General features: G+C 53.4%; 1 protein-coding gene across 3 annotated transcripts; it reads left to right on the top strand.

Moving 5' to 3' along the window:
* Positions 1-13,743: 13,743 nt before the first annotated feature.
* On the top strand, positions 13,744-46,626 carry ANGPT4 (angiopoietin 4). Of its 3 annotated transcripts, none has more exons than XM_053927072.1 (9): positions 13,746-14,531; positions 28,075-28,230; positions 29,543-29,664; positions 32,402-32,643; positions 36,314-36,429; positions 38,482-38,583; positions 40,073-40,239; positions 43,848-43,978; positions 44,672-46,626. In XM_053927072.1, exons 1-9 carry the CDS (start codon positions 14,220-14,222, stop codon positions 44,830-44,832), a joined length of 1,509 nt encoding a protein of 502 aa, XP_053783047.1. In that variant the 5' UTR covers positions 13,746-14,219; the 3' UTR covers positions 44,833-46,626. The 3 variants fall into 3 exon arrangements, with proteins under 3 accessions (XP_053783050.1, XP_053783047.1, XP_053783048.1); XM_053927073.1 differs by having other exon boundaries at positions 13,747-14,531; positions 32,402-32,634; XM_053927075.1 differs by lacking the exons at positions 43,848-43,978; positions 44,672-46,626 and adding an exon at positions 42,610-43,293 and having other exon boundaries at positions 13,744-14,531.
* Positions 46,627-70,240: the final 23,614 nt, after the last annotated feature.

The following is a 70,240-nucleotide window of genomic DNA, read 5'->3' as shown; positions in this document are numbered from 1 at the left end:
ATGTCCCATCCCTGTGGCCTCTGCAGCCTCATCATGCCCCTCCCTCTCCTGCTCACTCCACTCCAGCCACAATGCCCTCCTTTCTGTTCCCTGAAGATCCAGCTCGTTCCCGCCTCAGGGCCTTTGCACTGGCACTTTGCACATGCTGTCGCCTCTGCCAGGGACACCCTTCCCAAGAAGGTCCAGTAGCTCACTCCTGCTCTCAGCCTCCTGTTGGGGAGGTCTCCTCTGACTTCGAAATGCATGGCCCCACCTCCTATCGCCACCCAGAGCTCCTTGACAGTGCCTACACGCTACTCACCCTCATGGGAACCCTCCTTGTTGGTTTGCCTAGGTATTTATCGCCCGTTTCCCCCATGAGGGCCAGGTCTCCCACCTGTTTTGTTCACTGCTGAGTCCTCGGCCCTATAAACAATGCCTGGCACGTGGTGGAATGAAGGCACACGCCCCAAGGAAAGGCTGTGCTGTGGGAAGGAAGTTTATCTCGTGGGAACAATGTTAATCTAAGGAACCTGCCTTTCGGAAAGTGTCCCCAGACACCCTACGGGCCTCTGTTTTCTCACCTGTAAAATGGGACTGACACCAGCATTGCCTCCCTCACTGGGCCACCATGAGGATTAAGTGAGACCGAGCCTAGGCCAGCAGTAAGTACTCTCGACTATTGGCAGGGACTCCCCTTATTATTACCATTATTGTTAGTGTTATTACCAGTCTCTTAGCCCGACTCTGGGCTGGGCAACGTGAGCAGCTGTCTGCTGGGCCAGGGAGGGGGGCTGGAGTAGAGGCTGGTCCCAGCACCAGCGTGCTCACTGGGGCTCTCTGTCCTCCTCTCCTCCCACCTTCTGTCTTTGCTCACACCCACGCGGGTGCCCTCTCTGACTGGCCACCCATCACTTACCCTGCAAGCCCTCCCAGGCCACCCCCCGGGTGGTGGATGTTAGGGCAGCCTTGGGAAGCCCCAGAGGTGGGTGCGTGGACCACCACAGTGACTTATTTCTCACTCCCCGGAAGTCCAACGTGGGTGTGCCCCGTGAGCGCTTTGCCAAGCAGTGGTTTCCAGACCCAAGCTTCTGCCTGTGGCTCTGCCGTCTTCCACTGAGGCTCCCAAGGGGAGTGGAACTCAGTCACGTGACCGTTCCCGCAGGTAAGGGAGGCTGGAGAATGCGGTCTTGCCACGTGCCTGGGTTGTTTCACCGCTGGGTGGCACCTGCCGCAGGTGGGAGCAGGTTTTCTAGCTGGGGTCCTGGGATTGTCTGGGAAGGGTTTGCAGAGAAAGTGCTTTCAGTGTTGCTGTTGGCAGCGGGGCCACCGTGAGCCAAGCACTCGGTCCACTCTTTCTCATGCCGTCCCCCTCATGGAGGGTCCTTCTGTCCCCGGGGTTAGTGACACAAGTGTAGAGAGGTGAGATAACAGCCTGTGGCTACCCACATGCAGGAGTGATGGGGGTGGGTTTACACTCAAACCTGTCTGGCTCAGAAGCCTTCCAGGGAAAGGGGGATGTCTGAGAAGCGGGAGGTGTGTCTTCCTCCTCGTTTAGGGGAGCAAGGAGGTAGATGTGATAGGATGGATTCGGACAAGGGCACGGCCCGGCCTGGGGCACAGAAAGGACACTGTGTACATGGCATTTGAAGCGGTCTCGCAGCTTGCCCTTTACCCCTCTCTGGACAACTCCACTGAACTGCCCCCTTCCCCTCCCCAGTAAAACGACTGAAGGGGGAATGAGCCAAAGTCTCCGTGATCCAGGACGTGATGGAAGAAAGCTTCGGCGGAGTACAAGGTGTCTCGTCTCCACCGATCCTGGGGCATAGGGAGTGTAGACACCATCGTCCTCCTCTGCTGACAGCCCCCCACTTTTCCACTGGGGAACCTGCCCACTCCAAACCGATGAGGTGCAGGCGGCAGCTGGAGCGGTAGGTTGGCCTGTCCCGTCTCTGCTGGCCACCAAGGTCTGATCGGCAGTGAGGTCGGGACCGGTCGGAGCCAAGGCGAGGCCTTCCCATGGACTTTGTGTGAACTTGACAGAGAGGTGTGTAGCCGCCAGGAACGTTTCCGCTGCGGGTAACAAGGAACTTCATGCAGTGGCTCACACGATAAAGTGTTTATTTTTCTCTCCGAGGAAAAGTCTGACGGTAGGTGTTCGGCAGCTTGGCGATGTCAGGACTAATGTGATGACACTCGGGCCTTCCCCCCAGGGCTGCAAGATGGCCCACGCCTCCGACCACGTTCGTGTCCCAGCACCGTTGTCAGGCAGCCAGGTTCTCCTCCTGCCCGCTGGTGTGGGCTTCCATCCCATTGGCCGCCGCTGCGTCACGTGCCCCCCCCCCCCCCAGCGGCAGGAGGGGCTGGAGAGGTGGGTATTTGGCTGCACGGCCTCTGTAGTGAGAGCCGCTTGATGGGAATGGGCGCTGCATCAGCCAACCCCAAAGCCTCTGGTGGGGCATTCTTCTTGCCTCAGGATTTAGTTCTTTGGGGAGGTGGGAAGGGAGTGGAAGGGCTGGCATTGCAGGCCATGGCCTTGCCACTGTGACTTGAGATGCCACCTGAGGATGGAGCCAGTTCTGGTGATGTTGTCTGAGACCCAAGATCCAGCAGTGCCTGAAGGCCGCTACTCTTGTATGTAACCATTACATGAGCAAATAATAATAATAACAACATATTATTAGTAGTATATTTAAATTATTTATTTTATATGAAATTAAAAATATAAAAATATATTTTAAAACTATTTTCTAAAGTATTTATATGCAATACACATAATTTATTTTATATAAAACAACACATACCTTTTTTGCTTGCCCCCTTAGGTTAGGCCGGACTTTTCTTTCTGTTGGGCAAGAGAGGCCTCATGTTAGAAGAAATACACTCAGAGTTCAGAGCCAGGCCACCCGGGTCCCAGTCCTGCTTCTGCCGTGAGTTTGGGTTTGAGTTTGGCCAAGTCATCTCGCCTCTCTGAGTCGCTGACGCTTACTCTGTACAATGGGCTGCTGTGCGGATTGAGCCGAATGTAATGTGTGATAGGCCCTGTCACAGAGCAGGCCCTCGGCACACAGTAACTGCCTTCCGCCTCCCTCCCACCCGCTTGCGTGACGTTTGCAGCAGCTGGAGGGGAACTTCCCAGCTGTGCTGTGGCATGTGTCCAAATTTCTCTTCCCCCATAGACCAAGTGCTCCCTGAGGCCAAGGATGATGTCTGAGTTATTTCCATATCTACAGCGCATAGACCACAGGTGCTCGAGAAATGCTTGAATTAGATAGTACAACACTTCATTCACCCATTGAACAGATGTTTATTGAGCGCCTAGTGTATGTCAGGTACATTGCACACAGTGGGGATGCAGAAGTGGATGCCTTAGATGCAGTCTGTGCTCTCAGAGGCGCACAGTTGAACTGGGGAGACAGACAGCAAGTGGGCAAATGAATTGAAACACTATGTCTGATAATAAAACGGCCATGAAGAAACTACAGTGGGGAGAGGGGGAAAGGTTTGTTTCATAGGGTGCCCAGGGAAGATCTCTTTGAGGGCAGATCCTTGAGCCTAGCTAGTGTGATAAGGAGAGAGCTAGCCACTGAGAGAGCGGTGACCCGGGCAGAGGCAACAGCAAGGACAAAGCCCCTCGGGTCGGCCTTCAGTGACCGATGCACGGGAAAGGCCCAAATAAATGAATGACCCTCTGGACAGCATCCCCTGGCCAAGCGCATTCCTCTTGCCCCGATGTGGAATGAAAAAATGCCCCAAGGCCCATCGGAGAATTCGTCACTCATAGAATTTCATCTTGCTGCCAGCTCTCAGCGAACGGTTTCTGCGAAGGAGGTGACATCTGTGCAGAACATGTGCTTGTCCTCCAGGATGTCCAAGGCTGGCGTTCTTGCTTCTACCTTCCCCATCAGCCCCACTGGGCGCCAGGCCTCGGCTCGGCCTTCCCGTCCCATCCACTTACTCATTTTTTTTTTAACCCTCCCACAACCCTTGTGAGGCAGGGACCATTATCTCACCTTCTGAAGGCAGGCCCTGGAGAAGGTGCTGTGACTGGCCCAGGGCCACTTGGGGGGGAAGGAAGGATGAGCCCCAGATGTCTGAGGCCAGAAGCCAGTGAGCCCGGCGCCCTCCTGCGGCTGGAGTGTGCAGCAGCGTGGACTCCCCACCCGTGGGGGCTCAGAGTGGGCTTTGTCAGGGCCGGGGCCTCGGTGTCCTGCACATCTTCAGTGCACGCCGGGCACATGGTGGGCACATGGCGGGCACACACTAAACAAACACACGAGTAAGAACGACAGCTGCATGTTGTATGTGGAGCACCGAGCATTGCATCCGGTGCACAAAGGTCTCACTAAACGGACACCGTGCCGACTGTACACGGTCACTGTTGTACAGTCACCTCCATTGACTGTTGTGCTGGCCGCGGTAAGGTAGTGTACTGGTTTCCTGGGCTGCCATAACGAAGTGCAGCAAACTGGGTGGCTCAAAACAACAGGAATGGATTCTCTCACAACCCTGGAGGCCAGAAAGCAAAATGTCAGCAGGGCCATGTTCCCTCTGAGACTCAAGTGAGAATCCTTCCTTCTGGTGGCAGCCATCAACCCCCAGCGTCCTTGGCTTGAAGGTGCTCACTCCAATCTCTGCCTTCATCTTTGCACGGAATTCTGCCCCCGTATCTTCCCACCCGCCTGTGAGGGCACCAGGCATACTGGGCTAAGGGTGCACCTCCTGCAATGTGACCTCATCTTAACTAATTCCGTCTGCAACAACCCTTCTTCCAAAGAAGGTCACATGCTGGGCATTGGGATTTCAACATGTATTTTTGGGGGGCGGGGGACGGAGTTCAACCCCAAATAGTTAGGTTATGCTGCCGTAACAAGCAGCTCAATACAACAAGGATTTTTCTTCCTTCCTCATGCTTCTTGTCCCCAGTGGGGAGCATCAGATAAGTTTATTGAAACCACACAGAAACCAAAAATTATGCCCATTTGATGTTGCAGGTATCTCAGCACAAGTCTCCCAGCTCTCTGCAGTCAGGGAAGGAAGTACAGACAGTCACACAAGGGTTCTTAAAGGTGTCCAAATTCAGTGTCAAAGCAAGTCGCATGGCCAGGCGCAACCTCAAGAGGGAGTGTTCCGGAAGGAGAGGAGATCTGGAAATCTAACGCTAGGGATGTTCACACAACTGCCCTTAAACACTTACATCTTCATGTTCGCATCTATGTTTAAATACCAATACCTTTGCAAAGAAAACCTGCAAAGATGAGTGAGTTTTGGATAAGGTGGGGGCTGTAGGGAAAACCAAGGGGAAATGAGCAAAATCACGGCTGAGACCGTCAGGGTGTCAGAGGGGTCCTCCTGTGTGATGCCAACATGCGCCATCTCTTCAGATCTTCATGACTTTGAGAGACAGGTATTATCCCCCATGTTACCGATGAGGAACCTGAGACTCCATAACTCTCCCACAGTCCACAGCCAGGAATGAACCGAGCACAGGAAAGACCTGACGGAAGCTGTACCAGCTCTTAGCATCTAACAGATTATTCCCAAATTCGGTGGCTTAATACCATGCACATGTATTATTCCCCTCCTTCCGTGGGCCAACTGGACGATTCTTCTGGCCTGGGCTGGGTGGTCTAGGATGGCCTCACTCATGGGTCTGGGGATTGGTTCAGTGTCGGCTGGGGTGACAGGATGACTTGGCCCCGTGCCTCTCACAATCCAGCAGTCCAGCCAGGGCGGCTTCCACAAGAGCGAGCGCAAGAGCCAGTGCGCAGCCCCTTTAAAGCCTTGGGAGACTCACATTTGAAAAGGTCCCATTGGCCAAGCAAGACACATGGCCAAACTCAGATGGGAGGAGTGGAGCCATAGACTCCCCCTCTTTATAAGAGGAGCTGCAAAGTCACATGGCAAGGGCTGGTGTTTACAGTGGTGGGAGAAGCCTGTGCTCCGTTTTGCAATTTGCCACAATAACAAAGCCCCGTGTCCAAACACAGTGAATCAGTTAAGAAAATCCCAGCAGTGCTTCGGTGGAGACTGAGGCTGCTTTTTATCATGTGCTTATAGAAGAATCTCTTGCTGAGGGAAGTAGTTCATAAGCAGGAAAAGCAGGCTATAAAAATATGCCTTTTCCATGCACTGTTTCACAGCCATCACATTGCCACAAAAGTAAAGCCTGCCAATACCGAGGGAGGGCAGGAATGCAGAGCAATGGGAACGCCCGTGAGCAGCGTGGCGGTGTCCTTGGGGCGGCACCAAACACACCGCGTGTCCCAGAAGGAGCGCTCCTCCATAAGCGCCCTGGAGAAACCGCTGATCACGGGCACAAGGCACATGTACAAGACGGCCACAGTCACCCTGTTAGAAATAACAGAACTGAGTCAACCCAGATGTCCATCCTTCGTAGGCTGGATAAAGTGTGATATTGATTGAGACCATGCTGCACAGCAGTGAAGAAAAGCATGACCCTGGTCACAAGATTTATATGTAGAATTTGGGTGAATCGGGAAAATATACTGTACAAGCAGGACGTTGTTTATAGCATTAGTGTAACCCATTGCAGGTCCGGCTGCCCGCCGCTTCAAAAGCCAGTACTCGAGAGGTAGGTGCTGATGTAAAGGAACGTGGTTTTATTCAGGGGCCGGCCACCTGGAAGGGGGACTCTGGCCTCAGGCCCATCTTACTGTCTCAGTGCAGGCAGGGGCTTTTGTAAGGAGGGACAGGAGGGACAGGAGAACAAGGAGATGAGGGGGAGAGGCTGTGGATGTGTAGGTAGAGTTAGGGTGGTCGGTGGTGCGGGCTGTGAAAAAATTCACAAAGACGAGAGCGTGCAGAGAGTAACGTTTTTGTTCACGCTCCAGGAGAGGAGAGGGGCGTGGTGTGGGAGATACACCGGCACTGGGGGTGGGGGCTTTGAGCTTTTCCTGAATTATGGATTATAGAAAGGGGGGTGCTGTTGTGAGGCCCCTGGGTGGTTGGGGGCGCTGTATCACGAGGTTTTGCATAAGCTGCAGTTTGCTCCAAGGTTATCTTTTGCCTGCGGCTGTGGGGGACAGTTAGTCGCGTTCTGTCCGTGCTTTCCAGTAACTTCCAGTCCTGGGAACCTAATCTCAGGAGAGTGAAATGGCAGTATAACAAGGTCATAGGCCTGCTCGGCAGATGTCGCCACGGCAGCAAAGGGCACTGGCTTTGGCCTTTCAGGTGGTGTCCTTGCCGGTCCCGACATGGATCTTTCCTGTCAGTATCCTGGAGCCGCTCCGTGCAAGCCACATTCCTGCAGGCGGGCGGCCTGTGTCACCTGAAGTGGTGTCTGCGGCCCCGTTTTCTGCACCAGCGGGAACTGGAACTGTCTGCAATGTGCTTGCCTGGAAACAGTCGGTCCGCAGGCTCCTTTCATCACTCCGTTAGGGCATTCATCCTGGTTCCATTTCATGGTAAGCCAGGGCAGTACGGAGTTTTCATTCCCTGTTACAACCGCATGTATTTAAATTTTGAAAATACTTAATGTGCACTGCTTATGGCTACATATAAAAATGTACATTATTTATGGAGACATGTATCTGGGCCCATGGTCAAGGAGGGAGAGGACATGAGAGAGGGATAGGGAGGAGGACGTGAGGGTTGCCAACTTTACCTGTATTAAGTTGCGTTTCTTTAAAAATGTGGGACAAATCCGCAAAATGTTAACATGCAGAGTGGTGACGTGCACTCATCTGAACTGACGGGTGTGTGGGGTTTTATCATCCTGTGCACTTTTCTGACTCCTTTTCCAAAACGTAATCCAAAGTAAGAAAACTTTTAAAAAGTTTAGAGAGTGCTCTTTTATTTTATTTTTTTCTAGAAACCCATCCCAAAACATATGCATCTCTGTGTAGAGAGAAGTGATTGGGAGGAAAATGCTCCAAAATGTTGGCTATGGGTTTTGCCTTAGGCTGGTGAGAACACAGAATCATTTATTTTTTTCCCCTCTTGCTAATATATTTATTTCTGACTTTTCTATGAGGGACATGCTGTGCTTGTTTAATAAAAACAAACAAAATACAGAGGGCCCTGTTCGTTCTCTGGGTCACAGGCTCCTCTGAGCCTCCACGGGGCCCCAGGTTCCAAAATAGATCTGCGCTCTGGCCTGGCAGGCTCATTCTTCACGTCCTGGAACGAATGCCGGATGCGGGCGCAGAGGCAGCCGAGCTCCCAGGCCTGGGCTAGGGCTGGCGTGGCCGGTGGCCCAGGCTAAGCAGCCCAGCACAGGGTGCATGCCCTCCACCCTGGCCCCCTCAGCCTCTGGGACGGTAAAGCTGGGTCTCTCCATCATTCAGAGGGAAACCGAGGCTACGGCGGTTACCCCTGGGAAAGAGCAACAAGTGTTACCGACTGCAGAGGCGGCTGTGTTCGAAGCCTGGCTGGCTGAGGATGGACTGGGCGCTCAGATGCTGGGGGACTTTGGGCAAGTCCCAAAGTGTTTCTGGGCCAATTTCTCTGGCCATGTCAATGGAAACAGCCCCACTTTCTGCTTCACCTTTAACTACCAGAGGGTCTGAAGGACATTTTTTACGCAGAGAGCCTTGCTCTTTTCAATGATACAGATAATATAATAATAGCTGCCAACATACCACGCAGTTACTTACATGCTCAATACCGAAGTGGCATTTCCTCATCCTCCCTCCCATGGTGATTATATTTTCTAACATCTCCCATCCCACACACTCTTCTGAAACCTCGCCAGTCTCCACCCACAGAGAATCTACTCCTCCCCCCCATGAACTTGGGTGGGGCTCTGTGACTGCCTCTGTGAGTAGAATTTAGAAGAGTTGACCCTGTGTGATTTGTGAGGTCATACAAGGTCATATGCCTTCTACCTCTCTGGAGATGCTTGCCCTTGGAACTCGGCCACCATGCTGTGAGGAAGCCCCCACCCCATGAAGAGGCTGCACGAGGTCCTTCCGGCTGCCAGCCCCAGTCCAGGTCTCAGATGTGTGAATGGATGAGCTTTCGAATGGTTCTGGGCTCTGGACTCCAAGCTGCTCCAGCTGATGCCAAATGGAGCAGAGTCCCCACTGAACCTGGCCAGAACTGCATTTATGAGTAAAATAGCTGTTGCCATTGTTTTAACCACTAAGTGTTGGGGTACTTTGCTACACAGTTCTAGTAACTGGAAGACCCTCCCTCATACCTTGCTAATGAGGGACTGTTCTGCCCATTTTATGCATAAGGAAACTGAGTCTCGCCTACTAAAGTGGAATCAAGATTCAGTGCCAGAAGTGTGGGGCTCTTAATTGTTAGGCCTGGGTCACAGGGGTGACCTCAAAACTCAGCCTTGGGTCCTTTCTGATCTATTAGCTGTGTTGTGGCTCTGCGCGTAGGGCGGTGGAAAATGGAGGTGGGGGACAGCTGACAGACTGTCCTCTGGGTGGAAGTTCTCACGGGGACACGATGATTTTTGCTCCACAGATGCACCCTGGATCTTTTCGGGACACTGACGGATGCTGGCAGACACTGACATTCCCCAGGATTGTCAGCAGCCTCAGAGCTTTCTGCTAGGACCTCAATACATTGTCATTAGTGGCCCCAAGAGACACCCAGGTCATGTCCTCAGGGATATGAACAGCCCAGTACAAGAGGCTTTGGGTGTGCTTTAAGCTGCCAGGTTTGCCCCCCTTATTTATCACCCTGGGTGTTGAAATTAGGGCAGCTGAACAGAGAGGGGCCAGGGAAGTGCTGGGTTCTAGAGAAGAGGCCAGGAGTGGGAGATCCAGCCTGGTTAACTTAATCCTCTTCTTCAGATCCAGATGCCTGAAGCCCCAAATCCAAGTGACTCTCCAGGAATGGTCTGCTTTCCCTGCCTTTGTTCCCAGGTTCAGAAAGATCAGTTCTTCCAGGAAAATAGATTCCAGTGTGTGACTCTGGGCAGGTTGCCCCCATCTCTGGATGTGCTTTCTCATGAGCTAAAGGTGAGATGCGGGTCCATTGCATGCTGGTTGTGCCAACGCCCCACTGGATTGGAATGGGAAGCCGGTTCCCTTGGTAAGTGGCCAAGAAGGGGAAGCAAGTGGGCAGGTATTTTATGCCCATCCATACCCATCTCCTTCCTGGTCACTCCACCCCGGGTTTCCTTGAGAGCCACCCCATCCTTCCCTCAATCCCTTTGGGTCCCATGAGGCTGACCCTACTCCTGTTACTCAGTGCTAGGAGAATCCAGGAGAAGCTTGTTCAGAGCTGAGTAGGGGAGAAAAAATGGGGAGTTGTGTTTGAGACCTTGAGGGTCGTGTCCAGAAGGCAGATGGCTCTGTGTCCGCGGCTCAGAAATGAGGTCGGGGCAGTAAGTTCACGCACAGAACGTGCGGGTCCTCCCAGGCCCTTCCAGGCCCTAAGGTGATTGTTGCCTTCAGGCTCCGGCCCACGGGCTCCCGGAGCCTGCCAGCTGAGCCCAGATGGTGCCTTCCAGGTTCCCTCCCTGGGCCCTGCCACCAGCTCCGCCTGCCTACCACCACACTGACACATGGCAATGGCTGGCCCCCATTTCCCTGAGAGCTGGGCGGTCATTCCGTATGGCTTCTGTCTCCAGGCGAGGCTTATGCCCAAACTACCCCGGACACTGCTGGGGGCCCTGTGTTCAAACGTCCTCAGCAGCGTGCCAGTTTATGAACTTTCTCTAGAGCTCGCCTCGGCAAGGCCTCCGGGAGACGCGGCCCGAGCCTGTCTCCAACCGAGAAGGAGGAAACTGGCCCAGAGCAGCCGGCCATCTGCCCAAGGCCACCCAAGCCTGAGTCAGCCAGGCTTGCCCCATTGGTGAAGCCCGTGGTGGCTCCACGGTGCCCCTCTCGACCCCCGTGTCCTGGCAGGGAGAGCCAGGCACAAGCTTTGCGTTCATTCATTCATCACTCATTCATTCACCCACTTGGCAGATATTTACTAAGAACACACTGTGTGTCAAGTGCTGGGAACAAAGAGATGAGTAATTACACAAGCAGCTAACCACTTAGCACTTTAAGAGGGGTTCAGGTAAAGGGCTAGGACTACGGGGGGGGGGGGCTCTGATTTCAAACTTTAACAGGGCCAAGGGGCCCATGTGAGCATGTGTCAGCAATATTTAAGCCTAAAACAGAAAGAAAGAAAAAAAGAAAGAAAGAAAGAAAGAAAGAAAGAAAAATGAAAGGAGCTTCTCCTACCTGTAGCACTTCCCAGAAATGGCCACAGACACACACACCCTCTCCTGAAAGTTCTGCCTGCGACAATGCCACCCTTCCATAGACAGGGCAGTGGGGGAGGGGGGGGTGGCTGGTCTATGTCCCCTGCCTTCAACCTGGGAAGACCTTGACCAATGGAATGTAGAAATTCCACTGAATGACTTCCGAAGCTAGCTCACAAAAGGTGACATAACTTCCACCTGGCTCTCTGGGGACATGCGCCTTTGTAGCCTTTGAGTGGCCATGGAAGAAGCCTGGCTGCCTGAAGCCACCATGCTGGAGACACCCCCTGAAGACATCATGACGGGGGGCAGGGGGCGGGATGCCAAGGTGCTGACAGGTGAGTTAAAAAAGACTTCAAGATGTCCTAGCTCAGCCACTACCTGACTGCGACCCCCTGAGAAACGTGAGCAGACCACCCGGCAGAGCTGCTCCCAAATTCCTGGCGCACAGAAACCCTGACAGGTCACAAATGGCTACTTTGGTTTTAAGCCACCAAGTGTGGGGGTAGTTGTTGGCAGCCACAGAAACTGGAAGACCGATGCGAGGTGGGGGTGAGGGTGGGCGGGCAGCAGTGCTCTGAGCAAGAAAACGCAGCACACGCCAAGGTCCTGAGGTGAGCAGAGGCGCTGAAACGAAGGTGCAGAGTTGGCAGGGCCATCTTCCCCGCTTTCTAGAACTCTTCTTTTGACCCCATCTGCATTTCCTCTTTCCTACAGCGAGCCCCTCGTGTACTTTCAGGGCCCGTGTCTGTTTAAGCCTGTGCGGGGAAGGAAATCGCACTCATGCATTCACTCTTTCCACGGATAAGACGAAAGGCATGGCCCGCGCCAGGAGCTTCCCGCCGTCCTTTTGATGGCCCACGAGGAGGTTTAATACTCTCTTTCGTGCACAGATGAGGAGAGTGAGGCTGAGGGGAGCTGCTATCCTTGCACACGGCCCTGGGAGGGTAAGTGGGAGAAGTAGGTTGGGCTCTGGGGCCAGCCTGGAGGTGAAGCCTGTTCTTAGTCCTCAATTCAGGCCAAGCACCTCCAGGCTGGGCACCTTAGGCAAATCCCTCTCCTACCTGGGGTTCAGTTTTCTCCCCTATAAAATGGGAGGATAACAAGGCTGACTTCACTGGGATTCCCTGCTCAATCCTAACAACAGGCTTTTACGGTGGGCTCACCTGTGCCCCCACCGTGATAAACTCTCAGCCTCTGTGAACACACTTCCTCCTTGCGAGGCCGGAGGTGACAGTTGAGGCAGAGGTGAGAACAGGGCTCTTGGCCCACGGAAGCTCAGTGAGTGCCCGATAACCAGCTGCTTTTCCTTTTCCTGCCAAAGCCCCGCACACCTGGTTGAAGTGTTTAGTTCCCCGGATGAGCCCCTGTTTGCCACTGTCCCAAGGAGCCTGCCCCGTTCAAAACCCAGACAGGATTTGGGAACACAAAGGGAAAAAAACAATACCAAACCGCCGGATCTGCCCCCACTCTGGGAAAAGGAACAGAGAACGCCAGAAGGCAACGCACCCAGGAGAACCCTGACCAACTCTGCGGCACCTCCTGCCCGCAACAGTGTCCTCCACGCCCTTGTCCTCACGGGGTTAGCATTGCGGTGGGTTGGGGGAGGGGAGACAGACAACAACTGTGACGCTGACAACGATTTACAGTAATTACTTAGGGCTCACCCGATGCCGGTGCCCGCACTGCTCTAACTCGCTTAATTTTCGCCCCGTGCAATGGGTGGCTTTACAGGGGTGGGCAAAAGTGGGCTCCCAGTGGCTCTCATGGGAAAATGCAGGTTGTAATTATGACAATAGCTTTATCAACTCCACGTTTTGTGCACTCACAACTGTAACCCTACTTTTGCCCACCCCTGTATTTTCCTCAGTTTACCAAGAGGAATAAGAGGCCCAGAGAGGTGAAGTGACTTGCCCAAAGTCAAACAGCTGGTTAGCCTGTTTGACTTTGGAGAGGTGAACAAAGATCCCTTAGTGCCCATGCTGAGGATTTGCATGTGTTTCGTTTTCAAGAGACAGGGTGAACCCAGCTGGATGACCGGGATGTGGAACCCCAGAGAGGTGAAGCTGCCCACCTGAGGTCTCAGGGCCCGCAGTTGGGGAAGGGGAGTTAGAGCCAGCTGCCTCTGACTCGGGGGCTGCATCCCAAGCTCTTCTCCGGACCATCGACCTCCCGCCAGACGAACGCAGCCCCCAAACAGTCTGCCCCAGGACAGGACAACGTCTCAGTACTGTCACGGGAACTGAGCCAGGGCCACCTCAGGGCACAACATCCCTCTAGGCCCAAGGGAGAAGGGAGGACAGAGCCAGCTCCCTGGTGAAGCCACTTCGCTGGCCTTGTAAGGATTTTCTGTCTCCTGAAACAGATTGGACGGGCTGCCTCCTCCCCGACCTCGCTCCCCTGCCCCCACCCTTTACTCTCTCCAGGGGGCCACTTCACTGGTGTTCCAAGTGCTAACAGGGAACCAGAGCGGGAATGTGCTGGCTGGGGGGAGAGAAAGGGAAGGCATGGGGTGCTGAAATTTGAGATTCCAGCCTTAGCTGGGGGAGGTTGGAGGGAGAGACAGGGACAGAGACAGGAAGAGAGTCCAGTCGCGTTTGGTTTTCTGAAGCGGGCGCGTTGGCGTTCTAGTGTGTGTGTGTGCTGGAGTCTGTGAGTGTGCGCACGTGTCTGGGTGTTGTTTTCGTGCCTGCGCTCTGGCTGGGAGGCCAGGCCCCCACTGGACAGTAAAAGGGCTCAGCGGCCTGAGGCAGAGCAAGGCCGGAGCACAGACAGGCGTAGTGAGAGGGCCAGTGAGGAGGAAGGAAGGGAAAGAGGGAAGAATAGAGGTGAGGGAGAGTCTGGAGGGGGAGCACGAGGCGGTGGGAGGAGCTGAGCAGCTGTGGCATTTGGAGCAAGTATAAATAGCTGTCTGGGTGGAGCTTGGCCAAACAGGGGTTTGCAGCTGCAGCAGCTCTGCGGGCAGTCCTGCCCACTGTTGGCTGTAGTGGGTGCCTCCTGAGCTCGGAGCGGGGCCCTCTGGGCTCTGACCGGACACCCATCACCATCCCCACATCTTTGGATGTTCTCCCAGCCAGCCATGCTGCTAGGTGGCCTCCTCCTCACTGTGGCTGCGATGACCGTGGCCCAGCAGCGGAGGGGGCAGGAGGCCGGAGGGCGCCGCCGGGCACACCGCGTCCAGTACGGCCAGTGCAGTTACACCTTCGTGCTGCCCGAGCCTGAGCCCTGCCCTCCAGAGCCTGAGGCCTTCAGGGCCTCCAACAGCCTCCAGAGGGACTCGCCAGCCTCTGCGCTGAGCCTCGGGGACTGGCCTACCAAGCGCGTGCAACGCCTGGAGAAGGTGCTAGAGAACAACACACAGTGGCTGCAGAAGGTATGGCTGGGCCTGCAGAGGGGTTGGTGGGCAGGGGCTGGCAGTGGGAGCGTCCACCTCAGAGGTCTTCCCTGGGCACAGAGGGCCAGGGGATGGGACCCCCGCCTCTGAATTGTACAGAGTGGGGTAATGAGGCCCAGAGAGGACCAGCAATGGGCCCAAGGCCACATAGCAAGGTGGGCAGGGTCAGAACTGGAAACCGGACTCCCTGTCATTCATTCATTCACCCGATGAAAACCGGCTGACAGCTAGGATGGGCCAGGCCCTTCCTAGGTGCTGGGATACAACAGCAAACAAAGAGTGCATCCCCTTCTGGACTGGTGGGGATAAGAGGCAGAAAAAGATGAATGATACAAATCTAATATGTCAGATGGTGAGCAAAGTGAAGGAGGGAAAAGGCAAGAGGTGGTGAGGGCTGGGTATCTGAGGTCAGATAAGTCAAGAAGGAGATGACATTTGAACCCTGAGAACAAGTCAAGTGAAGGAGCAGCCCATGCAGGTCTCCGGTGGGGGTGGGGGAGGGGGGCCTTTACGGCAAAGGGACAGGCAAGGGCGACGGCTGTGAGGTGGGAATGCAGTGGCGGTGTCTGGGGAACGGCAGGTAGGCCAGTGTGGCTGGAGCAGAGAAGGAGGGGGACAAAGGGGCCAGAGAGGTGAGGGGAAGGCAGTCCATGTTGGAAGGACTTTGGCTCTTGCTCCCAGAATCACAAGAGCCGTTGCAGATTTGGAGCAGGGAGACACACACCTGAATAGGTTCGAACAGAATGGACTATGAGGGCGGGGTGGAGGTTTGAAGCCCAGTGAGGAGGCTGCTGCTGCCACCAGGCAAGAGGTGATGGAGGCCTGAAGCAGGACAGGGCTGCGGAGCGGGTGTGCTCGGTCAGATTCTGGTGTATTCTGAAAGGGGAGCCAATGGGCTCTGCTGATGAAGTGGATACGGGCTGGCAGAGATCGAGGAGTTGAGGGCACCCCCACCGCTGTGGCCCGAGGCCAGGGCCACTCTGGCATCTCCTGTCACTCAGCAAACACTCTGCGCGTCTGCTCCGTGCCAGGCCCTGGCGAGGCACTGAGGTACAGAGAGAACGAGGCAGGCTTGGCCCCAGGCTGGGCATGGGGGCAGGAAAGGCACCCTGCAGGGCCCAAGATGGGCTTGGCCACCCCCTAAGTAGGAGCTCCCAAGGGAGGGAACAGGCCCCCGGCCCCAGGCCCAGGAGACAGTCTGACTGATGGCACGGGGTGGAGAGGGGAGTAAACCGACTCCTAGAGCTTTCGAGTGTGTTACACAGCAGACAGCAGCTCACAGACCCAGGTGAGAGCAGAGAAGGCTAGAAGGTTCCCCAAGGTGCGTCTCCAAGGAACAGTACCTTCTTACCCCATGGTTTCCAAATTGTTCAAATCATGTGCCCAATCAGCAACGTCCACTCCCTAATATATGCATGTTTATTTAATGTTTATGCACATGCATATATATTAAGATAATATGTATAAGGTGACACAAATGAAAATGAACATTAAAAAGATGACATATGGCCCTGGACGGCATGGGTCAGTTGGTTGTGCATCATCACACAAACCGAAAAGTTGTGGGCTCAGTTCCCAGTCAAAGCACTGTGTGGCTTGCAGGTTCGGTCCCCAGTCCAGGAGCATGCAAGAGGCAGCCGATTGATGTTTCTCTCTCACATCCATGTTTGTCTCCGTCTTCTTCTCCTCCTCTCCTCCTCTGTCTGGAATCAATAAAAGGAAAACAAAGAGACACATAAAATCATGTAAATCGAACTTCTGGCCGCTTCCTCCTGATTTCCAAAGGATTGCCTGTGTGCACCGTGAGTTGATCCACCCGCAAGGTGGAGAGGCTGCACTGCGCCTATCTAACCAACCTGCTTTGCTCACACATTTGCACGCACGTTTGTGCACACACGATATTAACCCCTGTTGCATTCCTGCCCAGACCCCCTGCCTCCTCAGCCCACACTCACCCTCTTCCCACAGTTCTCTGCCCACCAGTCCTCCCACCGCCTGCCCTGCAGTACTTCCAGCCTTCACCATCCCACCTTTACGTCCCCCTCCAGGGAGCTTTTGGCCTCATGCTCTGGAGCTGACCCTTTGGGGGCTCCAGACCACCTGAAGTCTGTGTGTGCCCTTCAGGCACCTGTTTCCAGTCCCATAAGGATTATTCCAAACCTCACCCTCCTCGGGCCTCTGTCTGGAACCCTGCCCACCCTCTCACCAGACCATGGGCCTCCTACTGCAGCAAGAACGGGGGTCCCGGGAGAGAGGTGACCTTCAGCAGCCTGCCCCACACCTGCAGGTTCACCTCCAGTCCCCAAGGCCTTCCTCCGGCTCAGAGAGAGGGGTTCGTGCAGGGGCCAAGGCCACGTTCCCCGCCTGGGCTACGAGGCCCATCCTCTGCAGCCCTCCACCCTGCTCAAACCAACCAGCCCCTCCTGTGTCTCCATCCACATCTCCCTCCTACTGGTCCTTCCCCTTCATGTTGAATCACATGTAAGTATCTTCCGTGTTTCAAAGGGAAGAGGAAAAGGACAAGGCAAGCCTCTTCTCCCACCCAGAGCTCTCAGAGGTCCACATGCTCTACCTCTGCTTCCTCACTTCCCACTTCCTCCTTCCCCTGAGGTCGTCTCCCATGTCCCACTTCCCACGTCCAATGGCCATAGCTCATACTGGACCTCTTGACAAATTGAGTGCTGCTGCCCAAACCCGTCCTTCCAGAAACTATCCCCATCAGCAAACACTCATCAATAAAGCATGCTGTTGTGAACACTTTCCCAAGCTCCTGGCCCCACCTGGATCTCCTACCTAGACAGTTGTCACAGCCAGGGTCCTGGACTCCCAGTCTCCACCCTGGCCCACCCTATTGGTCATTTTTGCCCTCAGCAAGCAGAGGGGTCTTATTCAGTCCTCAGTTAGATCCTGTCCCTCCTCTGCTCAAAGCCTTCCCAGGGTTCCCATCTCTTCAGAATAAGAGCAAATGCTTACTTCCTGGAATACCTCTCCCCTCCACAGCCATGTATCTCATCCTTGACCTCCCTCAGGTCTCTGCTTAAATGTCACCTCCTCCGAAAGGCCCTCCCTGTCCACCTTGTTTAAAATAGCCACCCTCCTGCCATCCCTCCCCCTAGCTTTGGTTTTCTCTCTTAGCACTTATTACCCACCTGTTCTTAAAAGCATTTCCTTTGGTCTGTGAGCTGCAGGAAGGCAGGGACCACACCTGTTTAGTTCCCTGCTGGGTCCTCAGGGCTGAGAACAGTGCCTGGCTCATCCAAGGTGCTCAGAACTTGCCTCCTGTCCTACAGTGTCCCCCCCGATAGCTCAGGTTGCTCCTGCTCCTCCCCGTACCCTGGAATGTGGGTGTTTCCCGGGACGTAGTCTGGGCTCTTGGATTGGCTCTTGGTTTCCTCTCACACTCTGTGGCCCTGCCCTCAGCTGCCCCGCACTCCTGCAGCACTGTCTCCAACACGCTCCACCACTGTGACACCAGATGGACATCTGATGGGCTCTTGTGCCCTGAATCCAGGACCCTGAACTGCTCCTCTCTAGCCATCTCCCCTCTGAGAGCCCAAAGGGTCCTAACCCCAAAGTTGTCTGACTCTCAGCTCTTCCCTCCCCTGGCCCCCTCTCTCTCTGTTTAAGGTATTACCACCCTGGGGCTGTTCCTCACCGCTACTTGCCCCCCAACCCCAGACAGCAGGACCCATCCATCCTGCCCCTTCAATTTATCTTGTCAGCATCCATCTCCGTCTCCGTCTCCGTCTCCCTGGCCACCACCCTGGCCACTGCCCTGGCTCAGGCCTCATCAACTACCACCTGGCTTCTCCACCCCAAGTCTCACCCTCTCACCCATTTTTGGCTCCCCTGGGTGCCTGGTGCTTGGTCAGCACTGGCCGAGCCAAAGGATGGATTTAAACCAAAGGCTTTCCAGTCAGAAAGTCACCCAGCTCATCCCTTCAGCTCGCAGTGGAATGTTCTCTCCAGGCACCCATCCACCTAGCCTCATCATCGGGGCTGGGGACACTGAGGGGCAAAGGTCACTGATGTAGGAGTCAGGGAGACCTGAGTTCACACCCTGACCCCAGCAGTTACTTGTCACATGGCTATGGATGAGCAAGCCTCAGTTTCCCCATCCACAAACTGGATAAAATGACAGCATGTCATGAGGGGCTGGGAAGACCGGTGGGATGGTCACGCACCACAGTCAGCCTGCTGCTGCCCACCTGAGGACATCGTGCAGCCCACCTGGGCAAGAATGCAGTAGCTTGGTGGGCTTTCATTTAATTCAACATTATCTCTGTTTTGAGCTTTACACCGCTGGTTGGGGGAAGCTCAGCCAAGTTAGTCCAAGGGTGGCAGATACCCTCAGGGTTGGGAATGTCACGTGGCCATGTTTGTGTTCTCGAGGGGCCCCCAGTCATGCTTGGTCATTGGTGGGATTTATGCAAGTGTTTGCGGTGTCATCTCCTCGGCAAGGGGCCCTTGGGTGAGTGCTCCCCTCTTCCCCCTGGCGTTCGGGTCACTGCCAAGTCACTCGGTGCCCGTGGAGCAAGTTCAGACCCACGGGCCTAGACACGCCTGGCAGTCCTTCTCCCCTGGGCCCTGTCACCGTTTGGGGTAGCAGCAGAGCCTGGAGGGTGAGAGCCCCAACTCTGGAGCCCAACAGTTGGGATTCGAGACCAGCTCTGCCCCTTTCTCGCTGCGGGACCGGGGGCCGCTCTGAGCCTCGCTTTCCTCGCCTCTGCAGCGGACGAGACCACAAGGTGATGTGCAGGAAGCCCTTGGCCCGGTGCCAGGCATGTAGTAAATGCCCAGTAAGGGTTGGCTGTTCCCACTAGGTGCTCTCCCTGGACATGGAGACGCGAGCCCTGTCATTCCTGGGTCCTTCCTCCCCCTGGGAGACACACGACCCCTGGCGCAGGAACAGGCGGGACCCGAACAGTCACCTCTCTCCCGCTACTCTTCCTGGCCGCTGTCAGGAATGCTGGCTACCTTCTGTGGCCGTGGTCGTGACCTTCCTCTGGCTCTTCTCTTGTGCATTCTCTCAGTCCAGAGTCTTTGAAACTCTAACACCTCCTTTTGTTTTCTGCTGTAATATCTCAGAAAAGCAGAAAAGTGAGTTTCAAATAGCCTTGTCTAGCATCATCATCATCATCATCACCATCATCGCCATGGCCTTCAGGGATGACCAGGGCTGAGGGGAGATAATCTGCCCCCCTACACCCAGCAACACTCTGTTCATCTGGGTAGGCACAGGGGTGCTGTTGCCAGCTCCCAATGGCCCCCGCCTGCCCAGCCCATGCCTCCAGTTCCTCCCTTGTACAGGTAAGGAAACTGAGGCCCAGGAAGGGAAGGGGCTTGCCAGAGTCATGCAGCAGCAAAAGCCAATCATGATTCTCACCCCGCACTCCAGGTTCCTCCTCCTGGCGGGAGGGCGCCAGGGAGGTGGGGGAGGCCGATCTGAGAGACAGTGAATATTCCCTTCTGCATCAGCATTCCTGAGTCCCTGGCTACCCACTCTCCTCCCGGCATGCAGCTGGCTGCTGTCCTTCTGCCCTGTGCTCAGATGTGCATGGGATGGGGGTCAGCGGGTGCCCTGCCTCTGCTCCCTCTCCCCGTTTCTCACTCCCCTCCCTTGAACCCCTCTCCCTTTCCTTCCTTCTACTGTTCTCACCTTCCTTCCACCTCTCTTTCTTCTCCTCCTCCTCCTTCCTTCTGGAAAGCCTCTGCCCCAGTGACTCACGTCCGGACTATTGGTGGGCTGCACATCAGCTCCTGGCAGCTGCCAGGATTGTTGAGGGGGTGGGGGGACAGAGCTAGCTGGAGAGCAGGCTTCCGTAGCTGAGCCGTGTGGTGCGGTGGTTAGTCACAGCCTCCTGGGGTCACCGCAGACTAGCTCTGTGACTCTTCACTCAGTGCCCCATCTGTGAGGCATGTGATGTGGGGTCAAGAGCAGAGCTGGGAAGCATCTGCCTGCAGCCTGCTGCCAGTAAAGGCACACTCTCAGTCCTGCCATCCCACCAGCTACCCCAGCTCTCCCAGCCGGGAAGTGCCATGCCTTGCCCTCTCCCTCACCCCCCACAAGGGGCCCATTTTGCAGATGAGAAGAGTGAGGAACACTAGGGCCAGACACAGCCCCCAGGCTCCCGGCCCATTCCCAGCACCAGACTGAGTTTCCGGGGCCCCAGGGGCAGAGCAAACCTCAAACCCCGAAACCATGGGGTTCTCCACTTTCTCGCCTGTGCCAGTGATCACTGGCCTGTGTCACTGTCTGTCTCTGTCTCTCTTTTCACCCTGTGTCCTTCTGCCTCTTGCGAAGTCTCTCCTGAGGCTCTCACAGTGGCCCTCTTGTCTCTATGGGTCTCTGTCGCTCTCTGATTCTCTCTCCTGTCTAGCTGGTGTCTCCCTAGGTCTCTCCTTGTCATTCTCTCAGGTTCTCCTCTAACCACTAGGCAACCTGTTCCCCACTACCACCTCTACCTCCCCAGGTGTCCACATTCTCTGTCCACACTGGAGAACACACTGGCCTGACAGCCAGCACCCACCCCTCAGCCAGGCTACTCAGCCGTGACCTCTTTCTCTTCCTTTTGCATCCAAAGCCAAGGGGGAGGGCTCCAGGGCTGGGCAGGGGCCTCCGACCTGGCGCTGCCCCTAGGCTCTGCTGTTTGCTCCAGGTCCCTGACGTCAAACCTTAGAATAACTCAGCCCCCCAGCCTGGTGGTTGCCAGACCTCGCCTGGCTGGACATGGGTCAAAAGCACATCCAGCGGGAGTGCAGTGTGGGGTCCTGGCCCAGCCCGAGACCCTCCCTCACTGGCCTGGGACTCCCAGCTTCCCCGACCTCCCCAGGCTGCCCGTAAATTCTTGGCATTTTCAGCCTTGGGTTATCCAAACAAGAAATGATTCTGGGTTGCCAAACCAAATCTCTGGGGGTTTGATTTCCTAACCTTACCGCTGGCTGCTTTCTATTTGGGACTGGGGGATGGAAAGGAGAAAACAGCATCTGTTTCTTGGAGGAATAAGGTTATTTTTCCAAGAAGGGAGCTTAGAAAGGCTGGCACAGATGCCCTCAGCCCAGGGATGGCCTGGGAGCAGTGGCTGCAGAGGCCCTGAGCACGGCTTCCCCCAAAGGATCGAGTTTATTTGTTCAAGCGGCGTGGCCTGGCTTTCCTCCACGGCCCCGGAGCTCGGCAGGCTGGACATCCACAGACCCTCTCCCTCTCTCTCCTTGGGCAGGAAATGTGAGAAAACAGGCCCTAGGTCTCTCCCCTGAGCCTGCACCCCTGGCCTCTGAGCATTTACTTAGCTGCAGAGCCGGCTCTGAGATGTCTAGAATGGATCCCAGGAACCCTCTGTGGGATCTGAAGCAGGCTGAGCTGAGGTCAGTGGGGCATGTCCCAGTGGTGCCACTGACCAGCTGTGGGGTCCTGGGGCAGCCAGCCACCTGCACCATTTGGTTCCTGGAGGAAGTGGAACTCAGAATACTCTCTGCCTCCCAGAGAGAGTAGGATGAAGACACCCAGCATCAGCTAAGCACTTCACGCGTGCTGGACACCGTGCTATGTGCCTTGAGAAAATTACTGCATTTAATTCTCACAATAAGTCTATGAAGCAAGATTGCCTGCCCATTAATGAATGGGGAAACTGAGGCACCAAGAGGTGAGATGACTTACCCAAGGCCACACGGCAAAGAAGGGTGAGGTCAGAGTCACAGTCACATACACCAGACACCCTCTCACCTCAGGCCTTTGCACCTGCCTTTCCCTCCGGCTGGAGTTCCCTTTGCCCCATCTTTCCCACAGCGGGCCCCTTCTCACCTCTGAGCTCCGCAGTCCCCTCGGCTCAGGGTTTTTCCCTGTCACTCTGGCTAAACTTGCCCCTGACCTTGATCACTACCCCATCTCCTGCTCTGCATGGCACTCGCCACTGTTGGAGTTTAACTGGTGGACTTAGCGGCAATGCACTGGAATCGGACGACATGCTGATTTTGCTACTTCCTGAGTCGCTAGTGTTGGGTTGGCCCAAAAGTCCCTTTAGCTTTTTTCTGTAAAATAAAGGACACATTTTTCATTTTCACCATAACTTTATTGATTTGGATATTTTGAGTATGTTGTCTATCTCCTGCTATTGGCTTCGAGTGGGCAGAGGCCAGGGGTGCTGCTAAACATCTTCCAATGTATAAGACAGCCCCACAGCAAAGAATTATTTGGCCAAAATGTCAATAGTACCAAGACACCTCACAAACCACTTTAGACACTTTCGATCAGTCACAGCAGCTTCTCCACACACTGCACAGATCTTTTTTTGTGTTTCAGTTGTGTTTTTACCTTTCTTGAATAATAAGCCTATTTTCCTCCATCTTCAATATTAAAATGGTTGCACAAAAATTCACCAATTTTGAAAACTATTTAAATGCACGCGGATACGACAGCTGTCACAACATAATCTAACGAAATTGTTCTGAATGAAGTTCAAGACAACTAAGCGCTACTAGAGCCGTCGTATGGAAACAAACTAAACGAACTCTTTGGCCAACTCAATACCTAGGGAAGTGCCTGGCGTGGAGCAGGGGCTCAAGAAGTAATTCCTGAGGGGATACGTGAGTGACGCCCAGGGTGACGGATGGCTGCTGGGAAACATGTTTATGATGATGATGTATATCTGGTTGAAAGAACCTTGTGTTGGTGGGTTTTTTTCGTTTTTTATTGCACATACAGTGAAATTCACCCTTTTACACACAGTTCTGTGCGTGGTGACAAATGTGCGCAGTCATGCAATCGCCACCATAACCGTGACCCAGACATCGCCAAACTCCGCAAGTCCCTGTGTCCCTCTGCAGTCGGTCCTTGCCCCCGGCCCCAGCCCCTGGCTACCAGGGGTTCTGACTTTTCCAGAGAGTCATGTAAGTGAATCAAACAGCATGTAGCCTTTTGAGCCGGGCGTTTCTCGCTCAGCATAATGCATCTGAGAGCCATTCGGGTCACCGTGAGAGTTCCTTTATATTGCTGAGTGGAGTCCGTTGGATGGATGGACCGAAGTTGTCTATCTATTCATCAGCTGGAGTAGCTTTTATTTAAATAATGCAGGAGAAAAAAAGGCTTGGCTACTGAGACTGCACATCCATAGATGCTCATCTGTTGTTTTTCTGAAATGCCTTTCTTCTTTTCCGAGCCCCACCTGTCGAAACTCCTTTCCTTCCCTTCCAGGCCTTTTCAAATGCCCTCTGCCCAATAAGGAGCAGGGTTTACTGTCTCCACATCACAGACTGGTAAAATGAGCTCAGGGAAATGTAACCCTCAACTATGAGAGACCCACAGCAGGAGTGGAACAGAGCCAGAACTCAAACCCAGGACCAAGAAGAAAGCGGGGGAGGCCAAGGGTGAAAGATCAGCCTTTTTGCAGGCTGGAGGGGCGCTGGGAATCCAGGCCCCCACTCCCCATCTGAGCCCTGAGAATTTTCCAGCATGAGGGTAACAGAGCAGGGGGAGGCCCAACGGTGTGGGGGAAGCTGTGGCAGATCCCATCCCCTGCCGGGGCGTCCATTGGGATCCTTCCCCGACGCTTTCAGCTGGCTCCTGAGCCCTGGCGCAGACCCAACCCCCACCACACAGGCTGACGTTAGTCACCAGAGCCCCACCTTGGCCATACTGGCCCATGTGGCCTGGATCACCCATCCCAGAGCTCATGCTGCGTGTGGCAAGTTGGGTGATGGGCCGCAGCTGCAGGGGGCCTTTGCCCACCCAGCCACTTGCAGCCAAAGGACAAATGAGAGACCAGTGAGGGTTCTGAGGGAGCTCCTGTCACTCAAGATGACACCAAGCTACCCTGAGTTTCCACCCAGCTTTGCAGACCTGAGGAAGCCCCTGAGAAAGGAGTCTTGGAATCCAGCCCACCATGTAGTGACCTTAGGCGAGTCTTCTGGGCCCCAGTTTGTCCATCTGCACATGAGAGGCTTGAGGGAGATGCCCAAGAAGGTCTTGTGATAGAAATGGACTTGCTATTTCACAGTGTAGAGCAGGAACTCAGGGCCTGGGAGTCTGTATTTTAAACCAGGTCCCAAGAGGTTTATGACTCATGGGAAAGTCCAAGAGCAGCCTCAGTGTAGCTCTGCTTACCCTCATCCTCCCTTGACCAGCCACTTCCTGGACTCCCGGGGAGCCAGCTGAGGTGTGGTGGGGGACGGCATGAGGGTCTGGCCCGTGGAGATGATGGTAGCTGGCCGGGGACAGAGGGAAGTGGACCAATTCAGAACTCGCATTGGGATCATAGTGGCTGGGACTTACTCGTGGACTGAGTATGGCAGGTGAGATAAAGAAGGGTCCAGGATGAGGTCTGGGTTTGGGGTTTAAGGACTTGGGGGGGGGCCTTTACTGAGAGAGGAAAGACAAAGGGAGAATGGGGTGGGGACACAGGAACAGGGTGGTGGGCTCTGAGGAATCCAGGGTTCCATGTTGGGTGCTTTTGCTTGAGATGCTTGTTGGAAACCCGTGTGGGGACAATGAGTGGGGGGACATTCAGGGCAGGAGTCAGAAGGGGGCGTGAAAGCCCTGGGACCGACGAGCACCTGCTCATGGCCCCGGTGCATTCGTGGCCTCAGACACTTTGGCGTCTGGTCCTAGCTGAAGCGTACGGAAGCCTTTTCAGAATAATACTTTCAAATGCAAAAAATAAAAGCATATGAACACCCAGTGATGTTGCAATTGTAATCAAAATATTAAAGCTAAATCTAGCCCTGGCTTGTGTGGTTCAGTGGATTGAGTGCAGGCCTGCAAAACAAAGTGTCGCCGGTTTGATTCCCAGTCAGGGCACATGCCTGGGTTGCAGGCCAGGTCCCCAGTAGGGGGCATGTGAGAGGCAGCCACACATTGATGCTTCTCTCCCTCTCTTTCTCCCTTCCTTCCCCTCTCTCTAAAAATAAATTTAAAAAAAACTAAACTAAACTAAATCTGTGCTCTAGCTATAGCATTATTTAGTGTTGGGTCCAAGAATGTCCATAATTCCAGAGTCATCATGAGCAAAAACAGTGTGTTAAGATACTGTAACACGTATGTTGTGCCAAAATTATGCCTGATCTCTGTTGGTAATGAAGTCCCAGGATTGGCTAGCAGTGCAATGGTGTGTGGCCTGTGCTCATGATTAAAGAAAGTGCCAAATTTTAATTACGGGTTAGTGAACAAAAGATGGAGTCTTTTTTCTCATCCACATTGTGGACCCTCCCGAATTCTCTTCACACTAAGGACCCTTGACCTCGGGAGAGAGTGTGCAGAGAGACGAGGGCCCGGGACTAGGCTATGAGCCGCCATTCTCAACGTGTAGGAGCCCGGTTAAGGAGGAAAGAGGGAGGAGGTGATGGGGCGAGAGAAGGAAAACTGGGGTAAAGTGCTTCCAGAAAAACGGAGTGGTCATCTGCATTAACTGCTGCTGAGAACACAGGTGCGCCCCTTGACCCTGCCTTGTTGGGGAGGCCAGACCAAGGCGAGTTAAGGAGTGAAGGGGACCCGGGCGGGGGGAGACAGGCAGGGGTGCATGGGATTTGACAGGATGGGTTATATTTTTCTTGAGTGTGATAAATACACAGCTTTTATTATATTATTTTTATGCTTTTCTTTCTGTATGTGTGAAGTACACCATAATAATGTTCTTAAATTTTTTAAGGTGAGGGTGAGGATGGAGGTGAGGAAATGGAGGTAATTTGTTCAAGAATTTGTACCGTTAAGGGGGGCAGAGAAATCCGAAGCGCAGGTGAAGGGGTTCGTGGGGTCCGGGATCGTTTTTCTTTGCTTTTCAGAGGGGAACTCTTGAAGCGTGTTTGTGTGTTGCAGGGGACAGGGGACAGCGAGGGGGTGGGGGGTGCTGCGGATGCAGCAGAAGAAGGGGGGCAACGGGACAGAGGCTTGAGAAGCTCGGGAGTGCTTCTCTCCCTGGTCCTCCGTCCCCTTTGTGATTTGTATGCCCAGAGTCCTCACACTTGAGTGCGCGTCAGATTCACTGGCTGGCTGCCACCCCAGAGATTCTGATTCAGCAGGTCTTGGGTGAGACCTAGAAATGTGCCTTTCTAACAAGCTCCTTGGAGATGCTGTTCCAAGGGCCACACCGGAGAACCGGTGTTCTAATCAATACCAGCGCACCCACGTGCGCCCCCTTCAGGATTTGACCTCGAACTACAGTGGAATGTGCTCATTCAAAAGCACTGTAGGAAGGAAGGGATGGGAGCAGAGACTGAGATGGAAGACCGGAGAAGAGATGGAGGAGGAAGCAGCCAGTGCCTGCCCCTCAGACAAGGTTACCACCTTTGGGAAGACAACCAGTCTTCCCAAGGGCCCTGGAAGCTTCCCTGAGGAACCTCACAGAAGACTGAGGGAGAGAGTGAGGGAAGAAGGTGGAAGAGGGAAGGGGGGAGGGGGAGTGGCAAGAGGCCGGCAGGTGTGCAGCATGGAGAGGGAGTGGAGGAGGGGCACGGAGCCCCCAGAACACACTGTTCACCCGTGCAACTGGACCCGGTGTCACAGCCAGACCAACTCCTCCTGCTCTTGGGGGAAAAAAAAAAAACCCAGCCCGGCCCTGTCAGAAAATGAACATTTTCTTGTCAGGTCCCAGGACTTTCAAGCTGGGAGAACCCTTGGAGACTGGCTGGACCAGCCCTGTTTGGCAGACGGAGAGGGCCAGGAAAACAAAATGTCCAGTTTGGCAGATGGATCTGCAAACTCTTATTCTGGGAAAGATGTGTCCCCGCTCTCTGCTGCTGGCTCTCCCCTAGGAAGCTGGAAAACGGACATGACTATTGCTGACCCTTGCTGCCAACCTTTCCTATTAATTCACTGAACGCACACTTACTGAGCTCCCAGCATGCATTAAGCGTTGTACTAGACGTGGAGATAAAGTGGTGAGCAGGACCAAGTTCCTGGCTTTATGGAATTGACGTTCTAAGAGTAAAACAGGCAACGGACAGCTAAATAGGCAATATAAAGTCAGGGATTGATAAGTGATAAGAAAAACCTGAAATGACATGAAGGAGTGAGCCATGGATGCCGGAGGGGATGATGGCGAGAGGGGTTTCCAAGCAGAGGGAACAGCATGTGCCAAGGCCCTGAGGTAGGGGCACGCTTGCTGTGTTGGAGGGATGTCCTAGATGCCAGTGCTTCTGGAGCGAGTGAGGAAGAGAAGAGGAACAGAAAATCAGAGTAGTAGCAGGAGGTCAGGGCACACAAGAAGCCATAGTCATAGCAGACTTTGGCTTTTCCTCTGAGTGAGACAGAAACCCTGGGAGGGTTTTGAACAGAGGAAGAATGTGATTTAACTTAGGTTTAACAGGATCCCTCTGGCTGCTGCGTGGAGGATGAAATAGGCAGAGAGAGACAAGAGTGGAGGCAGAAAGGCCAGGAAGAAAGCTGCTGAAATAGTCCAGGCGAGAGGTAATGGTGGCCTGGCATGGCAGGGAGGCCCCTCCTGGTTGTTCCGTGTCCTTCATGGACACATGGAAGGGACAGGAGCCTTTCCCCAGCCCCAGCCCGTGACCTCAGCCCATGGTCTCCCTACAGCTAGAAAGGTACATCCAGAGGAACTTGAGGCCGGAGCTGGTGCAGGTGCAACAGCATATGGTCCAGAACCAGACGGCCACCGTGCTGGAGCTGGGCACCAGCCTCCTAAACCAGACCGCGGCCCGGGCCCGCAAGCTGACTGACGTGGAGGCTCAGGTACCAGAGGGCGCGCGGGCGGCACTGGGGGGCCTGTGAGCCAGCCTGGGTCATCTTGCCTTGACTGCTGTTCCTGGCTAATCTCAAGGCCTCCTCTGGGCCTGTAATCCCCTGGGGCCCCTCCCAATGACCCTGTCACCGAATCATCTCCCATCAGGCCATGAGTCCTGGGGGTGATGCTGGGTTTGGCTCCTTGGCCTCTGTGACTCCAATGCTGGGCACTGGGATGAAGGGGGACAGCATGCTCCCCCTGCCCTCAGGGGGCTCACAGTGCTCCAGGGGAAATGGATAACAAACAGTTCATTTGACCTCAAGGGGCCAATGCCTGAGAGAGGAGACAGCTGGGTATACGAGAGGGTAAGTAATTGAACGGAGAAAAAGGTGACTGACAAATGGGCATGCGTTTGGTGAGCCCTACTATGGGCCAGGCACTGCTGGAGGTGCCTGATTGTGGTTTACACACTAAGTAAAACAGGTATCCATCCCTACCCCTGTGTGTGGTGGGAGTGGCCTCAGGGATGAGCTGCAGGTTGAGACAGTGAGGCCAAGGAGGCCAGGCAGGCACCACCACGAAGGCAGGATTGGAGAGCTTACTGGGAGAGCCGTCCAGACAAGGGACACAGCACGTGCAAAGGCCCAGAGGCGGGACCAGGCTGCCAAGCTCCAGAAACATCAACAAGACTAGTGTGGCTGGAGTGGCGAGGGGGTGAGTGGTGGGCGAGGGGTCAGAGAGGTGACAGGGGCAGATAGCATCACAGGGCTTTGAAGGCCACGGTGGGGACTGGGCTTCTCCACTTCATGAGTGGGAGCCACAGGAAGATTTTGAGCACAGGGGCCACATTTTAAAAAACTGCCTTGGACTGCTGAGCAAAGAAGGGACTGCAGGGGACAAGGGCGGGAACAGGGGACTCTGTGAACAGCTGACACAGGACACAGAATGAGCGATGACAGAGGCCAGGGCCAGAGTGGGGGTCATGGAGGGGGATGGAAGTGGTCAGGTAGCCATTTGGAAGACGGAGCTGATGGGACTTGCTGATGGATTAGGTGTGGAGGTTAAGGGTGAGTCCCCCTGGGGCCTGAGCCGCAGTGACAGGAAGGCAAATTTAGGGAGCAGATCATACGCTCAGTTAGGGCCTGTGAGTGAGTGAGTAAGTGAATAAATGAACAACCACAGAAATTAACTCCTGGGAGGGTGGAGACAGATCAGCAAGGTTCTGGAATGGCAGAGCCGCTGGGCAGGTAGGCAGCTGCTGGGCAGGCCTCCTGCAGGGCTTACAGAGGCCCCCCCACACCCCCCTGCTTGCTGCGGCAGGTACTGAACCAGACATCAAGGATGAAGATCCAGCTGCTGGAGACCTCACTGTCCACCAACAAGCTGGAGAAGCAGCTGCTGCTACAGGGCCATGAGCTCTACCAGCTGCAGGGCTACAACAGGTGGGCACTGGCACCGGGCCAAGAGAGGGGCTAGGGCCCAAGCTAAGAGCCAGGGCCCGGCTGGGACCTGAGTAAGCATGAGAGCTGGGGCTGGGTGGGAGCCAGGGCCAGGGTTGGAAGATGGACTTGGGCTAGTGCCTGCAACAGGGGCTGGGGACAGGGCTCGAGACCTGGATTAGGACTGCAGTGAGGGACAGTGTGGAGGCTACGGCTAGAGCTACAGCTGGGACTAGGCCCAGGCAGGGGCAAGGACTAAGATCAGGGTTGGAGGCCAGACTGCAGCTGGGAGTGGAGGTGGACAAGGGGGCTGGGCTGGGGCTGGGGCTGGGGCGGGGGCCAGGCAGTATAGAGCCTGGCTACCCAGTGCTGGGTGGGTGGGGACAGGGACAGGCATGTCCCTAGAGCTCAGAACACCCTGATTCTTTTCCCTCCCTCCCTCCCTTCCTTCCTTCCTTTCTTCCTTCCTTCCTTCCTCCCTTCTTCTTTTTTCCTTTCTCCATTTATTTATTTCACAAATTTTAAACAGCTTTATTGAGCTGCAATTGACATGCCATAGAATTTGCCCTATACATTTTAATGTGATTCCTTTACTTGTAAATAAATAAATCTGATCTCATTCACCAATTTTCTTTCCCTGCAGCAACCACAATCACCAGTTCCTTGTCTGCACTGGTTGGTGGGGAATCTCTGCCTTTATAAACAAGTACGCATGAGAGGAACACCCTTTAAATTACACAGGAAAGAAGGAGTTGGAGGACATAGCTAAGGCAGAGAAGCAGACCTCTGAGGCTGATTTCATCTCGGTTTCGAGCTGAGTAGAGAAAAAACCGCCAAGGTCAGGGGGCCGGAGGAGGAGAATCCACCCACAGGGTGGCCTCAGGCCTGTGCACAGGGCAAGATGTTATTGTTGCCCACGTGAGGGGCCAAGATAAGTCCCTAAGTGTCGCCCAGCTCCCTCCGGCTGGGGTGCAGTTAATGGTAGTTTGTCACCTTCTCATTCTTATTCTCCCACCCCAAGGGGGACGCGGGGGGCGGAGCAAGGACTAGGACACTTTCCATCACTCCGAATTGGCACCGGGGGCCTAGAAATCAGTGCAGATGGATGTCATCCATCAGCTGTTGGTCCATGGAGTTGGCTGAAATTCTAGAATCTGAGTGTGCCCGAATTCTCTCTCTTCCTGCGACATGATTTGGGATCCCGGGGAGATTCCTTCTGCCCTGGCTGGACTTAGTGTTTTAGTCTGGAGAATGGGTCGGCATGGCCTGACGTATGAGGAAACCTCTCCCTTTCCCTCAGCCACCCACTCACCTGCAGCAGAGGTGCTGCTCTTCCTAGTTTCTGGTGTGTCTGTCTGTCCATTCAACCAACAACATTTTGGGGTGAAAAAAGAATTATTTTTGAGCTCTTACCGTGCGTCAGGCACTCTCATAGACCAGGGGTTGCAGAAGTGAGCAAATCCCTGTCCTGGTAAAGCTGACATTCTGTAAGCTGATATTCCAGGTTTCTCATAAATAGGGACGAACAATCCCTCTTTGCCCTATTTAAGCCCAAATGTAGCATTCCACTCTCTGCACCTTGGTTTTGGGTGGGTTTTTTCTCTTTTTTCAGTTATCCAGGAAACGGCTGTACAATTTTTCTCTCCTCCAGCTGCATGTCTGCTGTACGGCCGTCCCTGCATTTACTCCCACGTGCCCAGTTAATGGGCACTGGGGTTGTTTCCGATTTTGTACACTTGCAGCCGGCGAGGCGGTGAGCAACATTCCGAGTCCCACCACACACACAGGAGCGAAGCTGTGAGATAAAATGCCAGCCGTGAAAGAGCTGAGTCAAAAGTGTTTCTTAAAAAAAAAAACAAACCCAAACTCTGCTTTTCTAATACTCAGTACAAAAATGCCTCCTGTTCATATCATCAGACAACAGAGACCTGTGTAAAATGGAAGAGAAAGTCGGCCCCCTCCACACAGCGCCCCCCCCCCCACAACTCCATCACTCAACACTGCTCTGCTAAAGCGTCAGCGCTCAGGGGACGCGCTGCGCTGTCCCTTTCCCGCCTGCCCAGGCACCACTGTGTCCTCCCACGGTCTTTCTGCACCTCTTCCTGTAAGTTCACCTGCAACCTTCTATGTTTACATTGATACTTTTTTTCCTTTCTCTCTTTTTTATCCTCCCACACATGGGTTTAAACTAGGGGCACTGATGTGCCAGGGTCGTCCCACGCCAAGTCCTGAGCATCTTTCCAATTCTGTGCAAATGACTCTATCTTCTTCCTCTTCATGGCTCCAGGGTATTTCCAGGGACACCAAATGGAACGAACTCAGCCAGCCTTGGCTACTGGGCATAGGCTGTTTTGTTGTACCCTATTACAACCCATCTCCCAATTGGCATTCTCGCCCTTGCTCTCCAGAGGGATGTAACTTCCTGAGAGTGGACTGCTGGATCAAAGGCCCAGCAGATCTGGGATTTGATCCTGGCCACCTGGTTGCTGGCATGCTCCTCCCACCCCTACTTCTTTTCTGTACTGGACCCAAATCCATCTTACTCTTTTCTCCAATCCTCATTCTGTGCCACGGACCTCTGGGTTTTGCAACCCTGAGCTGGACGCTCTACCTCTCTGAGCCTCAGCACGGGTCTGTAACGAGGACTCACACTGGGACCCAGGGGAAAGCATGCAAGCGTGGCTTCCTGCTGGGGATGGCGGGCTCACCTCTGTGCGCCCCGCCTCGCCCCTCCCCGCAGCGCACTGGAAACGCGGGTGGAAGCGCTGGAGACACAGCAGCAGGCGGAGCTGGCCAGCCTCCGCGGGCAGAAGGAGCAGCTGCGGCGCCTGCTGAGCCGCCAGAACGGCGCCCTCGCCGACCTCCAGCGCAGCCTGCGTGCCGCCAGCAGCAACTCCAACCTCCTGCAGCTCCAGCAGCACCAGCTGCTGGAGTCGGTGCAGTACCTGTTGCGCCTGGTGGCCCAGGGCACTGGTGAGCGGGGTACGCACGGTGCGGGAGGTGGGCAGGAAGGGGCTGGCCGCAGACACTGCTTACCCACGGGCCTGGAAGCCCCCCTCCCTCGGGAAAGCCCTCACCCTTCTCCCACCACTTGTGAAATGGAAATAACAATAAACAATAATAATACTGATGACAACAGTCCCAACAGGAACCAATTCAGACTCTTCTCCCGGACTCTCTGGGCATGCCCCTGTCCATCTCGGCCTCAGTTTCCCCATCTGTTTAATGCAAGTGATGATAATAACAAGGACTCCACCAGCTTAGACTAATAATTTTGGATTCCAGGATCCATATTCCATTCCCACTAGCTTGGGCTTGCCCCACCCCTCCCTGGGCCTCAGTTTCCCCACCTATAGAATGAGGAGGTTGGATTCAGTGCTCCCCTGGGGACTTCACTCACCCTAATACCCTTGCCCATGAGCCCAAGAGGGCAAAACGGAAGTGACCAGTCACCCCTGGCCCTGACTTCTGAGAAGAGAGAACAACGCATGGGCCAGCTCCCTGTCCTTCACTGGCTCCTTCGCACGGGGCTCCCTGGGGGTGGCCAAGGCGCTCCTGGTTCCCGCTGCAGTCCCTGAGTCAGCAAACACTTCCCGAGCACCCACCGCGGGCCAGGCCCAGTGCCCGGTGCTGGGTGCTGGGCTGACAGCAGCGAACAACACAGTCATGGCCTGTGTCTCTTGCAAAAATGCTGACCCCTCCTGTCTGTGGGTCTCGGAGGGAAGGAGAAGGAAAGGCATAGTTGTTGAGTGCCTACTATGTGCCTGCCAGCTGTTCTGCTAGCAGCGTTTCTGAACTTTCCAGACCGTGAAAGGCCTAAACATTGCTGTGCTAAGGAAAGGGAACTTTAACCTGCGGGCGGTGGGGAGTCCCTGGGGAAGTGTGAACAGGGCGGACTGTTGTAGGGAGCCTGATTGGAACCACGGAGTGCAGGAGAGAGAAAGACGCAGAAAGGGGTTCCCACTGCTGCTGGATCATGATGGGGAGTCAGGAAAGCCTTACTAGCACCAGGAATCTGGCGATAGTGTTGGATGCCAGGCACTGTGGCTGGCAGCAGTTTGGGAGCAGAGGATGGCACCATGGTTCCATCTAAGTCCGGCAGACACTGCTGGATAGGGGTGTGAGCCCCGAGGAAGCTACAGGGAGGAGAAGCAGATACCTCCGAACCATGAGCTACAGAGTGACCTGAAGCCGTTACCAGCTGGCGCACTGCCCTGGCAGCAAGGCTGCTGAAATTAATCCCGCATGTGGGTTTCTTGTAGCTCAGCCCAGTGCACAGAGTCCCAGCATGACACCTCTCGCCACGGGCTCACCACTAACCCAGCCTCCAGCTGTGGCCCGACGCCTGCTCACCAGGCTGGGGGACAGTTGTGTTGGACACCTCACCTCGGACACCCTTGGCCACACTGTCACACTGTCCCAACAAATGGGACAGTTACTATTACACACCATTCTCCTGCCACACTGTCACCAGGGATAGCAGTAGGGTGTCGTTTCTCTTCCCTGTCTGAATGGAGAAACTGAAAGACGATTAGCCTCCAGGTGTAGAACAGAATATCGAATGGAGACAGGCAAGGGAACCAGGCATCCTTGAAGCTTATAGGAAGTCTGTGTTGCTTTGTCCTAGGGAGGTGGAGGCTCACCATGTGTGGAGAACTCAGGGCCTTCAGAAGGTTAGAAGGACAGGGACACAGGCAGAAAAAACCCCAGTGCACGCACGACGTCAGAAGCAGCATTCATTAACACAGTCTGTGTGCTCAGCCTTGCGTAGGCTCAGTGGGGGAGACCCAAGGGGAAGTGCGTAGTGGACGGGTGCAGGCTTTTCAGTCAGACGGACCAGAGTTCAAGCCCTGGCTGCTTCACTTACCAGCATTGGGCCTTCGCCAAGTCATTTAACACCTTAGAGCCTCAATTTTCCTCACCTATGTAATGGGGATGATAATAACACCTACTTCACAGAGTTCTTGCACAGAGGCCAGATAAATTCATGTACATGAAGGGGCTGAGCACGGTGCCTAGGACCAAAATGGAACAATGTGCAAATTACCAGCCTAGAGATTCGAAGGGACCCGGGCTGGGGCCAAACTATGTTGACATCAGCACCAGCCCATGCTTACTGTTATACCCCCTGAAAACATTTTTCCTGGCCTCACACTGCCCCTGGCAGCACCTGGCTAAGAAACACTCCAACACATAATAGATATTCCACTTTTATTGTTATTAGTGTTGTTGTAACTGCTTTGCTATTGACTAAGGAAAATAATAGTGGACAGAGCCTTGGGAAGGCTGACCGGAAGTCCGAGACCAGCTCCCAGCCCTGGCCTCACCTGGATGGGTAAAGCTGGGCCTGCCCCTGCTTACCTCTAGGCCCGTACCTCTCCCGGGCTTGGCTGGACTGCAGTTTCCCACGGACCTGGAGCCTGAGAGCAGGGGCCACAGAGACTCTGCCCAGGGAATGTTAATGCACAGTGGTTTGGGGCCTTAGTCATTTCACTCATGATCTAGGAAAAACTGCCTCCTTCCAGCAGGTGCCCCAGCTCCAGGCAGGACCTAGGATCCAGGTTCCAGCAGGAGGCCAAGACAGGAAGTCCTGCCCCCTAGTAGCCTCCTGGTTCCTCATTGGTGAGGATACCTATCCATCTGGGATTTTAGCTCCATTCTTGGATAACCACCTACCTAGAGATTGGATTCTGGTGGACACCCAGCTCAAACTCTGACTGGATCCCACTAAAGCGGGGCAGAGAGGGGAATTTGAAGCCCTCTCTGTTTATTTGTCAACAGTTAGTTTTTTCAGGCCAGGCCTGAAGCCCCTGGGGCCCACTGGGATTCGATCATTAACAGTGTCCTGAGAGAAGAAACATGGGCTCTTAAGACCAGTGGTCAGCTCCCAGGGCTGCAGGGATGTCCAGCTGAGGGGCGGCCTATGGAGGGGACCTTGGGCCTCCCACCCAAGGGAGTTCCAGGGACCAATCCCCGGGGTGAGGGAAGGCTCTGTCCCTGCCAGCTGTGTGCCCTTGCAACAGTTACTTCACTCTTGGGCCTTGGTATTCTGGTCTGTGGAGGTGGGAAGTGCCTTCTCCACTGTAGCCGCCTCGTTTCTGCCCTCCCTGATTTGAGTGTTATCCCCTCTAATCTCCCTTCCACACTCCTTGGCACAGTCTGAGCTCCTTGGCCTCACATGCAAGGCTGACCTGGCCCCTGCTGAAATCTCAGCCTCCCGTGTCCTTCCCCGGTGGCCCTCTCTCAGCCAGCCTTGCCCTGCTCCCCTCAGGTTGATCAGACAACCCGAGCTCTCTCTGGCCTCAGTCCTGTTCTAGTGGTGTGAGTCGTTTCCCTTCCTGGCTTCACTCACTTCCCCTCACCGCACCCTGTTCCCCGCACACTCCAGGACTGTTCCTACCTTGGAGCCTTTGCATATGCTGTTCCCTTTGCCTGGAACACCCTCCCCTTCACCACTCAGGGAGCTCCTGCTCTTTACCGAGGTCCCAGGTCACTCTCACTTTCTCTAGGAAACCTTCTCAGGTCTGATTCCTCTCCCTGTCCCCAGCGACTCCCAACCCGGATCCTGGCACAGAGCAGGCAGCAGTGCCCGCCTGGCCCCTCCTCTCTCTCCTTAGTTCACTGCAGTTGTTTTCGCTTTGTCCCACCGCAGCCTCCGTCGTGGCAGCGGAGCACGTATTCCAGGACTGCGCAGATATCCAGCGCTTCGGGGCCAATGCCAGTGGCATCTACACCATCCATGTGGCCAATATGACAGAGCCCAGGAAGGTGAGGGGGCTCTCAGGGGGCTGAGGCTATCAGAGGTGCTGAGCCAAGGGCCACAGACAAACCCCCCCACCCCCATCGACTTCAGGCCTGCCTCCAACATTTTAGACTTCAAAGAAGGTAGGGTGGCCCTCCCTTCTGGAGCCTCCACCCAGCCCAGGGTCAGCTCAAGGGGTTAAAGCAGAAGTTCCCAAATGTGAGTATATCCTTCCCCTGCATCTTCTCTAGAGATACCTTTAAGTTGGAATCACAGGAAATAGTTCTGTGTTGAAGGTTATGTTAGCTGATGTAACAAACAAATCATGAAATTCCAGGGCCTTAACACAAAGAAGTTCCTTTCTAGTTTACACAGAGTCAGTTAATGGCAGGAGTGGGGGGCCTCTCTGCTCCACGTGGGAAATAAAGGGCCCTCTTCTGTGACTGGCTCCCAAGGCTGCCCTGAACTTTGAGGTCCGGCGATCAGGTGGGGAGGAGGGTCAAGGGAAAGTGTGGAAGTCAGGAGGGAGGGTCTGGGGGCCAGGCCCAGCAGTGGAAGAATGTGGGGAACAATTTGCCAGTATTCACACTTGGTACTTCCCTTTTCAATTTCCTCTCAACTCTCCTGAATATATCAAGGAGAATGGCTCATTTTGTTTCCAGATCGTTTGTGACGCACCGGCCACACTCCCCTGTTAACACAGGAGGCCAGGCTCACAGTTTCTAGCTAGACTTTCATAACCGTGTTTTGTTTTCATTGATTTTACAATTCTCTGAACAAAGGCAAGTGTTACTAGTTTTCAACTTATGGTACTGATGTCTTTTTAAAATACATTTAGTGTAAGTATTTAGTGAAAAAAATTTTCAAGTAAATATTCTATATGAATATCATTTTTAAGTAGATATTCTATATGAAATTAAGTATTTAGCTTTGGTGGAATTCGGGAAGGTGTGAATGGCTGAAATTTGGGGACACAGATAGAGAGGGAAGAACTGGCCTAGGAGGCAAGAGATCTGGAGTCAAACCTAAATTTTTCTTTAGAGTCACTTGCCTTGAACAAGTCCTTTCCCTTCTCTAGGCCTCAGTTTCCCTTACTGCACCCTCTGCTACCCTCACAGCAGATGCCACTGTCTTCTCTCACTCAGCAGGCCTCTGCCATCTCAGAGCCTCTACTCCTGCTGCTCCTTCCACTGGAAATGCCATCCCCACTCATCTCTACCTGGCAGACACATTATCAGCCAAGGCTCTGTTCCAATGCCACCTCCTCCGGGAAGGCTTCCAGGGTTTTCCGGTGGCTCCTTCTTGAGGGCTGTCCCTGTAGCTGCCCCAGTGTTTGTCTTCAATAGTCTACCTACACCGTCACAGCCTCCTCCAATCCAAGTCAACACGGAGGGTTGACTTATGTCTGATTTCTCTCTGACTGTTCTCATCCAGGGCTAGGCACCAAGTTTGTCCTCACTGAACATTGAACATGGAATGAACTGGCTGGAAAAAAATGATATGTGAGCAAAGGTAGACTGAAAGGTACAATTGCCGTAGATGGTAAGCACGTTGAGAGAAAGAACTCTGTTTTTCTCATCCATATGGGCTCCAGTGCCTTGAATGGAGCCCGGCACACAGGAAGTGGACAGAAAACACCTGTCCACTGAACGGAATGGCAGTTCTTGAGTCTACACTGTGTGCCAAGCACTTTACGCCTATCGGCACTTAATCCTTGCAGCAGCCCTGCAGTAATAACGAGCGAGAAGCCTGCGTTTACTCAGATTGTTCGTTAGATGATTCATCTCGTTGAATTCTCACAACCACCCCAGTTCACAGATGAGAACCTGAGGCACGAGGAGGTTACGGTAGTAATATCCCATTTTACAAATGAAGGAAGAAAGGTTATGAGAGGGCATCACCTGCCCTCTAGAAAAATGATGAGAGTGGGTGGGGAATTTGAGCCTGGATCGTCTGATGCCCTTGACCACCAGGCTCCCCTGTCATCTTCTTGGCCACATCACATTAGAGCTGGCCCGTACCTGGCTTCTGGCTGCCTTCAAGGACTCCCAACCCCCTGCCCCCACCAATTCCCTCAGGTTTTCTGTGACATGGATACCAATGGAGGTGGATGGACCCTCATCCAGCGCCGTGAGAATGGCAGCGTGAATTTTCAGCGGAAATGGAAAGATTATAAACAGGTAACATTACTGCCCTGAGGAGGGGCTTTTCAGCCCTGAAACCTGCTGCAGGAGGTGGGTTGTGGGCGGGGGAGTGGTTTGTCCTTAAGCTTTCCGGGACTCCATGCTCTGAAATTTAACCTTCTTCTTGCAAATTCTAACATAACTCCTAATAATGAAAGTTTAACTTTATGTTTTAGTTTTGGGAAAAGATAACATATATTCATTGCTTTTTAAAAATTTAAAGAATACAAAGAAAAGAAGCAGAAAAATAGTAATCTCCTTCTCCCAGCCCTGGCTGAATTGCTTAAGTGTCTGTCCTCGTCTTCATGCACATATGTGACCACATGCGCTGGAGAGGTTCTGTAATGTGGGATCGCTGGCTCGAAGGCCGTGTGCCTTTTACAAGATGAGAAATAGCGCTCCGTTGCGTTCCAACTTTTAAATTAAATTTTGAATAAAGGACTTTTGGCAAGCTGACTGAAAAACTCAGTTTTCTAATGCAAAACAAATGAACAAAGACACCCACGAGGAAATGCAACAATATTTTTTGTGCCTGCTTGCTGTCCATTTGATATAAGCTAGGAGTGTCCTTGAACCTAGTGGGTCTTAAGCAGTCGTTAGAATAGCAGAGACAGAGGGTGGCCGGATGCAGAAACACACAAAAGAATGCTGGCTGTCACGTAATCAGTGGCACCGCAAGACTGAAATGGGGAGTGGGCTGAGGTCTGCCCTGTCCGTGGTGCTGAACTCTTGCTCTGGCCAAGGGTGTTGGTTTGTAACCTAGGATGCTGGTGACTCCTATTTCTTTACATTTCTATGTTGCTGAATTTCCTTTCTTTCAGTATTTCAAGTATTCTTTCTTTTTTATTTATTTTTATTGTATTTTTCCATTACCATTTACCCCCCTTGTCCCTCCCTCTCCCCCACAATCACCACCCTGTTGCCCGTGTCCACGAGTCCTTCCCTCCTTGTGCTCCATGTTGCAGAAATTTTACAGTGGCTTCCATGTCCCTGAACAGCGTGTGCTCCACCATTTATGCAGCTGAATAAAATCTTTCGTTGTTAAATTGAGATTTAACTTACATGCAGTAAGTGCACAAATCTTAAGTATCAGACTCAGTAAATGTTTCCACATGTGTTCAGCCCTGTAGCCACCCCTGAGAGGTGGACACAGGACACTCCCAGCACCCTGGGAGCCCCCTATGCCCTCCAGTCTGTGCTCCCCCAAAGGAAGTCGTCATTCTGACTTCTATCGACACAGATGAGTTTTGCCTGTTCTCAAACTTAATAGGAATGTGGTTCAATTACTTTTAACAGGCTTTTACATTTGCAAAAGTCTTAGTCTTTTTCCTCTAGAAGTTGGGGAGCTCCGCCCTCCCCAAGTCTGCCCACACTATACTTTACGAACTTCATCATCAGGCAAAGAGGTTTTGGATAAGTGGCCCCAGACCCTGGCCCAACCCAGCTCTTTAGCATACAGCCCACCTTCACCCCCCTCTCTTCCTAGGGCTTCGGTGACCCAGCTGGGGAGCACTGGCTGGGCAACGAGTTGGTGCACCAGCTCACCAGCAGGGCGGCCTACTCTCTGCGTCTGGAGCTACAAGACTGGGAAGGCAACAAGGCCTATGCCCAGTATGAGCATTTCCAGCTGGGCAGTGAGGAGCAGCTGTACAGGTGGGCTCGGGGCCCAGGCTGGTGGGTGGGCTGAGGACCCTTGGCTAGTGACTACCGACTCTGCACCAAGGGTCAATCCCTGGGCGTTTCCTGTTCCTACCATCTGTCCCCCATTTGGGCACACGTCACAGGATCTGGAGGCAGCTGGTTAGCACTCAGCACATCCTAGCCACTGGGTGGAGTGGGGTGGAGAGAATGTTGCTGATGCTGCCATCTCTCAGAGCAGGGAGGGCCTTCCAAGGTCAGTCACCTTAAGACAGTCATTTTACAGAGGCCCAGAAGGGGAGAGGCGACTTCCCCAGCCTGTCTTATACTGTGGGGAGAGATGGAAAGATCCTTGGGCTGGGGGTCAGGGGACCTGGGCTCATTCCAGCTCTGCTCCAGCTCGCTTTGTGAACTTGGAGGAGTCGAGGCTCTGGCTTCTCTGCTCCTCTGCTTCTTAACGACAGGATGAGCTTAAATGTGAGCACATCATAATATCATCAAGGTCTTCCTCCCTCCCTCAGCCTGGCTCTTGGCTCTGTTTATGAAAGGGAATGAGCATTTATTGAGCACCTACCATGTTCCAGGCACATTACTCTACTTAACCTGCCATAGCACTCTGAGGTGAGCATTGCTGTACCTGCTTTAGTGATGTGGAGACTGAGGCACTGAGGTGATGCCTGTAATGGGTGGGCATTCTCCAGACAAAGAGAGTAGGAAGGACATCTCAGACAGTAAGAATATTCTGAAAAAAGACAGAGAGAGAGTTGACATTCAGCTGGCCACAGATACCTAAAACCCTAGCAACCTCTTGCAAAGACTGCTGAGATCATAAGGAAGAGTCCCCGCTCACAGGAAAAGCTTAAGGGGCTGGGGGTAGAGATCCTGGAAAGCACAGTGGGGTCTGGAAACTGCCAAAGGAGGGCGGGGGGAAAGTGACAGAACAGCTGCCAGTCCTGTGCTACCACCATACAGAATCAGCCAGCTGGTGAGGTGGGGAGGATCCCCATAGGGAAGCCCAGAGGTAGCAATGCATTGGCTCAGTCAGCAGCTGGGGCATGGGCATCGGGCGGGAGGGGCACCCTTATTTGTCAGTCACAATAATGGGGGCTTCTGGAGCCCAGCTGGGGTGCATGCGTAAGCCTGAAGAGAAAGTGGCCCACGGGGAGGGAAGAGGGGAGGCACAGACAAAACATCAGGCACACACAGACACTGGGCACATGCCTCCCAGGCACACACAGACACCAGGCACACACAGACGCCCGGCACGTGCCTCCCGCAGGCACTCACCCACCAGACCTGACTGCACGCCCAAGCATGCACACGTGCACATGTGCGGGGGCTCGCCACACCCCTGGGGCACACGCAGAGCACCATATCACACAAGTGCACGGCTACACAAAGAAGCACAGGTACACACCCAGACACATGTACAAATGTCCCCCACAGAAGCCCTCACAGGTAAATCACACACAACCCCAGGCGCAAGGGCATATTCCAGAGCACACCCTTGCACCCACCGCGGATATTCTAGCACAAACTCAAACGAAGCACACACAGGCGGGAAGGTGGTATCCAAATGCTCACACCACAGACACACAAACTCAAGTGCAGGCCCACAGACTCACGGAAGACACACCTGCTGTGTCTAACTTGGTCATCCCCAGAGACCTGTGGGTTTGTGTGGGTCCCCTGGGACTGAGTTACAAACATACTCAAAGCACATTCAAACAATGGGTCAAGTAGGGTTTCCTGGCTCATGACTTGGGGGTCCCCTAGAGATCACAGATCCCCATGCTGGCCCCCAAAGGGCAGAAGAAGAGAGGCAGAGCCTGAGCTGAGGACTTGGGCACAGTGGAGAGGCCAGTGCTGCTGGAGCAGCCCATGAGAACAATCCGCTTTGTTCAGCCCCGATTTTACACAGCCCCACACTGAGTCGGACCCCAAACCTTACTCTGTGCCCAAGCCTGCCTCTGAACTGACATCACTGAGCCCTCGAGAGAAGCCCTCCATGGCCATAAGGAAAAGTCAGGGCCATATTAGCGGTGGGCCAGCCTGCCTGCCCCACCCTGGGAGCCCCTGGCCAGATGGGCCTCTTGGATGGGCAGTTTGCCACATCAGTGAACTGAGCCCCCAGTGGCGTGTTTAAGGGTACACTTAGAGCCTCATGGCTGGTCACAGCCATCAGGACCCTGAGGGACATGTCCCTGTCTCACCACAGACAGAGCCCATGAGTGGGAGGTGCAGGGACCTAGCCAGGCCACCTGTCCTGGCCCCATATCCCTTCCGGACCCCACTGAGAAAATCTCCCAGGCCCTACCCTGGAAGGACCAGAGCTTCCCTGAGCTGCCCTGGCCACATCTGGCGTTCACTTGCCTTTGCCCTTAGGACCTTCTTCATTGCTCCCAAACTGGCTCCTTGCCTCAGCGGTGAGTGCAGCCCCTTCTCTGCTACAAGCACCCAACACTCTCCGGCCAGGCAGGAGGGAGCCTGTGGCAGCTGTGTGCCAAGGGCCAGGAACACAAGAACAAATGGCACGCAGCATTACCTGTGCTGAGCATTTGTCACGCGTCAGCGCTGCTCTGCACCTGTCACATGCTGAAGTCATCGGTTCACAGTAGCTGCCTGAAGCCCTCGCTGTGTTTTCTTTTTTATTTTAAAAAATATTTTATTTATTTATTTTTAGAGAGAGAGGAAGGGAAGGAGAAAGAGAGGGAAACATCAACATGTGGTTGCCTCTCGCATGGCCCCTACTGGGGCCCTGACCTGGCTGGCAACCTGAACCAGTGACCCTTTGGTTCTCAGGCCAGCACTCAGTCCACTGAGCCACACCTGCCAGGGCCCCTCACTGTTAATATACTACCGTTACCACCTTAACAGATGAAGAAACTGAAGCTGAGACGTGCAGTGGTCTGCCCAAGGTCAGGCAACTGGCGAGTGGCAGAGCTGAGACTCAGCCTGGCAGAGAAATAGAAGCCCTCCCCAGCTGGCTGTAGCTGTGGAAGTCACAGGGCGAAGGAGGGGTTCGCCCAGGGCAGAGATCCAAGTGGGCTGGTGTGGTCAGAGAAGGCTTCCTGGAGAAGGTGGGCGGATGTGAGGAGGTGTGATGGGGCTGGGGTTTGCTACGGCCAGCTGGGGAAGAACATGCACGTAGCTCGCACGTCAGGCCCCAGTGGGCTGGCATCCGGCTCCCGCCCTCGTCGTCCTGAGACCTTAGGCGGGCTCCTTGGGTTCTTGGGGTCTGTGTTTCCTCATCTGTAAAATGGGAATAACTGAGTGTTGTGAGGATTGAACGAGATGAATTAAACCGTGTAAAGTGCTCTGACAATGCCTGGCACATGGTAGACGGTTTTTAAACGTTAGCCATGGCCCTCACTGTGTTATTATCACGATCATGCTTGCTCCTGCGTGAGGCTCAGGTTCAGCGAGACGAGGGAGGCCTGGCACACCGTGGGTGCCTGGTCCCTGAGAGGCAGCGGACAGACGGGGCAATCTAGGAGGGGAGATGGGCCAAGCACCCCAGGCCGCGGCTCCCCCACCCAGAACAACCAGATCGGAGCGCCTTCCTCAATCGGCCCCAGCCTGACTGTGGGCCCTCTCCCACCACCGCCTCCCGTGGTTTCCAGGCTTTCTCTGAGCGGGTACAGCGGCTCGGCGGGGCGCCAGAGCGGCCTGGTCCTGCAGGGCACCAACTTCAGCACCCAGGACGCGGACAATGACAACTGCCTCTGCAAGTGTGCCCAGATGTTGTCCGGAGGTGGGTGCTGGGCGGGGGGAAGCCCCATCCAACCACAGGTGGGAGTTAGGAGAGACACCTGAGACACAGACACAGGAGAAGATGGAGACAGAGAGAAACAACGGAACTGCGTAGAGACAGAGGGTGGGGACAGGGAGCTACATGGAGGCAGAATTACAAAGGGAGAGGGGATGGAGAAGCAAATGCAGACCAGGGGAAGACAGAGAGGAGCACAGTGTGTAAGAGTCAGGCAGAGACGGTAACCATCGGAGAGATGAGCTCAGTTTGAGAGAGACCCACAGAGCGACAGCAAGCACAGAGACCACCAGAGAGAGAAAGAGACAGACCTGGGGTGTGAGAGACTCAGGATGACAAAGAGCGTTAAAAACCCGTGGAGAGAAGGAAATAGAGACTTAGAGGGAGCAGGAAAGAGGTGGGTGAGGGAAAGAGACAGGGAAGTAGAGGGTTAGGGAAAAGGTTGGGGGTGGGAGGGCCAAGAGGGCACCTGGAGCCCAGGGCCACCCTCCAGAGGCCTTAGGCTGGGCGTCTGGGAGTCTCCCTCCCACTGCCCATGCTCATTCCCACCTAGCCCTGTCTCCCATGAGCTGGCTTCCTGGAGGAGGCAACATCCCAATTAGTCTTCGGGGTAGGGGGCTGCTTTCACCCCACTGGTGGGTCCCCAGCTCCCCAGAGCCTCTTCCCCTCTTCCACCAGGGTGGTGGTTTGATGCCTGTGGCCTCTCGAACCTCAACGGCATCTACTACCCAGCTCACAACCACGTGCGCAAGCTCAACGGCATCCGCTGGCACTACTTCCAGGGTGCCAGCTACTCGCTGCGCGCCACGCGGATGATGGTGCGTCCCGCTGGCATCTGACAGCAGCCACGTGTGGAGGCTGGACCCACAGGAGGAGACAGGACTTGCTATTCCCTGGACAAGCAGGACCCACACACAGGACACAGTGCCAGGGCCTGGCCCTGGACACCTGGATCTCCTGAGCCAGCCCCCCTTGCCCCGGGAGGCCCCAAGAGTCAGCAGCCTCCCTGTCCCCCTCAGGTTGTGAAACGGTGGGCGTTTAGGGGTTCCCCTCTCTGCAGGATTGCTCCTTCTCTTCTCTCCGGTCTTCCAGGGGTGGCGGAGGTGCTGTCAGTATGAGGGTCGCGTTGCCCTGAATGAGCTGGGAACAGATGGATGGCTTGGCTCCTCAAAGGAAGGCTTGGCTGATGGGAGAATTTCAGGCAGGTGGGAAGGTCTTTGCAGGCAGGAAACTGTTTAAATGGAGACCCAGATTCTGTCCCCAGGGTTGGTGGGAAGGCCATCTCCTGTCCCAGGCTTTCTCAGCCTTGGGATGTCCTTGAACTTTCTGTCCAAGGCTACATATACCCCATAATAGGGGTCATTATTTTCACCCTACACTGTCAACTGCTCCTAGGCCCCAACATCTGGAACTCAGCCCTGGTCTCTCAGGGGCTCCAGAAGATCTAAGAGAGACTCCTTTACCCGCAGCAGGTCCTAGAATGTGCCCCACACAGAATAACTCCAGCTCCCTCTCAGAGTTCCCACGGTCAAGTGCGAGGAAAGCAGCAGGTGAAATCGATGTGAACAGGCATTCTTCGCCGCAGGACTTGTCAGAGCCCTTATGTGACTGCCCACGTAGGGGGCTAGAGCGGGCGGCTCTGTCCAAATTTACTTATTTGAAAATGGGCCCTGTTTATTCCAGAGCATCTCCCAGGGCTGTGGATGATGCCCTTGGAAAAACCTAGTCCTCGAGTCAGGAGGAGGAGCCCCAGGGTGCCATCCCCGCTCCCAGGTACTCACCCTTTCTGGCCATAAAAGTCACAGGGACAGTCTCAAACAGTCTCTGAAGACAACTGGAAGGGAACTTTGGGTTAAGACAGGCACACACCATCCCCGAGGAAGGGTCTAGAACTAAGTTTCCTGTCTATGCCCTGGGCCAGTGTTCTCCAAGGCTCCTTCCGCCCCAGGACGCCGGCTCGCTGCCTAGGGCTGCCCTCAGCGCTCCCTGCAAGCCCAGCTCGTGTACCGGCACAGCCGGGACTGTCCTCGCTGCCTTGGGCAGGACACCGATCTGGGTCTAATCCTCGGAGGTCTAACCCGGGAACCCCTAGTCCTCTCCTCCTGCCCCATCCAACATGGTGCTACAGCTGGGGTCCTGGGGGACCAGGGGCTCCTCGTGAGCTTCTTTCAGAGGACAAGGTCAGAGAGGGGCCACAGCCACTCTGCCACCTGCCCACCACTGTGTCACCATCTTCAATCCCAGTGAGATCAATGCCCATCTACTGTGTTTTGGGGGTGTCCGACCTGCAGCCCGCGGGCCCCATGCAGCCCAGGACGGCTGTGAACGCGGCCCAACACAAAGTCATAAATTTACTTAAAACACTATGAGATTTTTTTTGTGAATACGTGTCGCAATGTATTTAATGTGTGGCCCAAGATAACTCTTCTTCCAGTGTGGCCCAGAGACGCCCAAAGGCTGGACACCTCTGGGTGGTACTGTGGGCAGCGCTTGGAGTCAGTCCGACCTGCTCCAGTTCTTGGACTTGAGGCCCGTGGCTCAGCCTCTTGAGGCCCCCATAGCCGAGTCTGTGAAGGGGACAGGGTGACACTCGCTCCTCTCTGAGCTGAGGCAAGGGGGAGATGAGACCGGGTATGGCAGCTTCGGAGCAGAGCCTGGCGTGAAGCAGGTGCCTGATAAATATTAGTTTCCAAAGAGGCAACAGGGGCAGAAATCGGCCCCTAGTGCATGTCATCCCCTCCCCTGGACCCAGGCAGGGTGAGCATTTATTGCTGTGTCCACGGCGTTTATTTTTACCCTGCCATGTGCTGGAGAGAAGAGGAGGGCAAAGCTGTGAGCCCCAGGGGCAGACTTCTACAGATGGGGCGAAGGCCCAATTCCCTGTCTGCACTCCAGTTCTCTAAAAGGGCCAAGAGGCTGATTTGGGTCACTCTCAGACACCTGTTCTTAGATGTTCACCTTTCCCTCTCACTTTCCTCCCTCCTCCCAGCCAGGACTCTCCAGCTCAGGGCGTCCAAACCCTGTTCTAAGGAATGGATTGGCTCACTTAACAAGAAGTCTAGAAATGGATTCAGGTGCGGTTAGATACAGGGGACTCAAATGACATCCTTCTTCATTTCTCGGTTCTGCCATCTTTCATGTTGACTTCATTCCCAGTCATGTTCTCTCCTGATGAGATGGACCCACCGGTCCTGGGCTCGTGACCTCCCAGCTCAGCATCCCTAAGACAGAGAGCTCACGCATCCCAGCAAAGGCGCAATTCCCTCCAGCCAGGCCTGGTCCTGTTGCCCACCCCTGCACTTGTCACTGTGATCTCATTGACCAGACCTGGGCTGGGGGAGCAGGGTCAGTCCCACCTATGGGTCAGTCCCGTGGACGAGCAGTGGGGAAACAGACACTTTCAGGAAGCAGTGATGTGGGAAGGCAAGAACCGGTGATCATTTTTTCTCCCTCCATCTCTGTGACTCCCATCTCTTTTCTCTCCATCTCTTTCTCCTCTCCCAGCCTCCCTGAGCCCCAAGGCTTGGCCCCTGGCTCCAGCTCATCCCCAGGTTGCCCCAGACTATCAAGGTCACAGCTGTGTCCTGCCCAGGAAATGTCAGACGCTGGTTCATAGTACTGACTCTGTCCCAGAACAGACTCTCTTATCCCTGAATGAGCCTCCGTTTGCTATCCGTGCAGTAAGGATGGGACACCTGCAGACCTCTAGAAGCCCTGGGACAAGACCAGCTGAAGGCCCCCAGGCAGCACGATGCCCTGGGGGTGGGGGTGGCGGGGGAGGGGACATGGCTGGTGTGTCTCCTGGGGGCCACTGCTCATAGGAACTGGCTTCCGGGACACCTGCATCTGCAGGTTCCCGTGCAGCCTCCTTGTCACCTCTCCCTACAGCAGACCAACGTGCTCCCCATTTTAGTGATGAAGAAATGCAAGCTCAGAGCAGGAAAGGGCTTCATCCAAGGCCGCACAGCCAATCACCACCCCCAGTGCACGTGCACCTGTAAGCTGCCTCCTCATCCAGAGCTCTCTGGAGGCACCTTGGCACCAACCACAAAAATGCTGGTGTGGGGTCCCCTCCACCAACTCCAAAGGCTGAAGAAACTTTCTGGAAAGCTCTCCAAGCCCTTTCTGTCTTTCCCACTGGCACCTGGTAGGTCCCGGTGGAGCCAGCCAGACAGAAGGGAGATCTGTGCATGCTCCCAGCAAAGGCGGGTTCCACGCTGGGGGGAGAGAGCTCACTGAGCTACCCCAAAGACGACAGCCACGGGCCAGGCAGAAGGTGGCCCTTCCAGGGAGTAGGGGAAAAGCCAGCATAAGGATGGATTGTCTTGGTGGCTGCCGGATTGGACCCCCTTGTCCAGATTTTCCACCCCTCAATGTCTGTGTGAGCCTTCACCTCTGCCATTTCAACATGCTTCGGGAAGCTCTCAGCGTTGCCTTGGCAGCACCAGCAGCAGCATCGTTTGAGGGAGTAGCCCTTCAGAGGATGGAGTCTGGTCCGGGCCGTGTCCAGCATAAATGTGTACTTTCTTGTGTGGGACTGATGTGGGATGCACAGCTGCTGTCCTCACGTGGCCTGAGGGAGGGGAAGTCCAAAGACCTTCAGCATCAGCCCATCCCTGCCCCACCTCGTGAGACCTCTCTGCACCTCCCTTTCCGCCTCTGCACAGTGAGGAGACTGGGATCTTGCACAGGGAAGTCGTGCAGGTTTAATGGGAAGGTGGACATCCGGGCCCGGCACATTCATTCACGCACACATTCATCTATTCACACAGCGACCATGTCTTGGGGACACACCTGGGTCAAGGCCTGGAGAGGTGATAGGAAGGGAACAGTGAACTAGAAACACGTCCACAGTTCTGTGCCCACAGCGCTTAATGGTCTAGAGGGAGACGCTGGCCAAAACCAATTATTTCACAAAAAAAATTTTTTAATGAACACATTGCAATTGAGGAAAATAAATAGGAGGTAGCGATAAAAGATTACAGAGGGCCCAACTTAGGGTAATCAGAAAAAGCCTGTCTGAAGAGGTGATTCTTCAACTGAGGACAAATAAGGTGAGGAAGAGGCAGCCAGGAGAAGAGCGGTAGGAAGAACAGGCCCACTAGAGGAACAGCAAGTGCAAAGGCCCTGGGGTGGTTGCGAGGAACTACGGGGAGGCCAGCGTGGCTGGAGCACAGTGAGGAAGGGGGAAGGTGGAGGGAGAAGAGGCCCTCCGAACACCTGCGTCAGAGATTGGCGCCCCTACCCCAGGGCCTGCCCAGGACTGGATCCAGCCACCGCTCTGCCCACATTGTGGTGGAGCTGGAGCAAACCCCTGCCCCCATGTAGACCTCAGTGCTCTGACCTGTACAGTATAGGAGAGGGCTGTCTGCAAGTCACCCAGGCCCTGTTATTCTGTAAACCTGGGTCCGGTGCCCACGGGCCGAGCTGAGTGCCGTTGGGGGATCAGAAGGAGGAAGCGGATGGGGAGTTCAGGGTCTCCTGCACAGGCCCAGCCAGGGGCACGTGGGCGGAGATACTGGGCATTGACTGTAAGCCTTCTCCAAGCTAGTTCTACAGGCGCCGTCTCTGAATCCTGGTAGGTTCTGTCATTGTCCCATTTTACAGATGTGGCCACCAATGCTCCAGTAAGTCAAGTGTCTTGCCTCAGGTCACACAGTGACTTAAGATACAGCTAAGTTGCTGTAGCTAAAAGACCCCAAAACACAGGGTTAACTCTTTCTCTGCCATGTAAGTTCTTAAACTGGAGTTCAGAGGCTTTGGGTCTTCTGAAGAAAGGGTCCCAGATGCCCATCAGTTGTCCTGGAAGAACTGACAATTGTCACCGGAGCTGAGTGGCTGGTGGGTGGCTCTGCCATCCTCCACTGCGGCTTTCCCCTCTGAGGCCAGAGCAGCTGCCCCCAAAGGCGCCATTTCCCATCTGGCATGAAAAGACACGGGGCACCCAGTACTGCTCCCCTTCCAGAACCCACCTCTCACCCTGGCCTCTTCCTCTGCCTTGCAGGTCCCAGCAGCCTCACAAGAGGCCCCGCCTGCAGGTTTCCTCTCTCCTGGCCTACAGTCAGATGCCTTCCCCTGCCTGGAGTCTTCAGTGGCTCCCCAGTGCCCCAAGAATAACTCTAACACGCAGCTCACAATCAGAACTCTTTGCCACCCAGCTCGGTCCTTCTGTAGCTCCACCTCTGTTCCAAGGAGTCTCAAACTGGACTACAGAGGCTCAGGCCTCAAGCATTCCTTCTGAAGAAGGGGTCCCAAATGGCTGCCAGTTGTCCTGGAAGAACTGCCCATTTCCACTCGACCTTTATGTTCCTATGGCACAGAATGCAGGGCTCAGCACTCAGGGGCTGTTCTCTGTAAGTAACATTTTTATTGGTTCCGCGCCCTGGTTCTACAGAAATCTGGGTCCAAGTCCCACTAGTGCCCCTCACAAGAGTAACACTAGAGCCTCCCAAATGCCATCAGGGTTTAGTAAATTGTAAGGCCCCAGCACAGGGCCTGTGCATAGCAAGCTCTTGGGGATGTTATCTCCAGGTATTTCTCTATGCCAGGCACCTCATGAAGGACTTCCCTTAGAACAGCCATAGAACCCCCCAAACAGCCCAGTGGGATAGCTATTATCATCTCCCCCTTTTATAGATGGGGAAACTGAGGCCCAGAGAAGTGAAGTCATTTCTCCAAAGTCACAAAAAGGAGAGGTTACAGAGGTGGCTTTGGACCCAAGTCACCTACTCCAGAGCTTGCTTCACCTTGATCTTATGTTCCCTGTGACCAAGGTTAAAGGAATAAATGAATACATAAGCAATTGCCAAGTTCAAGCTGGCCAGCCAATGCTTGAAACTCACAGGGGAAGATGAAGGCCCACTGTTCCCACCTCCTGGGGCGGGGACAGGACCTTCCTTCCTGCTCTGGCTTCAGAGCACAGGGCCACTGGCCTAGCACCTCCAGCTCATTTCTGAGTAGGACTTAGTTTTCTTCCTTATCCACCTCCCTGGCCTTCCCCTTGTGCCCTGGGCAGAGGAGGGACAGGCCACATTTACTGATTCTAATCTGGGAATCCTGGAAGCCCTCTGGCTGGCTGAGGCTGTTTCCCTTAGCCTTCACCTGTCCTTTGGTGTCTGGGAGAGGTATCAGGACCATAGTCACCCGGTTCTGGCTGTGTCCACGAATCAGAAAGCTAGACCAGCCCCTTCCCTCTTGGGGCCTCACTCACCTCCTCCATAAAATGGGAGTGCCCAGGCCTGCTTGCTTCACAGGGTTGCCATAAGACTCAAATAAGATGGTCCCTCCCCTTGGCAAATATGTGTAGGGTACCTCCTATGTGCCAGCTACTGTGCTAGGCCCTGGGAGTGTAGCCAGGAGCAAGCGGGTGGGAGGAAACAGAAATTCAATAGTAAGTAACCAAACAACAAAAAGTACAATGAATGTCACAGGGAAATAAATATACAGCGCTCTTGGAGCAAGGCCGTGAACTTAATGGGGGAAAGCGTTCTTGTAGGATGAGAAGGAATTAGGTGAACAGGAAAAAGAGGATTCCAGGGCTGGCAGAGGGGAAAGCTTCAGGCAGAAGAGGCCAGAGCTTTGGTAGTAGCTGGGGTAGGGAGGGCCTGGGGTGGGCAGGGCTTTGGGAGCCAGATGAGACGAGGACACAAGAAGATGTGGCCCAAACTGTCAGGGAGCAAGCGTCCTGGGGTAGCTGTGAGCCTGCAGGCTTTCTCATCCTCCAACATGAGTGTGTGTGTGAACTTGAGCAAGTTACTTCCCCTCTTGGAACCTGGGCTTTCTCCCCCGGTGAGATGGGAATCGCGATACCTATTTTGCCAAGGCTTTAGAGAAAATCTATCCACGGAAGACCTCTTTGTAAATGATGAGCACTGTTACTTTCAATGCAGGCTGCGGTGTGTCTCCGCTTGCCCATTATTGTCTGTTTCTTGAACATTTGTTGTTGCTGAAACTTGGTAGCAGGCAGCTGGGAGTGGACCCCAACGTTTTTAGGGAAAATTTTAAACTGAGGGAAGCCAAGCCATGCATTTGTTCATTTCCTGTTGTTTGGGAAAGGACTCCAGGGTTCCATGGGAACCTAGTTTGAGAACGACAACTCTACAGAAAGGAGAGGGAAGAGCTAACAAGCCTGACAGCCATGCAACAGGTTCTGAGGACTGTACCGTAGCCAAAGAGTACAGCACATGTTACCCCTCACTGGGAACGTTAGGAGGAAAGTGGATAAACAACAATACGTTCATACCACGGAAGTGAGTCTTCCCTGGGAAGAGGGACCCGGGCAGCTTTTGGGGTGCTAGGAATGTTTGTTTCCTGACACACCAAGGGTGCACACACGTGTTCAGTTTGCAAGACCTCCTCAAGCTGTACCTTTAATTGTGTACTTTTCTGTGTGTGTGTGTCTCTGTACGTGGGCATAGTGGAGAGGGGGGACTATACAAGTATACATAGGCTGCAAACACAAAGAAAGCTATTTGGAGAAAAACAAGGTTTAGAGAGGAATTTGTTAACAGCTAAACAAACTAGACACGCATTTAGCCTCTGACACAGTAATCCTCATTTCTAGGAATCTGCCTTGAGTATGTGTAACATGCACAGAGTTATTTATTGCAACTTCATTTGTGTCAACAAACGGTGGGGATCGACCCAAACGAATAAACAGTGGTACGTTTATTTCTGCATTTCAACCTTCCCCCATCTTAGTGGCGAAAAACAGCATGTTTTATTTCACTCATGGATTCTGTAGGTCAGGAATCCAGGGCACTGAGTGATGATGTGTCTCTACTCAGTAAGGGCTGGGCCTCAGCCGGAAGACCCAGAGGGATGGGGGTGTGTGGAAGTTGGGGCGGGGTTGGGGAGGGCTGGGAGAGGTGGGAGGGGCGTCATCTGGAGACTTTATTTCTGTCACCTGGGCTGGGGCGACTCCAAGGCTGGGCTTGGGGAGGACTGTGGACGGGAGCACCTCCCCACACCCTCTCCACGCACCTGGGCTTCCTCACGACGTGACAATTTGGGGCTGAAAGGAAGCATTCTGATTTCGAGCATTCCCAACGGCCAGCAACATAGTGTGCAGGGCTCGCTGCAAAGCGAAGATGTGGCCCCTTGTTCAAAAAATGGGAAAAGGCGCCAGTGGGGGTACGAAATATAAAGCTTTTTCCCTTCTTCTGGTCTCTCTCTCTCTCTCTCTCTCAGCCTGTCACGGTGTTGTTTATTTCCTACTAAATGTTGTTCTAAATGTATAAACAAAATAATTCCAATTAGGCACGTGAGTTTTACCACTCATCTTTATATTGTGCAATGATGGCTTTCATGCAAATGTAAGAGCATTTAACTCAGATGCAGAATCACGGAAATTACGCCGCTGGTATTTCATAACTCATGCCCGTATGTGCGCTGCATTCTCACCAGACAGTGGAAATGCGGCACCGGACTCACCGAATTGCGTCTATTTCCCTTCCGGATATGCATCCATCTACTAACACTCTCTACTTCCTACCTGCTGATGCGTGAGGGAGACCGAGGGGACGGGAACAATAGGATGCCCCACGTTTCCCTTTCTCTCTGTGTCATCGTTCCTAGTGGTTGGCTAACACAGGAAAGCAACGTGATATGTTTCCTTGGTTGCCTGTGTCTCTTAGAATGCCACTGCTTTTTTCTGAGACCAAAGGAACTTCTGGTTTGAACAAAAAGCACGGCTTCCTTGGCCCCTGCCCCAGCTTAAGCACGGACATCGCAGGCTTCCCTGGTGCTCACCGTGGGTCTCTCTGAGTGTCCGCGCACTGTGGGCTCACTGCCCTTCTGTGCTCACGGACACCCACAACATGCGCATCTCTTCCGCCCCTGTGCGCGATCCTTTGCCCCATCAGACTTCACGTCCTGTACGCAAGTTCAAGGATAAAATTAAGAATTTCAAGATGGTAACAGCAGAGCATTAAGACAAGAGAAGAGTGCTTCTGAGCATGGGGCCGTACCTACACGGTAAGTGTGTTCATGGAAGCCGTGAAGCCGGCATCGAAAATGCATGTACTAGTGATATGGGGTGTAGAGTGAAGTTCAGGAAAAAAACCTCCACAGCCTTGGCTTGGGGGATGGGGAAGTGGAGCACAGCGATCGGAAGATTTTGCATAACTATGGCAACTTGGCTAGCTTCATAATTATGTTAAAAAGCTCTGCAGCCAGGGAGAGGGGGGTGACTTTAACCCGTGGCCGGGGGGGCTTGCTGCACCTGTGCAAGAGCAGGAAGGCGGCTGTGCGTCATGGGGCCACGCCTGCCGGGACTAACCAGGGCAGCCAGAGAAACGCAGGAGATACAGAGAACGGGCAGATGTAACTCATCGTGGGAGGAGTCGGAAGTGGGGTCATCCCGGGAAGTCCAGGCAGGATTTAAACTAGGCGGGGCGGACATTCTCTCTCTTCTCTTGACTGCGTGGGGAGCAGTGGTGAGGGAGGAGGCTTGCTGTCCGTAGTCAGGGACTCTTGCCGGGAGACTTGGAAGGGAGGAGTAAGCAAGCAGCTATGCAGTCTACAGAGAAGAAGGAGGCCATGCGGCCCGAACAGATACGAAAGGAGGTGCTGCTGCTGTGATCGCGCCTGCTCTAGCTGACTCCGGAGGTGCAGAGGACTTCCTTGAAAGATGCTGCCTTGCTATACCTGGATTTTACCTGGACTTTCGGGACTTGCGCCTTTTCTGGACTCCTATATGGAGGCTGATGGCCACATACCCCAGATCCTGAAGGAGAGAGCTGCTGTGTGAGGATGGTGACTTCGGTACCTTCCAGAGGGACTGGAGAACTGTTTGCACAGCCAGATTAAGACCAGATAAGAACATGGGAAACTTCGGGGGATTTTTTGGCTCGTAGCCTGCTGGGCAGCATGGGAAGTGCTGGGTCTCTGGGAAGACTGGGCCCCGTGCTGAGGTGCTCTGAGCGCCCGCACCCCCAAGGTTGGAATATTGTAAATAAAGCCCTGCTCCTTCCAGCATTAATCGTTGGGTCATACACCAAGGCGCCACATGCACGGGCCCTGGTCTGCTGAGTAGCGGTGAAGGGTGGCGAGGAACTAGTGTACACGTACCCTCTTACACACATCCTCCGTGCGGGCACATGCTTCATCGTCCCAAACCTTCTCTTACAAAACACAAGTTCAAAGAGAAAAATCACTGAAATGTCAAGACTATACCCGAGCATTAAAACGAGTGAATAAGCCTTCTGGCACAGGGCCTCGTGCAACTAAATAGGTCGCACACCCCGGAAGCTGGTCCTGGTTCCAAGCCAAACAGGCAGAAGCTGCATGGCCTTTTGTGACCTGGCACGGAAACTCACATACAGAAGTTCCATTTCCACCCTGTTCTACTGGTCCGAATGGCGCAGAGCCCCCGGCCCAGGTTCAGGGGTTGTGTGGTCAGACCCCACCTCTTGACAGAAAAGTGTATCAAAGAATGTACAGCCTTTTCATATAAAAAGAAAAAAAACAATAAAACCACGTACACACACACCATTTTGGGTGGTAATGGGCACAATTGATCATATTTCCCAGACTCCCTTGATACTAAGGTATGGCACGTGACCAGGTTCTGGGCGATGATATGTAAGAAACGTCCTGTCAGGGAAATGGGAAAGCTGGCCCAATCAGGAGGTGGGCCCCGCCCCTCCCCTCCCCCTTTCCTTTCATGCAGGTGCAGGTGTGATGTTGGAGCACCAGTGGCTTGGACTGAAGCTACAAACTGAGCTGGGGGGAGGGGGAAGGACAATAGAGGGAGCTTGGATTTCTCTTAATCTTGCAGCTGCTACACCAGCCCTGGACCACCTTACACAAGAAAGAAAAAAACTTTTATTTAAGCCACTGTTGGTTGGAACTTAAAATCTTAACTGATACACATTTTATGGGAAGACGTGAGATCCCACAGAAGAAACCCAAAATGCTGCCTGGTGCTAACTCTATTGTGATTCTTTTAAAAGAAAGGATTTTTCAAGCAAGAGTTTTTTTGTTTTTTTTTAATTACTGTTCTGGCTGTGCACCACAGCTGGTGTGATCTTCTCAGAATTCAAATCTCACCAGCCACGTGCTGAAAATCCCTTCCAAGGCTGTCAGCTGCCACTTGACTCGAGAGTAAAGAACAAAGCCCCGGGGTCTGACCCCTCCCTACCTTTCCAGCCACACCTCTCAGGCTGCTGCCTTTTGCTTTCCTGAGGAGAGCCTGCCTAAGGGGGAGGATGAAACAAAAGCAGGGCCTAGCAATGAGGTCTGGAGTCTCCAGTCGAGCTGCACTTGACCAGATTCGCTGCAGACTTTTCAGCTCCTTGAACCAATAAAAAGTCTGTTTTGCTCAAGCAACTTGGAGTTGGAATGATGTGAGATACACCAATCGGTTTATCTCCCACGCGCCCCAACGCGCCCCAACTGGGGACCCGGACCGCAACCCAGGCGTGTGCCCGGACCAGGAATTGAACCGGGGACTCTTCACTTTGCGGGGACGATGCTCGACAAACTGAGCCACACAGGCCAGGGCTATTCGCATCTTTTCTGAGAATCACAGACAAGCGGGAGTTCCCAGAGCCCCAGTTCCGAGACAATGACGTCCTCTAAATTGCATAGATGGAAACGTTCATGGGTAACGAATATGTTCACTCTCTGGAGCGTGGTGATAGTTCAGGGGTATATGCACATGTTTAAATTTATCAAGTGGTTCACTCTAAATATGTGCAGTTTATCACGTGTCGATGTTACTTTAATAAAGCTGTTTTTTAAAGTTACTAAATTAGACATTAGATAAAATACAAGTCATTGTGTTCTCCTTGTGCCCGTATTTCCTCAGATGTGGCATCGACTGGACATACGAGGTCTGTCTGGAAAAAGTCCAGCCATTGTTAATATTACGAGAACGGTTTGTGCAACATCTGTGTAACCTGGCAGGCAGGGAGAGTGGCCTGGAACGCGCTGCGTGTGTGTGAACCATGACACACTCACTGGACTTTGAGTGCGGGTGGTAGGCTCCGTTGAGTGAGTGTGTGTACTGTATTCAAAATGACTGAGCAAGCAGAGCAACAGATCTGCATCCAATTGTGCGTTAAGCTTGAACATTCCTCCGCGGAAACTATTTGGAAGATTCAGAAGGCTTTCCGGGACGATACAGTAAGTGCGGCGCAAATAAACGTGTGGTGCAAACGCGTTTATCAAAGATGGTCAAGAATCTGCTGTGGAAAGCGATCCACATTCCGGAAGGCCTGCAACAAGCAGAGCGCCTGAGAACGTTGAACGTGTTCGGGCTGCAACCAACCAAGACCTGCAACTGGCAGAGCGAGAACTAGAAGCTGACCTGGGGACTCCAAAACTACTGTGTCCAAGATTTTGACGCAGGATCTTCGCATGAAACGTGTCATGGCAAAGTCTGTTCTGCGGCTTCTGCTACCGGAGCAGAAGGAACACTGTGCCGAAGTTGCTAATGACTGGAAAACCGCTACAACAAACCGGATTTCCTCCAGACGGTCATAACCGGAGATGAATCGTGGGTGCCTACTCTGAAGGGGACTGAGGCATCATTGTCCTATGTACAATGTTTCTTGTATCTTATATCTTCTTCAGTAAATGTCTCTATTTTTCACAGGACATGGCTGAATACTTTCTAGACACACCTACCTTTTAGGATTGAGAAAACACAGTATTTTATTTAATCCTCACAACTCAGCAAGTAGTTGTCCCTGTTCTCTAAGAGGGCAACTGAGCTGAAGCGACTAGCCATGATTTTCCCATCCTGCCCCTGCTCCTTAGAGAGCACATCCCAAAGCTGCAATAATTGACCTGGAATGGCACAGGCACAAGAACTAGCAAATGCTGATTGTGAATAACCCACATGACATGTTTGTATTCTTCATTGATTCACTTAGCTTTGGAGAAGAAAACAACAATTAACCAGACTTATTGGCATTTTGAAGACTATATTAAGAGGCACCCCTTGGGGGAAGGGAGGCGTGGATATTCAGAGAGAGAGAGGGGACTTGCTATCACAGGGACCCTTCTAGGGGGCCCCTGTCCCAGCAGCCATGGTCTATCTAGTCTATCACCGCCTCCCTAGTCTATCACCGGTGGATTTCATGTGACCCCTACGTCTCTCTCCTCCTTCGACTGTAATGCATAAACTATGGTGCTAAACGGCCGTTCTCTGGAGTATTTCTCAGTCTGTGGAGATTTTGCTCCCCCGCAACTGTCATCAGTTTGGCTCAAATAAACCCATAAAAAATTCTCTACAGGATTTTTTGAATATTTGTTCCCTTGACAGTCTTCATCCCCATTGCTGGCTCAGAGCTCCCAAAACATCTGGGAGTTTCTAAGCGATGCGCGCATCTTTTGGTACACTTGGCCTTTCACCATTGGCTCCTGACATTGCTCCAGAGCCATAGAGACGAAAGGAATGTCTTGTTCTGTCGCCTGAGTTTGTATCAGCGAGGTGACTTTTGGGAAGCCCCAAAGAATGGTAACCAGTACTGGTAATCTCTGGAACTTCCAGCCCCCCAGAGGAGACAGATTGAAGGTTGAATCGATCACCAATGGCTAAAGAGTTAATCAGCCATAACTCTGTAACAAAGCCTCCGTAAGAACCCAAGAAGACGGGGTTCTGAGAGTCCCTGGGTTGGTGAACATGTGGAGGTTTGGGGAGAGTGGTGCAGCTGGTGAGAGCATGGGAACCTCCACATGCCTTGCCCGATGCATCTCGCCCATCTGGCTGTTCCGTGCCATCCTTTTACCATAAGCCTGCGACCTAGTAAGTGCACTGTCCTCCTGAGTCTGTGAGCAAGTCCAGCAACTAAACTGAACCCAAGGAGGGGAGCATGGGAACCTCCAGTGTATAACCGGTTGTCAGAAGCACAGGTGACAACCTGGACTTGGGACTGGTGTCTGAGGTGGAGGGAGGGCTGTCTTATGGGATCTGATGCTAACTCCAGTTAAATAGTGTCAGTATGGAGTGAAATGATAGGATGGCCAGCTGACATCACAGAATGGCTGGGTATGTGACAAGCCCACGTGCCTGGCATCAGAAGTGACGGATACAGTGCTGTAGAGGCGTATGGAGAACAGAGGAGCCCCAGGAGTGTGGCTTTCCTTTACAGCCCCCCCACCCCCAGCACGCCCACCCCCCCATCCCCACAGGCACAGGGGCTGCACTCTCCGATACTCTTCAGTCACAAGTCCCACGAAGCACTCACCATGGGAACTGTATCCTACGTCCCTCCAGATTCCTTTCCTCCCTCAAGCTGTCCCATGCGACACCTCTAGACTCAGGCCAGAAGCCCAGCCCTGGGGCTATACCTACCCGCCCTCTACCTCTCCTAAGCTTGCTGCCCCCTCAGCCCTGCCTGGCCCCTCAGGCCTCCCCCAGCCCAGCCCTTCAAGCCCAGGGCCCAAGGGATGTGAGGGTACAGTTAATTAAAGTGGTCCCAGAAGTGGGATGGGGGCCCAGAGAGGACAAGGGTTCGTGGTTCCCCTTCTCCAGTGTGCACTACACGCATCCCCATCCGGAAACAGATTTGTACACCCACGGGCCCGATGCCTGCCCCGGACGTTTACATGCAGGAACCTAACAGAGAGAAGGAGCCCACCGCAGCCGGAAGGCTGTAAAGGCAGCCGGCAGAGCTAATAACGCACAACCACTCAGTGTCTGTGTGACGGAAGCTAACCGCACTCCCTCTCTGTGCCTCGCGCCCCCTTCTGTAAAAGCCGGGATTAAGCGCTGCTCACAGACCGCTGGGGGGCTGAACCTGTGTCAGACATGGGTCCCTTTGGCACCTAAAGAAGAAACGGAGCCCTTCTCAGAATGGTGTTTTCAAATGTTGCAGTAACGTGTATTGTATTGTGAAGGAAACAAATTATATTAAAGACATGGTCATCAAAATATCTTTAAAGAACACAACTGTGATATATACCATACAGGCTTCTTTGTTAACACTTAAAGAACAAGATCAGGTGGTGGGTCTCAGAAGAACTATTATTTCAAAGTAACGGTGAATGTTGACATTTTGAGGTGCCATAGCCACTGACAGAACATGAAAGTAGCTGTGTTTTCTGAGGGTGATGATGTCCCAGCCACTACTGATACCACGTGGTTTGTGTCCTACATTCATAATTAAAGGAAGTGCTGAATTTAATTAATGCTGAGTGAAGACAGATTTCATCCGTGGACCCAATAAGATCCCAGGTTAAGAATCCTTGAATTAATACATATAAAATGCTTAAAATACTGCCCTGGCTGGTGTGGCTCAGTGGATTGGGCTCTGGCCTGCAAACCAAAGGGTTGCTGGTTGGATTTCCAGTCAGGGCACATGCCTGGGTTGCAGGCCGGGTCCCCAGTAGGGGGCGCGCAAGAGGTAACCACACATTGATGTTTCTCTTCCTCTTTCTCCCTCCTTTCCCCTCTCTAAAAATAAATAAATAAAATCTTTTTAAAAAGTAATACAAAATGCTTAGAATACCACCTGGTACATAGCAAGTGTTTGATAAATGTTATGACTAATATATCATATTAGCAATATAATCCATTTATATATAATTAAAACTAAAACTATATGATTAAGATATTTTAAATATAATACATAAATAACAAACAAAAGCTTCTGGGAGAACAAAAATACCTAAAGATACCTGTCCAGTTGGAGCCAGACTGAGCTGGTCGATCCAACTGGAGCACTGTCTGGGATCTTTAAACGGGGGAAGGAGTCCTCCCAGAACTGCTAGTGTTGACTTACGTGGAGAAAGGAGAGCAGCCCCACCACGCGGGAGCTGGCCTGGGCAGTGGCCAGCCAGGCCTGGGTGCTGCCACAGACTGTCTGACCCAGGTCGTAGCTGACGTCCTGTTGACCATAAATGATTTTACAGAACGCCAGTGTCAGACAGGCTGTTCTGTGACTCATGAACCAAGAGAAAAACAGGACCACTCTGTAATGATGTGTGATCGCAAAACATGAACATTTCCAAGCCACAGAAATAACCCGGCTTCCCCCTGTCCTGGCTCCCACGGTGACTGCGGCCTCTTTACTGCTGAACAGCTTAGCCTAGCTCTGCCTTTTCTAAAGAGATTTGTCAAGATCCCAGCGATATAATTACTCCCACTGCCTGACAGCATCCAATCTAGAGGAAGACCCCACGTCCGTGAACTCAAAATCTCCTAACACAAGCCCCACTCTGGTAAGAAACCCTTTCTAACACCCTCTTACTGAGATGCCCAGGGTCCCTAAGGCATACGTTCTGCCACCACAAAGAGGGGTAAACCCAGCCTGTCTAACTTCAGGTGTGCTCCTCGTGGTCTTAGGCTGGAAGGCGTGAACAGAAAATTCCTTATTTGTATGCACTCATAAAATGAGGTCTCAGCTCCTTAAGCTTATTCCTTCCCAAACTAAAATCTGAAACAAAATTACAAATTAAATACTAACACAGTACAGAACGTTATCATTATCACACCCAGGCGGCACTGTTACATGTAATGTCCCTGCTTCACTCATTCATTTCTCACGACCTCCCTGTGAAATAAACCTTTGCCCATTTAGGATTAGGTCTGACTTCATTTAAGAGAAAAATCAAATAACAGACTTGCAAAGAGACAGTGGCTTGGGTAGCAGTTAGCTTTTGCTACATAACAAACTACCTCACAACTTAGTGGCTTAACCTAACCATTGATTTGCTCTGACTCTGCGCCCAGCGGGGAGGGCTTGTCTCTGGGCCCATCATCCACCTGCACTCAGCTATGGTCGAAAGCCTCACATCTGTGGCTGTGGTCTGGCTTCAGGCAAAGGTAGTGGAGGTAACTGGGCCACACGCTCACATCCGCTGGCAGGCCAGCCTGCGCTGGCTCCTACGGCAGTCCCGGTGTCCCAGGGGCAGCAAGCCCCACGCACGAGCCCTTCAAGCTCTGGCCCTTTTCCCATTGATAGAAGCAGGTCAAGATTGATGGCCCAGCCCAGATTCCAGGGATGGGGAAAGAGATTCAGGGTTTGATGGGAGAAGCTACAAAGTCACATTACAAAGAGGTGAGCATACATGAATAGGCGGCATTTAAGATCTTAGTTGCAAAGTATCTACTTCGGGGTGTTTTTCTCTTGCGTTAAGAAGTCTGGGAGCCAAGTGAAAGAGCTCCCAATGACCAAAGGTGGAACAATTGGAGCAAAAAAAAAAAAAAAAATTAAGTTGTACTGGATTAAAACCCAAAGAATAAAATAAATATCTATGAGTCCATACTGATATAAATAAATGAATGAATAAGTAAATACAAAAGACGACTCTCCCATACAAAAGAATTCCGAACCATTTATGTAGATACACCACCCTTAAAGAGGGAACGTAACTCCCCTTCCTTAAGTCTGGGCTATGCGTAACAACCTATTCCAAAGAGCAAAGCTCGGGAAGGGAGAGCAAAGAAGGAACTCGCACTGGAGAAACAGACGGTAATCGAAGCTCACGTCCAGCTGATAGGTTATGTTGAGAGCGTACCTGCCCTCTGTGGAATGGGAAAAGCGTTTCCCTTCACCTCAGTAATTTCCTCCCCAAAGCACAGAATCCTGGTATAGTCAGAAGAAAACCGTCAAAGCCCAGCTGAAGGACATTTTACAAAACACCCAACAAGTTCATCCAAACAAGAAAAGTCTGAGAAACTGTCACAGCCAAGAGGAGCCTAAGCAGACACGACTACAAAATGCAATGTGGTGTCCTGGGTAGGGTTCTAGAACAGAAAAGGAACATTCAAGAAAATCTGACTGAAGTGTGGACTTTTTAGTGAATAATAACATAGCGATATTGGTTCATTAATTTTGATAAATGTACCACACTAACACAGGATGTTAGTAATATGAGAAAATGGGTATGGGGTATATAGGAACTCTGTACTCCTTTAGCAATAATTCTGTAAATCTAAAACTGTTCTAAAACTAAAAGTTTGTTTATAAAAAAAAAAGTCTGGAAAGATCAGTCCAGGCCAGGGCTGATACAATGACCACGGGGTCATTCATGTCTTTGGTTTCTTCTAGCTTCATCTTGTGTCATTCTCACCATATGGCTTCATCGTCAAGGTCACTTCTTGATCCAATATAACTGCTGGGGCGCCAGCCCTCATGAGTGAGTCCCATGTAGGACTACAGTCTGTCCTCAACCCCCAACAATGCTCTGTCTTCCCAATCATCGCATCGACCAAAGGGAGTTGGGTGGCAGACGCCAGAAAGTCACTGACCAAGGAGCCCATCAGTGACCAGGGAGGACGCACCTCCAACCACCCTCCGCCTGTGTGCCTGCTATTCAAGCTTCAAATTCCCAGGAGAAACTCTTACCAGCCCAGCCTGCGTCAGGTGTCTGTTAACACCAGGGAATCCGCTGTGGTCAGAGGACAGTGCGCATAAATCAAACACGGCCAGTGGGGGCACCCAGTGTGTGTCTGACACACGTTTCCACCTGTGGCCATTTGCACAAGCTATTGCCATCCCCGTAGAGAAAAACTGGGATTTCTACTCCCAGGAGTAGAGGGATTTCTACTCCCTCTAGACCTGGGAGTAGAAATACATGCAGATTTTTGTTTTAACGCATATTTTTGCTTACAAGGACCGTGATCCTTGGGGCAGGGGTGTAGAGGGGTGCCAGGACAGAGAGTTGAGGGGAAAGAACTAACTTTGTTTTCCCAAAAATGTGTGCAGGCACAAAAATGTTCCCGGCCCACAAACACGTCTCCGAGGAAACCAAACCTCCCTCACGCCGGGAGGCTCTGCCCTGCTGCCCTTTCCAGCAGGCGTTTCCTAAGTCACGCCCTCGGAATGATGAGAACGACGGTGAGAAAGGTGGCTGACATTTTCTGAGGCACTCAGCCGGGTATCTGACCTGCATCTCTCATGGAATGGTAGGTATTATTAATAGCCCTGTGTCGCACGTGAGAAAACTGGGGCTCAGAGAGCTCGAGTGATTTATCCAAGGTCACACAGGGAACGGAGCTAGGAAATCGACCAACCCCAAAATGGTCAGTTGTTAGGGCCCCCCAAACAGGGTGCAAAGTCATTTAACAGGTGGGGAAAACCAGGCCCCGAAAAAGGAAAAGGTTGGGGGCATGCGTTTGTGCGTTGACGGGGCTTTGTTCAGAGTTTCGCGTGCCTTAGCTCACCCACTGCCCCAAGGGGAACACTGTCCCTGCTTCCCAGAGGTGGACGCTGCAGCTCAGCAACGGGAAGCCCCTGGACCAGGGTCCCACAGCTGATGAGGGGCAGGGCTGGGATGCCAGCAGAGTCCCTCTGACCTACGCCTGTGCTTTGTCCCTCTGCCCTGAGTTCCCAGATTCAGTCAGGTCTGGCTCCTGCACCCTTGGGCCATGCTGTGCTCAGGGGGTCGAGGGCTCTACCTGCTGGCCACCTGGGGAGCCAGGTGGGGAGCCTGCATGAGCTTGCTCCCCCAGGAGATGAGAGTATTCAGCGGGTGGCCGGAAACTGGCTTTCTGGGGGGCCAGTGCCCCCACAGAGGAGGGGCTAGCAGAGGGGCTGGCACTGCAGCCTCTGAGGAGAGGAGGCTGGGTGGGCTGGCAGAGCCTCCAGAGCTGGGGCAGCTTCTGCCTGACTTCACTTCCCTGCAGCAACCAGGGTTCAAGTCCTGCCTGTTCTCTGAGCTCTAGGTCCCCCATTTGCAAGGGAGGCGGTTGGACTCAGTGGTTGCTAAGGACCCTCTTAGCTCTGACATTGTAGGGTTCTAGGATGCCTTTATTAGTCATCTACTGCTGAGCAAAAAATCGTCACACACTTGGTGCCTGAAGACAACAATCTTACCGTTTCTATAGATCAGAAGTCTGCGCACCACATTGCTGGGTTCTCTGCTCAGGTCTCACCAGGCTGAGATCAAGCTGTGGCCTGGGCTGCATTCTTCTGTGGAGGCTCGGGGTCATTCGGGTGGTCAGCAAAGTTCAGTTCCCTGTGGCTGCTGGCCGGAGGTCACTCTCCATTCCTAGAAGCCACCTCAGGTCCCTATTTGCCACACCTCCCTCCTCAATACTTCCCCTGTCGGCTCCACCTTCAGAGTAGATCCAGAAGCTGCACTCCTCACCCTTTACCCGGTCCACCCCGGTGCAGCTCTTTCCTCTCCCACCAGGACTGGTGCAGTAGCCTCCTCACCGACCTCCCTCCTTCCCCGCTGCTGCCCCGCAGCTCCTCTCCACTTGGCAGCCTGGGGCAGAGGCTGGGGTGGGTATTAAAATACAAGTCTGGTCCTATCCCACGTCTGCTCAGACCCTCCCATGGGTTCTCAGAGTAAAAGTCAGTGGCCTTACATGCCCTACAGTGTCCAGCCCTGTTTCACACGGGCCCCTCCCCCCAGCCCCCTCCCCCTCCCTCACTCCGCTCTCGCCACACTCATCTCCATGCTGCTCCTCAAACACACCAGGCGCTGCTCCCCAATTCATCCTGCAGACAGAAGCTCCCCCAGCGCCCCCCCACCTCCTTCCAGCCTCTGCTGAAATGTCACCTGGTTGGTGAGAGCTGCCTTGACCCCCTATTTAAAAGCACAATCCCCACTTCTGGTTAAGGTAAACACACACTTAGCACCGGGCCCAGCCATTCCACTCCTGGGCCTTTACCCAAGAGCAATGAAAACACATGCCTGCAAGGAGGTGTCCACAGACGCTCGTGGCAGCTTTTTGTGTTCTGGCCGCACGGTGGACACAGCCCGATGTCCACTGACCGGCTGCTGCATAAACAGGAATGAGACATTTCATCCACAGAATACTACTCAGCAATACAAATGAACACACACACAGCGGCATGGATGAATCATAAATGTATCATGCAGAGAGAAAGAAGCCAGATTCCATTTGTATCGACCTCAGAAAGAGATGAATCCAATTGATAGTGAAGGAAAACCGACCAGCAGTTTCTAGGGAAGAAGTGGGTGGGAGGCGGGGATTGTCTGCACGGGGGCTGAAGGGGCTTTACAGGTTGAAAGAAATAGTCTATAACTTGTCTGAAGTGGTGGATACACGGATGTCTACAACTGTCAAAACTCACTGAATTCTATAGCTAAAATGGGTCAATTTTATTACCAATTATACCTCAATAAAAGGGGGGAAAGTCTAGAGCCCCCTGCCTCCCTTCCCTTCCCTGCTTCACTTCTCTGCACGGCATTTCCACTCTCTGTGGGCACCTCCTACCCGGCACGTGGACATCAATTCCACAAGAACAGGAGGTTTTGTTTTGTTATCTGCTGTATTGTCAGTCCCTAGAAGAGTATTTGGCACGTAGCAGGTGCTTAATGAATATTGAGTGGATGGATGGATGGATTCAGTCCCTGAAGGTTGCAAGTGAGTTGACGGGATGGCTGTTTTGAGGTGTCCACTCGCCCACCTGGAGGCTGCGAGGCAAGCACCAGACCAGCAGGGCCTGGGAGACTGGGACGTGTAACCCTTCCCCCCCAGGGCTGTGTCATCGCTCAGGCATTCGGACGACGCCGTACCTGGGCTGTGTCCTGCCCACCACCAATCTTGGCAGGAGGCCCAGGCCGGAACCTGACGCACATTGGCTGGGGGTTCCCGTGGGTGCTGTGCGTGTGGAAACCAAAATATTACCGTAGGGTGGAGCCACAATACCAAGCAGGGCAGAGCCTAGAATGTGGTCTGTGGTTGCCCCAGGGTAGGGGGAGGGAGGGAGCTGACTGGGCCTGCTGTCTGTCTGTCTGTTTCAGGTTTCTTGTTGTCTGCTTTATTTCACTTTTGTTGTCACTTTATTTTACTTTTTTTCTGCATTGCCAATGCATTCACACGATTCAAAATTCAAAAGGTACATAAAGTAAGAAGTGAAACCCTTCCCACCTGTGGCTCCAGCCAGCTGGTCTCCCCACAGGCGGCTGGTGCGTAAGGCCCCCCGTGTAACTCTCCAAGGAGATTTTATGCCGGTACAAGAGTGTGTGGATACACATTCCGGTTTCCCCAAGCACAGCATGCCGTGCATGTCATTCCACACCTGGCTGTGTTCACTGGGCCAGGTAGCTCGCTGTGCATGTCATTCCACATCACACGCACACGGGGCGTCTTCTCGATGGCTGTGTGGCATTCCATCGCTTGGCTGGGCCAGAGCTGCTTTAACCACTTCTCATGGATGGACATTTATAACTATTTGCTATGACAAACAGTGGTGTAATAAATAACATTATATTCTTTGAATGGGAGCATTTTACATTTAAACAGTTACTTTCCTACGTTTAAACAGTGAGAATAATCTACTAAACGTTTTTGAGACCTTGATTCTCATGAGAACTTGGAACTCTGGCCCCACTGAGCCCACGTTCCTGGAGGGTGGCGGCTGGCTGGGACGGGGCCACCCTGTCCCTGGAGCCAGTCAGGCCCCTGCATTTACCACTGACTGCCCCACCCCGTTTTGCCAAGAGGAAGACGCAGACCCAGACAGGGGGTGAAGCATCACCTGAATAAACCCCGCAGGGTCTCCAGGACCCCAGAGGGTGAGTGCTGGGTCTCGGCCCCCTCCAAACTTACCTCCCTTCCTGCCTCTGCTCTCTCTGGTGGTGTGACCTTGGGCACGTGGCTTCCCCTTCCTGTCACTCCGTTGGTACCCACTCCACAGTGGTGCCCACTCCGAGGAAGGAGCTCTCCTGGGAGCACTTCGCTCTGTGCTGGGCACACGGTAGGTGACTAATTAAATTTTTAAAGCCCAGTCCGGGCTAAGGTTAGTTCTGATAATGTCCAGGGATTTTGCCCTTAAGGGATTTGTCCTATGGGCAGACCCCGAGGTGGAAGGTCGATGGAGACCCAGCAGTCCACTCAAAGTAGCAAAGGTGGGATTGGTACTCAGGCAGCCTGGCTCTAGGTGCTGTTCACTGCCACACCCTGTCTGGGACCAGACGTCCAGGGGCCAGTGGTGAAGGGAGGGCATTGGTAGTGAGGCTCAGCTTCGGTCATGCCACCCTACACGCACATGTGCACACACTGGCAGGACGGGCAGGGCCAGACCTACGTGCCAATAGCAACTGCACTACGTCCCAGCTCCAATGAGGCAGCTGTCTCTGAGCCTCAGTGTCCCTACCGGTAAGGCAGCTACCACGCAGGGTGAAATCAGACACGGACTGAGAAAGTTTGCAAGCTGCAAAGGCTGCAGGCCTATAGGGGATTAAGGGATTTTATGGCCAGGGGACACTGAGGGAGGAAACATAGGTGAGGAGGGAGGCTGGGGACATTCAAGAGGCCCACTTTGCCCTTAAGAACCTCCCAGGACTGCAGGGCCCAGCTGTCAAGCGGCCTAGATCCCGGCCCAGCGCCAGGCTGGCAGGCTCCAGACAGAGCCCCCTGGCTCCAGCTGGATGCCACAGCGAGGGTAAGGGGCCAACCCAGGGCCTGGGCTCAGCTATTTTCATCCCCAGGAGGGCCAGGGAGAGGGCCCCAGCTCCCTTCCTCCCCCACAGGTCCTGTCCCTCTGCCTAGAGATTTCCTTTCCAAACCTGGAACCCACCAAAGACTACAGAGGCCCCATGGCACAGCTGGGAAAACCAAGGAACAGAAAGGCGAAGTTTATCTAGGTGACTGAGGGTCTGAAACCCAGACCTCCTCATCTGCAGGAGCCAGTTCCTTCCAGCACACCTCCCGCTCACTTGTTTTCACTCATTCCTTCCTCCCGCAAGTGTTAGGGAACACCAACTGTTCCCCAGGGAATAGGGACACAGCCTAAAGCAAAGAAAGTCCCCGCCTCCTGGAGCTGCATTGCTGGTTAGAGTAAGAGACAGGAAACAGACAATGTGTAAGTTAGAGAGCAATGTGTATTTTTCTAGAATGAATGAATGAATGAATGAATGAACAAACAAACAAACAAACCAGGGTGGGGAACCAGTGACTGCTGGATGCTGACGGGTCAGCTGGGGAGGGCAGGAAGTGGGTGGGTCAGAGCAGCTCTCTCTCAGGAGGCTACGTGCAGGCAGAGAACCGAATGAAGGGAGAGAATGAATCACGTGGATGAGTGGGGCAGGGCAGATACTGGTGATGAAAACAGCAAAAGCAAAGGGGCTGAGGTAGGCATGTGTCTGGTGTATTTCTGGAACGTCAAGGAGGCAGCGTAGGTAGAGGGAGGGTGAGAGGGGTAACGGGAACCCAGGTCATGAGGGCCCCCTGGAGCAGCTAGACCTTTGGGTTTTATTTCAGGCTGCCTGGAAAGACAGACCCTCACATTCTTCAGAGACTCTCAGAACCACACACAGTCTGGCTCTTAAAGCTCCGGGTCTGGCCCCACCGGTCTCCTGTTCGCTCCTAGAACCGGCTCTTCCCACCATATCTTTTCCCTCCCTCTCCTGTCCCCTCTTCTCCTGGTTACCTCCTTCCTATCCTTCACATCTCCGCTCAAATACCTCAGGCTTCCAGGTCTCCCCGGCCTGGTCAGCAGCCTTCCCTTCCTCCAGGACCCAATCTTAGCGACCACAAAAGTACTGGGGTGATCAATTAATGTCTGTCCAAAGCCTAGACAGAGCCTCCCAGGGGCAGGTGTTTGGCTGTTTCTGTTCACTGCCATATCCTCAGGGTGCGGGGCCTCACAGGAGGCCCTAGTAACTCTGCTGCGTTAATGACAAATGGATATGACGGGCACTTTTTAAAGATCTCATTCCGTTCCATTTTACCCAGTTGGCAAAGCTCAGAGTGGTGAGGCAGCGTGACCCCAGTCAGACGGCAAGGGAGTGGTGGCACCAGGAAATCCAGGTTTCAGCTGGGAGTTTTCCCCAATACTCTTACTGGTGCACGTGGGCTGCTGTCGACGGGACACTGGCTGCCATATAGCTCCTCTGAGCCCGTACTTCTGCCCTTTTGCAACATGACTAAGAGACGGGAACTGTTTCTCTATCCCTTGAAGCTGTCTCGGCCAGGGCATGTTGTCTGGGACACTTGTAACCACAACCAGAGGCACGGGAGCTTGTCCTTTCTTGCTGGACATGGAACTCTGAAATGACCATGTGAATGACTCCAAGCTGGCCACAGAGAGGTGAACCGAGGCGCCCCAGCAAACAGCCTGCCAACTGCCAGCCATGTGAGGGAGACTCTCCAAGTCAGCCCCCCACTGACTGCGGTGACCCGAGTGAGCCTCAGTAAGACCAGGACTGCCCAGCTGAGCCCAGATTGCCGATTCAAGGAATAATAATCGTTGTCTTAGGCCCCTGGGTTTCGGGTGGTGTGTTAAGCAGGAAAGACTAACTGGTACACGTACCTTTGAGTACACACCATGTAGACCACACCTATACACATATGCATATAAATGGACACTGATG

The sequence above is a fragment of the Desmodus rotundus genome, chromosome 6 (genome assembly GCF_022682495.2).
Source record: "Desmodus rotundus isolate HL8 chromosome 6, HLdesRot8A.1, whole genome shotgun sequence".
Lineage (NCBI taxonomy): Eukaryota > Metazoa > Chordata > Mammalia > Chiroptera > Phyllostomidae > Desmodus > Desmodus rotundus.
Note: the sequence above shows the minus strand (reverse complement) of the source record. Positions and strands in the feature narration are given on the sequence as shown.

Excerpts from the sequence above, each read along its gene's own strand:
- ANGPT4 (XM_053927072.1), top strand. The coding sequence starts at position 14,220 with ATGTTCTCCCAGCCAGCCATGCTGCTAGGTGGCCTCCTCCTCACTGTG. Across the intron at positions 32,644-36,313 it reads CCAGGGCACTGGTGAGCGGG|CCTCCGTCGTGGCAGCGGAG; the intron begins GTACGCACGGTG and ends GTCCCACCGCAG. Across the intron at positions 40,240-43,847 it reads AGTGAGGAGCAGCTGTACAG|GCTTTCTCTGAGCGGGTACA; the intron begins GTGGGCTCGGGG and ends CGTGGTTTCCAG.